This window comes from Delphinapterus leucas, chromosome 19 (assembly GCF_059928025.1).
Source record: "Delphinapterus leucas isolate spDelLeu-1000000601 "Yukka" chromosome 19, BTC_Dleu_Yukka2, whole genome shotgun sequence".
Taxonomy (NCBI): Eukaryota; Metazoa; Chordata; class Mammalia; order Artiodactyla; family Monodontidae; genus Delphinapterus; species Delphinapterus leucas.
Genome location: NC_143147.1, coordinates 29899464 through 29971060, shown reverse-complemented (window position 1 = coordinate 29971060; position 71597 = coordinate 29899464). Strand labels below are relative to the sequence as shown.

The 71597-nt window shown below is 44.7% G+C and overlaps 1 protein-coding gene, 1 long non-coding RNA gene and 1 other non-coding gene across 3 annotated transcripts in view; 1 reads left to right on the top strand and 2 right to left on the bottom strand.

The window, feature by feature from the left end:
- The window catches only part of LOC149746253 (uncharacterized), an 8225-nt gene extending 2065 nt beyond the window's left edge, over positions 1-6160 (bottom strand). The window contains exons 1-2 of the long non-coding RNA XR_016388949.1: positions 3936-6160; positions 926-958 (exon numbers count right to left, since the gene is read on the bottom strand). This is a non-coding gene — a long non-coding RNA (uncharacterized LOC149746253). The remainder of the gene's footprint in view (positions 1-925; positions 959-3935) is intronic.
- A 12707-nt stretch (positions 6161-18867) lies between these two features.
- Positions 18868-55728, top strand: LOC149746251 (UMP-CMP kinase 2, mitochondrial-like). The gene is made up of 9 exons (XM_089901794.1): positions 18868-18907; positions 20338-21533; positions 22937-23051; positions 23987-24188; positions 30666-30899; positions 33991-34510; positions 46674-46773; positions 54775-54965; positions 55294-55728. The coding sequence occupies exons 1-6, from the start codon at positions 18868-18870 to the stop codon at positions 34106-34108; spliced, it is 1905 nt and encodes a 634-aa protein (XP_089757920.1). The 3' UTR covers positions 34109-34510; positions 46674-46773; positions 54775-54965; positions 55294-55728.
- On the bottom strand, positions 38822-38928 carry LOC149746252 (U6 spliceosomal RNA). Its single transcript, XR_016389478.1, has one exon. It is a non-coding gene; the product is annotated as a U6 spliceosomal RNA (small nuclear RNA).
- Positions 55729-71597: the final 15869 nt, after the last annotated feature.

The window sequence follows — 71597 nt, the reverse complement described above, 5'->3', positions numbered from 1 at the left end:
TACTCCAAAAATAAATTCTGTTTGACTTTTCCTCTCTACCTTGAACCCATAAACTGAACATTTGTGTTACCACCTCTTCCCCTCTGTTCCTTAAAGAAAACACATATTGACAACAAATGAATGACTGTGAATCATCACTATTTAACTTGAAAATAATAAAATATCAAAAGTCACAGCAAGCATTTCTCGAAACACCAAATTCAGTTTAAATATGGAAAAGCCATGGTTCTTGTTGGAGCTCATTTCTTAAAAACAGATCTTTGAATGGAATTATTTGTCCAGTGCTAGAAATATTGGCAAAAGTTTATGAATTGGGACAGAAAAAGAAAAGAAAAAGACACAAGGAAAGGGAGAAGTGATTTGTTTTTCAGTTTGGAGAATGATGGCATATCTCTTCCTTTGGAAGGCAGTGGGGTAGGAAGGTACCAGTGGCTTTTGGAGAGGAACTGTAACCTCTTCTCTGCAAAGCCAAGAGCTATCTGTCAGAGGACAAGCTGGCAGCATCTGAGGTATTAAAGGCAATAATGTCAAGTGTGACATGTCCTTCCTGCAAAGAGCCCTGGGTGCCCCTTGGCCAGAGAACCCAGCCGAAGATGGCATAACAAAGGACACTGCTTTGTGTGATGTCAGCTCTGTGCGACATCCCTGGATCCATAGCCATAGGGAAAAGACCATCGAGTGCGGGTGTGTGCAAACACTGGGATCAGATGCAAGCCAATGCCTGCCCAAGCCCTTAGCTCAGAGATGGACACAGCGAAGTAAGGGCTCTATAATATTAATGTTAGTCAGTGACAATAAAAATATGAAATGCTGGCCAGAAAGAATGAATATGGACTAAATGGTTATGCTGATTATAACTCAACCCTGACCTTGCTGCTTAATGAATTTTTAAGGGATCATTTTATAATGCATTAGACATACTCACATATTCATCCAGAATAAGGTAGGAATCTCTCATCTGCAAGGCAGAAATCACATACCAACTTAGTTTCAAGCATATTTTTCAGTATGTACGCTCAACTGTCTATCTTACCGCGTTTGTGCGTTTGTGCTTTATTATTTCTGGAGGCCACGTTTCTTAAATCTCTTGAGTGTCTTTAGATGCGTCCCTTACAAGGTGAGCCATCTGCCAGTGCCCCATACCCACCTAACACTCATCTCCGAGCCATCTGTTTGTGTCCATTCGGATTCTAGCAGATTCTAGCAGGCTGGCTTCTGCCCCATGCTGGAAGGGTCACATGCCACTCTGAAAGCTCCTCTGACAGTGAAAGCCCCAGGCTAATTTCCCCATTTCCTCCAGCTCTGGGGAGCCCTGTCCTTCATTGTTCAATATTCCCTGTGTCCGCCATGCCTCTGATGGACCCCCTTTTCAGTGAATAAAGCAGAATCCCTTTACTGCTATTACCTGGGAGCTTATCTGAGGATTTTAATATTACTTACATTACTTGTAACTAGTTATGCCTTCTATAGGTATATAGAGAGTGTGCCTACACTCTCATAGGAAGGTATACCCTCTATACATACCCCATATAGGTAGGAGTCTGCAAACATTTTTCTGTAAAGGGCCAGAGAGTAAATATTTTCAGCCTCATAGACCATGTGGTCTCTGTGGCAACTAAAAGCCACTGTGGACAATGCTTAGAGAGGAAGCATGGCTGTGTTCCACTGAAACCTTCTTTATCGACCTTGAAATTGCATTTCGTATACTTTTCATGAGTCACAGATGTCATTCTTGTTTTGATTTTTTTTCCAACCGTTCTTGCCTTGCATTCTGGGTTTGTCTCACGGGCTGTAGTTTGCCAACTCCTCCTGTGCATGGCCAGTTCGGGACCTTGTTCCTGAATGTCTGGATGTGGGCCAGGCATCAGCATCACCTGGGAGCTGGTTAAAATGCTGAATCATGGGTCCACCTAAGACCTGCTTGCTGGTTTGCAAACTTGGGAGTTCCCTGGGTGAAACCTTACCCACGGCAGAGGTAAAGTGAGCTGACCCCACCTATGTCAGAGGCAGAGTTCACCGACCTCATCTACATAAGAGGCATGGTTAGCTGACCTCACCTACATTGGAGATAAAGTTAGCTGAGCTCACCTATGTCAGAGATATAGTTAACTGACTTCACCTCCATCAGGTATAGTTAGCTGACCTCACTTACATGAGAGGCAGGGTTCGCTGACTTCACCTATGTCAGAGGTGAAGTGAGCTGACCTCACCAATGCAAGGGAACCGACACACAAAGCTTGTCTTGGGTGACCTGCAAGACAAGAAGACCTCAGCACCCTCTGCTAGTCTTAAAAGTTTATAGAGAAGCCTGAGCTGGGTTCAGTCACATGGGCCATCCAGATGGTCTCACCGTGGGAGGGTACGTCCTGAAGACAGAGGAGGGGTTAGGAGCCTCCACTTGCCCCAGTCCAGCTCTGGGTCAAATAGTGGTCACCTCCTCTCAATAACTTCCCCAACCCTGCTGACTCTAAATCTGCATTTTAGCAAGACCCTGCCTGGGGGGGGGGGTAGTGTCTGTACAATGAAGTTTGAAATGAACTGACTAGTAAGCTTCTCAGGCTTTGGAGTTATCCAAACCCCAGTTTGTCCCTTGCTGGGCTCTAAGGGAGGTGAGTTAACTCTGCCTCTGACATGGGTTAGGTCAGCTAACTCTACCTCTGTCACAGGCGAGGTCAGCTAACTTCACCTCTGACACAGATGATGTCAGTTAATATACCTCTGACATAGATGAGGTCAGTTAACTGTACCTCTGACACAGATGAGGTCAGCTAACCATGCCTCTCATGTAGGTGAGATCAGCTCACTTTACCTCTGACATGAGTGAGGTCAGCTAACCCTTTCTGTCATGTAGGTGAGGGCAGTTAACCCTATGACTCAGCCTCAGAGTTTCTAAAACGGGGGTAATATTTCTGGCTCATGAAGCCTCTGTGAAGTGCTCAAAAAGCAGTAATTTATGACGTATTTTCTTTGATCTCACATTACCTATGTAACTAAGGCAAATTTTAAAAAGTCAAATAAAATAGTGTATAGATATGAGTATTCTCCTCTGTTCTCTGGCTTCTTTTCAAAAGCTGCTCTGACCCCATTCAGGAATTTTTTTATTCGTACTCTGGTCAACATTACTCAGAAGTCTGAAGTATACGGAATGAATCCTTGTTCTCAAATTTCTAATATGATGTAAGCATATGAGGGAGAGATTTTGCTGCGTGTATCTTTTTTGGCGGAAGATGGGGAAAGTTTTGATTTTTAAATACTTTAAAAATAATAAAACTACCTATTTAGAAAAATTTAAAGTCCAAACAGTTATCAGGGTAAACAAGAATGACTGATAATCCCATTATCCCAAGATGACCATGGGATGTGTACATACACACATTTTTTGCACATTAGGATTAAAGGTCAAATGAATTTTGCCTATAGTTCCTCATTTGTACCTAATATCATATCATGCAAATTTATCCTTGTTCCCTAATATGCTTTGAAATAGGTTATATAGTCAGTATAACATTCCATACAGGGAACATGAGCTTACCTGTTCTCTGTATGTTGAATATCAGGCTACCTTCAATTTTTTACTCCTGTTCCTAACACTGCAGTAATGTAGCTTTGAATAAGTTCTTTTTTCTTTACCTTCTGAGAACACACTGAGTATTTACTCTGTCTCTGATAACACCTGGAAGCTCTACACTGTAGACGTGCTTTGGCTGACCCTGTTTAAACTACATGATGCATACATTTGGACTAACAGGATGGATCCAATTTTTCACATTGGAAACCTAAAGATCTAGTGAAACTTCCGCCTCAGCCCTGAGACTACTCGCATCTGTCCACGCAAACCCTCCAAAGCCACAGTGTGTGCAGCCCTTGGTGGAGACACTTTCCTGTTTGGAGCTAAATGTGTGATGGGGAACAAAACAACATTTGCTTCATACAACCTTCTGGTTAGACTCGGGCACCAGGCAGGGCACGTCTTTGTGGCGGTCCAAGAACGCTTCAAACTCTTCATCACTTATCACAAACGGTTCTGCTTCTCTCAGAGCATCTTCTCCAGAATTCTCACCTTCAATTATGAGGCATTGGAAGACCTGAAACACAAGTGTGGTGTTGGCTTTGTGAAGAGCTTTCCATCTCTTTTTGCCCCAAATCTCATTTCTCCCTGAACCTCTCCTGAGCAAAGAAGACTCCTCCAACTAGGGAACATTCTAGAAAGACACTGCTCTGGGGAAATGAGAACATGCCCTGAAATTTAGGGATATGGTACTAGAAGCCCAAACATTCCCAAAATATACATTTTTAAAAACTGATCTAGATTACATTTGATCTAGTCTTAGAACCTAATATTTTCAGACTACAAAATAATGGTTGCCTGCAAGCCCAGGGCCTCCCGCGGAGGAGGCTGCCTGGGGGACCAGGTTCTCAACCACGTGAGCAATTGCATAACAGTTGACACCTGATCCAGGTTTACATCAACTTGCATCCTGCAGACCTCAGTGATCTGATGCAAAAACTGTTTTCTAAATGGACAGCAGCTAATCCTCTCCCTCCAAAAAATGTCAGAATTTTGAAAAGGCAATTCTGGAGTGAATCAGGCAAGTGGAAGCCAGAGTAGGGGTCGAAAGATTGGAGAAAAGAGATAGAGAACAAGTGACAAGGAGCCATGAGCAAACCAAAGCTATGAGAAAAAATATATATAATATGTATTTATAATATATAAGTATAGTACATGAGTGATGACTGGCAGGGGGCTCTAGAAGGGAAATCTAAGAGCTTAGAGCTTAGCCCTCTGGCTCTCCTCTGACACCTCCACACAGTGGGTCATAGCCTGGGGTCTTCCCATCACACCTGTTTCTGTAGCTGTTTTCAGTTCCTCCTGGACCTGGGAGAGTGGCTGATATTCCAGCTTACTTACATATATAACCAAACATCAAGTTCAACATACAAATTAAAACTTTTTAAAGTAAGAAACATTTCTTGTTTCCCATAACCCATTTCCACATGTTACAGGATAACCTCAGGAAAATAATACATTAATCCCGTTCCCATCTCCACAACCCTTCTCTGAATGCTAACGTGGGATTAACAGCACATCCCAGGCAGCTTAGATAGGAAAGGTTTTCTTGGTGTCTAGACAGGAATTCCTTCCCTAGGTCTTCCCTACCTGTGGAAATTCTGTCCCTCTGTCCAAGCAGGAGCCAAATACCTCCTCCTACACGAAGTCTTCCTGGCTCTTTGGCAGAAATAAACCTTGCCTGTTTCACCTTGCCACATTATCCCAGCACACATAGCTTTATATTACAAGAGTTTTCTTTAACTCTTTTACTTGCTAGAATTGAATTCTACATCTTATCTTTAGTTGCATTAGTCTGGGGTTCAGGCACAGACTTTGGATACCTGCATAGCAATCATCGGGGCAGCTTGTTAAGAATACATATTCACACAAACCCTCCGGCTAATCTGTTTCAGGATAGTGGGTATAGGATGAGGCCCAAGAAGCTGATTTGAAACAGTTCCCTGAGTTCATTCTGAAGAACATCCAGGGGCAGAAACCTTCAGCTTATAATTCTTTGTAAGCATCTGTGCATGGTGGGTGCTGTAAGTCACTGTGAACTGGCTTACGAGTATTTGAACCTTAGACTTTTTAGTAGCTGATAGTGGGGCTAAGCCCTAAAGCACACATCTGGGTGAAGGAATCTTGGGAATGAATTTTGCTACCACTTGGGGATGGCCTTTCTCCTAATAGCTTCTAATAATTCTACGAAAAATGAAGTAACAGAATTTATGAAGAACACATACCCATTTATAAATAGGCCAAGAGCTTTTAAGACAAATCAGTCTTATTATTTTAATAAACACATACGAGTTAGACTTCCTATGAACATATTCTTCAGAATATCTCCAAGCACTTCTCATATTCTTTTATATGTACTTTCACAATTTCCCAGAAGGAAATCAGTTATAAGGGGGAAATTGAGGCAAAGAGAATGTAAGTAGTTAACGTTTAGCAGAGCTGAAAGAAGGACCAAGGGCCTGCTTTCCCAACTGGCTTTCTGAGTCCATAGTTCTCTGTATCCTTATCATTTCGGGTTTTGCCGAAGTAAGTCTCTCCTGACCCTTCTCTTAATTACAACCAGCAAAAGCATCTCGGTACGTACCTTTCAGCGGATGGGGTTCAGGGCTTTAATCTCTTCCGTCATGTCCTCATCCACATTGAATCAATTGATGACAGAATTTATCTTGAAGGCCACTCTGTAATCTTTGCACCACGTCCTCAATTTGTGGAGATTTTCCACGTGGTTCTTGTTTCCTTGACCACGGCCAATAAGGACATTGACCTGCTCGTCAAAGCTGTCGCAGGAGATGGCGAGAATGTCCAAATATTCCCCTGAGGGAATTAGGCTTTTCCATCCAAGGATGCAGACACAGGCCTTTAAGCCAGAGGTGGAGAATTGGAGCCTTATGGACCACATAGGTAGACATAAACGTTTTGTTTGTTCCTCCAGACATCTAAAAATATTTCAAACTGTTTGCAACTATTTATGGGGGGATAGATTTAATATAGAATGTAGAATCATGGTGTATCTTTAATAATTTGAGCATATGGCAGCACTAACCTTGAACTCCCATATAGGACCACGATCAACGGAAGTTCATAAATGGCTGTCCACGTGTCCACTATTAATAGTCCTTACACTTTCTTTTTGTCTCCCTACCGCTAATGATCCTTTTTCTTATGCACTTCCAAATTCACTAATTTGCACCACCTCTCCCGTACAACATTTGAGCTTTTGACCCAAAGGTGCAGCAACCCTCCTGGTCCCTACTCTTTACACCATATTGACAGCATGTAGAGCCCATCCTGGAGAGAGCACGCTGCCCTGGGGACACAGACAGCAAACCCAACCAGTTCTTCTCTGATCACACAGCTCCCTAACCCTGTCTTACTGCTCGGAATCTGGTTCCCAAAGCTTACTTTTGAACTTCTGAACCCCCTCTTTCACTGAGTGACTCCCTTCACGGTCATTTTGATGTTGACTCATTGCCCTGTGGTCTTCCTGTTAACCTTCCTCAGGTGGGCTGTTCTACCCACATCCACACCCAGATCCACATCCATTTCTTCATCATCTTGGAAGGAGGATTTCATCAGAGATCTCCTGTGAGTGTCCTCAACAGATCACAAGTGCAACTACCCTTTGGATGATTTCAAGGCTCAAACAACTTACACAAAGCAAAGCACACTCTAAGAGTTCAGTTAGAACTGTTTCCCAAAATGATAGTAGTAATAATAGCTAACATTTTTCAAGTGCCTCCTAAATTCCAGGTACTGCTCTCTGAATATTAACATCTATGTAAAACTTAGCTTCCCAGTCTTAGGACCAGGGGTTTGTAACCCTGGGTCGTATAATGGAATCCCTCGGAGCACCCCAACTTGGCGTGTCCACATACCACGAGGCTCTGATATAATCAGTCTGGAGTCCAGTCCCAGTACAGATATTTTATAAAGTTCCTCAGTAGCCAAATATGCAGCCAAAGGTGAGAACGACTGTTCTAGTCTAATCACTTAATTTGTACACGAGACTACTAAAATAGAGTTATTTCCGAAAAGACTTTAAAAATTAAACATGAATAGCAAACGATAAGGTCAGGGCTTGCAAAACTGTACACTGCGTTAATTCTCCCCACTAGCGGCTCAGCTAAAACTAGCTACGCTGATAATGGACAGAAGAGTTCTGGGACTAGTCTGTTCTGTTATCTGCCTTGCCATACTTGTTGACTTAGAGCCCTACCAGCTTGAAAAGAGATTAGAGTAAGCCCACTTGTTTCCTCCTCCCTTTGGATCCCCAGCAGGCCTGGCCAAAAGCCCGGGATGGAGGGAAATAGAGCAACAGACAGTGACAGAGGCGGCCGTCCCGTGCCACGCGAGGCTCTCACCGTAGTTCTGGAGCCACCTCTCCCGGATCAGGTTCCCGTTGCTCACTATGCTCACGCTGGGCAGTTGCAGCTCCTGTTTGCAGAACTTCACCAGCTGGCCAAGGTATTTGCCCCGTCGTGGAGGAATGGCTCTCCACCGGAGAAGTTGATCTTTTCCATACCTGGGACAGACAGAGCGCGGCTTTTCCTTCTAGTTTTCCACTTCATCAACATCCATTATTATTTTAATGGCAAAAGTAGTATTTTCTCAATGTAATAGAATGAGATGAGAGAAAAGTGGTACTAGGACGTACGCCCAAGCTCCAAAGCCTTTGATCTTTCTAAGTGTGCAGGGTCGCCCTCCATCCTAGCTTTCCCAGGACAGTCCCGGTTTATGGAGGACCAAATCTCATCAGTTAGTTTTTCTAGCACCCTCTTTTACTCTCAGATGTTTCTACAATGGGGCGGTGGTAAATTATAACACCTCACTATTTATAAGCTAACATGCTAGGAGGTGGCATGTATGATAAGCATTATTATCCAATAAAAATACGATTCCCTAAAAGTGTGGTTAAATAGGGGCACATAACTAGAGAAAGTGAAACAGTGTATTGGCCAGTGGTGTAGCCCGTGAGGAGTTTGAGGATTAGGTTAGAGGTGATGAAAGAATGAGAAAACTGAACAAACAGGATGTAGAGATGTTGCTAAGAGCTTAGACAAGGAGCAATTAATTCACAGTGGTGCCAACATACAAGCCATCCTATCACAGCACGGATCAATAGCTGATGCTCATAATGCTTGAGTTCTATTCAGTCTGTTCTGTTCAAAAGCCAAAGAGGTGGGCTTCCCTGGTGACGCAGTGGTTAAGAATCTACCTGGCAGTTCAGGGGACAAGGGTTCGACCCCTGGTCTGGGAAGATCCCAGATACCGCGGAGCAACTGAGCCTGTGCACCACAACTACTGAGCCCGCACACCTAGAGCCTGTGCTCCACAACAAGAGAAGCCACCGCAATGAGAAGCCTGTGCACTGCAATGAAGAGTAGCCCCCCTCGCTGCAACTAGACAAAGCCCGCGCGCAGCAACAAAGACCCAACTCAGCCAAAAAAAAAAAAAAAAAAAAAAAAACCCAAAGAAGTAAATAATATATTTTAGAAGCATCTTCAGCCAGAGCAGTAATTTTAAATGTAATGTACTTTTATTGTTTAAATTTAAAAATAAATTTAAAATTTTAATAGCTACCAAAATAGATTTTCCTCTATTTGCCAGAAATCTTACTTACAGGACACATCACCCATGGTATACCTTAACCATTTTAACTAACTTTGGTTTTATTTACTTAAAACTGAGAGGTCATGGTATAAAAGTATTAATTATAACTGTAATAGTTTATACTCTATTAAAAAACATATGAGCATTTATTTATTTGGGCCTTGTAACAACTTTTTAAGGTTGATATATGAGTTATCACTATTGTCTGTATTTTAAAGAATATTAAACTGATATTCAGAAAGTTAAATGTCTTGACACATTGTTTAAGTGCTAGAGCAGGAACTCAAATCCTGGCCGTGTGAATCAAGAGGCTAAGTTTGTTCCATAACCCCACACCTCTCTTCATTTGTTCATTCATGCACTAATTCATCCATTCAAAAACATTCATTAGATTCCTATTACCTTCTAGATACTTTGCTAGGCAGTAAGATAAGCAGAATGCTAGGTTTCAATCTTGGAACTCAAACTCTTTGGGGACCCAGATATTAAAAACAAGACACAAGAGCACAATTTTAAATATGCTGCAGTAGGCACTTAGGTTGCTTCCATACCTTGGCAATGTAAATAATGCTGCTATGAACATTGGGGTGCATGTATCTCTTCAAATTAGTGTTTTTACTTCTTTCTGATATATATCCAGAAGTGAAATTGTTGGGTCATATGGTAATTCTATTTTTAGTTTTTTAAGGAACCTCCATACTGTTCTCCACAGTGTCTGTACCAATTTACATTCCCACCAACAGTGTACGAGGGTTCCCTTGTCTCCACACCTTCTCCAGCATTTGTTATTTGTGGACTTTTTGATGATGGCTATTCTGACTGGTGTGAGGTGATACCTCATTGTGGTTTTGATTTGCATTTCCTGGATGATTAGTGGTGTTGAGCATCTTTGCAAGTGTGCCTGTTGGCCATCTGCATTTCTTCTTTGGAAAATTTCTATTCAGTTCTGCCCATTTTTTAACTGGGTTGTTTGTTTTTTGATGTTCAGTTGTCTCAGCTATTTATGTATGTTGGCTACTAACCCTCTATCGGTCATATCATTTGCAAATATCTTCTCCCACTCAATAGGTTGTCTTTTCATTTTGTCAATGGTTTTCTTTGCTGCACAAAAGCTTTTATATTTTTTTAAAAGTGTCCATCAATAGACGAACGGATAAAGGAGATGTGGTGTATATACACAAAGGAATGCTAATCAGCCATAAAAAATAATGACATTTTGCCATTTGCAGCAACATGGATGGACTTGGAGGGCACTAGGTTAAGTGAAATAAGTCAGACAAATATTGTATAATATCATTTATGTGTGGAATCTAAAATAACGCAACAAACTAGTGAATAAAACAAAAAAGAATCAAACTCACAGATATAGAGAACAAACTAGTGATTACCAGTTGGGAGAGGGAAGCGGGGAGGGGCAAGATAGGGCTAGGGAGAAAAAGGGTTATAATTAGGATTATATGAAATCATGTGTGTGAAACTTTTGAAAACTGTAAAGCATTATAGGATTTAAAGAATCATTCAAGTAAAAAAATAAAATAAATAAAACATGCTATAATACATGCATTTGTAACAAATGCCATGGGATCACAAAGGAAGGTGAGAGGGCATTCATTCTGCATGACGAGGACCAGGGATAATTCTAAGGAGCTTTGAAAGTTCACCAACAGAGACTGAGGTGACAAGCGTTCCAGGAAGAGAGAACAGTGCGATCACAGGCTCCACGATGCAGGTGTTGTGGGAGAACTGTGTCACATGATGTGTCCACAGCTTGGGGCCCTTCAGGAATTGGGGTGAAGGATGGCAACACTGAGCTTGAAGCCTGTGCTGACAAGTTTGGGCTTGGAAGCCATGCAAGAGAGCTACGTGGGGGAGTTAGCCATCAAAATATGTATTTTAGTAAGATAACGTGCTTTCAGAGGGGACCCAGAGACAATGAGATGAATTGCAGCAGTCCTGGTGAGAAATAATGAGACCCTGAACCAGACCCCAATGGGAACGGCACGGTGGGTCAGGCATTGGATGAGCTGTGGATGACTGGGCAGGCGTATGGGAAGCAAAATGAGTCCGATCCAGTAAAGTGCAAGCCTATGATCTCACCGTATCAAGCACAAAACCCGACAAAACTAGTGTGTGTGTTAGAGTAAGAGCTAGTGGTTATCCTGGGCAGGAAGGGCAGGGGCTGAAGGGAACGTGCACTTTGGATGCCCTGCTGTTTTCTGTCTAGAGTTGTGTGCTGTTTACCTGGGTGTGTGCAGGTCTGTGCAAATGTATGTTACATGTCTGTAAAAAAGGCAAGCAAGTTGGGGCTTCCCTGGTGGCACAGCGGTTAAGAATCTGCCTGCTAATGCAGGGGACACGGGTTCGAGCCCTGGTCTGGGAGGATCCCACGTGCCACGGAGCAACTAGGCCTGTGAGCCACAACTACTGAGGCTGCGCGTCTGGAGCCTGTGCTCCACAACAAGAGAGGCCGCGATAGTGAGAGGCCCACGCACCGCGATGAAGAGTGGCCCCCGCTTGCCGCAACTAGAGAAAGCCCTCGCACAGAAACGAAGACTTAACACAGCAAAAATAAATAAATAAATTACTAAAAAAAAAGGCAAGCAAGTTGAGAAAAAAGTTGGCCATGTGGCTGAACTTGCTCTAGGGAAGACAGGAGGGCAGATCTGGAGCGGAAGATGTCACCGTAGAACTGGACAGGCTGGGGTCTGTCTGATATGCCTTCGAGTTACTGACGTGGTGACACTGAGTGAGAGTCTCCAGAGCAAAGTCATTGCCTTATTTGAGTCGTAAATAGTTTCTCTAAAGTTTCATAGTAAGAACAGGCAAATAATCCAAAATCAAAGATTCAGCTATTGCGTTTCTTAAGTCAAAGTGTTTGTATTTGTTTGCAACCTTCCTCATTAACTGTTTCTGGGAAACCCCAAGTGCTTCGGGCCGACTCAGAGTGCAGCACGACCTTCCCGACCTGCCTCGTTCCGCGGGCTGGGCGGACCGGGACCCGGCAGGTGCAGGCGCGGCTCGCTTAGCTTAGCAGCGTCAGGAGGATGGGTTTGCTCCACTTACCTATAGGTCAGCCGACTCTGCAGGCTGGGAAGGCCTAGACACCCATCCCCAAATTCACCTCCACATCCTCTGGAGGGAGGGCATCCTCCCTGTGCAGTGGGAACCGCTAGGATTCTGGGGGAACCGTCCAGCCCATGCGCGCTCCCAGCCCCCTCCTGTCAGCCAGCCACGTACCATCTGAGCCCCTGATCTCGTACTGGGTCCGGACTCACCCGCTTCCTTCAGCAGCAGCAAGCCTCTCTTGGCCTCTGCCAGCGGCAGCACGAAGGACGTTTTGGCCGTGTGGAAGCAGAAGCCACACTTGAAATTGCACTGGCGGGTGAAGTGATAGCTTACGCTGGTGGGGGTGATGGGCAGATCGCGGTCCTCTTCGTCTTCCCTGCTGGGCTTCCTTGGTTTTCTCCTGCCCCGCTGCTGCTGGCTCTTCTTGCCCCCTGCCAGCCAGCCTGCTGCGCTGAGCCGGGGGAACAGGGTCCCCAGGCTGCTCCACATGGAGCACGAAGGCGCTCAGCAGCTTGAGAGTGAATGACACGGGTACCAGCATCCACATGGTGGCCAGGTTCCCTGAGGCCGCCCTGCAGCTGCAGGCTCACTTTATATGTGCCCGGCAACCTGTCACACGGGGAGCAGGGACACCCCTTCCTTGACTAACTCTCAGCTGAGCACAAGTCTGGATTTCTCTTTTCATGAAAATGAAAGTTGGAACAGGGCCAAGACTGAAGGCTCAAGACTAAGACTGACATCTGCTTTCCCTGCCCCGCTGCTTCCCCCGCCTATAAATAATAGGGGTATAAATAACAGCCTCCTAACTGGATACAGATGGAGAAGGTATTGATAGCTAATCTCTATCTCGATCTAGCAGATAGCAGTAGAACTAGACAGAGACTTAGCCACGTCTGTAGCTGTTGTATTGCTTGTGCATGACACAACATGTAGAAGCTTCCACTCCAGCACCCTTCATCTGGGGGCACTCAGGTGTTTGTTAGGAGAGCCAAATAGTGAAAAGAATGAATGACCCTTGGAGGATGAGACCCTACTCCATGAGCCTCAGCATCCCCTTTCAGATCACAGTCAAAACGCATAGGCAGAGCTTCCCTGGTGGCGCAGTGGTTGAGAGTCCGCCTGCCGATGCAGGGGACATGGGTTCGTGCCCCAGTCCGGGAAGATCCCACATGCCGCGGAGCGGCTGGGCCCGTGAGCCATGGCCGCTGAGCCTGCGCGTCTGGAGCCTGTGCTCCGCAACGGGAGAGGCCACAACAGTGAGAGGCCCACATACTACAAACAAACAAACAAACAAAAACAAAAAAACGCATAGGCACATAATGACACTGATGCCTGAATCTTTCTTTAGTAATTTATCTTAATGTACGCATTTTTACATGTTCAAATTTAGACATTGTATTTCCCTGCATGTCTATGCATTTCTATACCTTTTTTAATAGACAATAGGAAAATCAGATGCTTTTCTAAGATGCTTCCTTTTTTTAAAAATTGAAGTCTAGTTGATTTACAACGTTGTGTTAGTTTTAGATGTCTGCAAAGTGATTCACCTATACCTATCTATCTGCTCTTTTTCCGATTCTTTTCCATTATAGGTTATTACAAGATATTGAATATAGTTCCCTGTTCTATACAGTAGATCCTTGTTGATTGTCTATTTTATATATAGTAGTGTGTATTTGTTAATCCCAAACTCCAATTTATCCCTCCCTGCCTTTCCCCCTTTGAAAACCGTATGTTTTTTCTTCTGTCTGTGAGTCTATTTCTGTTTTGTAAATAAGTTCACTTGTATCATATTTTAGATTATACATATAAGTGATATCATATGATATTTATCTTTCTCTGTCTGACTTATTTCACTTAGTATGATAATATATAAGTCCATCCATGTTGCTGCAAATGGCATTATTTCATTCCTTTTTAGGGCTGAGTAGTATTCCATTGTATGTATATACCACATCTTTTTTGTGTGTGTCTTAGACAGTCATTTATTTATTTTATTTTTTATTTATTTTTAAAAATTTTTATTGGAGTATAGTTGCTTTACAATGTTGTGTTAGTTTCTACTGTACAGCAAAGTGAATCAGCTAGATGTATACATATATCCCCTCTTTTTTGGATTTCCTTCCCATTTAGGTCATCACAGAGCACTGAGTAGATTTCCCTGTGCTATACAGTAGGGTCTCATTAGTTATCTATTTTATACATAGTATCAGTAATATATATATATGTCAGTCCCAATCTCCCAATTCATCCCACTCACCTCCTTTTTCCATTCATCTGTCGATGGACATTTAGGTTGCTTCCATGTCTTGGCTCTTGTAAATAGTGCTGCTATGAACATTGGGGTGCATGTGTCTTTTTGAATTAGGGTTTTCTCCGGATATATGCCCAGGAGTGGAATTGCTAGATCGTATGGTCATATCCTAGATCATATCTAGTTTTTTTAGTTTTTTGAGAAACCTCCATGCTGTTTTCCATAGTGACTACACCATCCAATGTTTCTTTATGCAGATACAAGTAAGTACGAATATATATAAAGTTTACACAACATTCAGTATATAATATCCACATTCTATACTCTGGTTTTTTAAAGGAACCTCCATACTGTTCTCCATAGTGGCTGTATCAATTTACATTCCCACCAACAGTACAGGAGGGTTCCCTTGTCTCCACACCCTCTCCAGCATTTATTATTTGTAGACATTTTGATGACAGCCATTCTGACTGGTGTGAGGTGATTCCTCACTGTAGTTTTGATCTGCATTTCTCTAATAACCAAGATTCTTCTTAGTTGGCAAGAATTATTGTGTTTTTTTATTATCTATTTTCACAGTTTTCCTAGTAAGTGTTGAGATTTGTACTGAAATTTTCTATCCTTTAGCCCTCTTTAATGGGAATTGGGTTTGATCTTGAGTGTGTGGTTTTATGTTTTCATGAGACTTGTAGCAAGTTGGGATAGCCCTAGTGGTTAAGTTTATGAAACCACAAGCCTAGCTTGTCACTTACTAGATAGGTGACTAAGTGACTTTATTTCTCTGGATCTTCAATTCCCATCTGTAAGACCAGGTATCTCAAGGGATATTTGTGAAGAGTGAGAATTCTAATTTATGTGAGTCACTTAAAACAGTGCCGGGAAAATCATTCAATTAGGGTCAGCTTTTGTTCTTCTACTCGTGTTATGTTTTGAATAGAAGCAAAGATGACTTTTATTTCACTGAGAAGGAAACTGAAAGCAAATTCAACACAATAACCAGCGTATGCTTGATGATTACCAAGCCTGCAATGAGAAATATGACTTAGTCAAAAGTATTTTATAACCTTACCATGGCCTGGCTCAATCAAGAAATACATTTTTTTTTTCTAGATCACATGTGTATGAAGAAACGAAAATCAAATCAGTTTCCATTACAAATCAAATATGATTATGACAAATATGTCATAAAGGGTAACCACACAGACTTTTGAAGCCAAACATTTTAAGGTTTGAATCTTAGGTCAGCCAGTATTGTTTAATTCGGGGTAACTTTCTTTACCTGCCTGATTTTGCTAACACACCTGGGAAATATGGGTATTAATGTCTATTTCACCCAGGGCATTCTAAGGATTAAGTGACATGAAGTTTATCAAGCACGGAAAGTAGAGTTCGACATTACCAGTTAGAAACATCTAGCATGTGTATAACATTATGTACCAGGCACTGGGCTATATTTTGCAGGCACTAACTTATTTTACAGTTGGGGAAACTTATGTCACACAGGGAGTGAGGATTTGAATCGGGACTTAAACACTTGCAATACTGCTTAATAATTGATAATTACTATCACATTATTTTATTATTACTTCTTTTTTTTTTTTTTTTTTTTCTTGCGGTACGCGGGCCTCTCACTGCTGTGGCCTCTCCCGTTGCGGAGCACAGGCTCCAGACGCGCAGGCTCAGCGGCCATGGCTCACGGGCCCAGCCGCTCCGCGGCATGTGGGATCTTCCCGGACTGGGGCACGAACCCGTGTCCCCTGCATCGGCAGGCGGACTCTCAACCACTGCGCCACCAGGGAAGCCCTATTATTACTTCTTAAGTCTGTTCTATCCAGGCCAGTTTCTTTTATATTCATTCATTTGTTTATTCATTCACTTATTCACTCATTCATTCAAGGATTCTTTCTTTCCTTCCTTTCTTCTTTTCCATGGTTTATTGAGAAGCTCCTATGTATCAGATAAAATATTAATAAATATGAATAAAATAAACAAGTCCAAGTCCCTTCTGGCAAAGAGCTCACAAAAGTCAACGTCACTTTGATATCCTCTGAACATATGCTTATTCACTCAAAACCTGTCTTCCTCCATGCATCCAAGAGTAAGGCTCAAGAGAAGTAGACTTTCTTATTCAAAGTCATGGCTGACAAAGGCCAGGGAGGGATTTCTTCTCCCAACTGCTCAAGATGGGTGTGGGCTGGAGGGAGGTCAAGGCAGCCCCTTCTTGGTCTCTACCTCTCGGGAGTCAGCCATCTCTAAAGACATCTAAATGCAAACAGGTAACAGCCAAATGTCACTACCAGTTTTCATTAGCCAGGGACTTTTTTCTTCAAAGACTTGCACATCCCCAGGGTACTCCCTGCTCCCTGATGTGGACCATCCTGCAGTAACATCAAACAGCGGCTGGCACACTTTAGCAGATTGCAGAATCGGTTCAGCTACTTGCAATCTTCATATTATTACTTTGGTAAGTCTTTTTCTGAAGCATCTTGTGCATAAAGAAAAGTGCACAATTCATACACATACAGCAGGACAAATTTTGGACCGAACGAGCACTCATGTGTAACAACCATCTTGATCAAGAAACAGAACTTTGCTCAGACCTTCGCGTGTCCAGTACCTTCCCCCAGGCCCTAAGCCCTACCTCTGCCCCAAAGATAACCATGTCCTGTTTTCTAAAACCATCCTCTAGGTTTGCCTGCTTTTGAAGATCCTGTGGACATAATAACACCTTATGTACTGCTTTCTGTATAGCTTCTTTCACTCAATGTTATATTTGTAGATTTACCCATTTTGTTGTGTCTACCAGTACTTTGTTCATTTTCATAACCATCTAGGATTTTATTGTTGGAATATACCACAATCCATTGAATTGCTCAATTATAATGAGCATTTGGACTATTTTGCTATTAGGCCATGAATTTTCTTGTACATGTCGTTTGGTCAACATAAGTATGTATCTGTGTTGGGTATACACCCAGGAACGGGATCACTGGTTCCTAAAAAATATACATATAGGGCTTCCCTGGTGGCGCAGCGGTTGAGAGTCTGCCTGCCGATGCAGGGGACAGGGGTTCGGCCCCGGTCCGGGAATATCCTACATGCCGCGGAGCGGCTGGGCCTGTGAGCCATGGCCGCTGAGCCTGCGCGTCCGGAGCCTGTGCTCCGCTACGGGAGAGGCCACAACAGTGAGAGGCCCGCATATCGAAAAAAAGAAAAAAATATATATATACATATATACTCCCCTTTAGTACATAGTTCCATAGAGTTTTCCAGAGTGCTGGCCCGATGTACACTCCGACCAGAGTAATGTAAGTATTGCTCCACATCTTTCTTCTCACTTGGTGCTGTCACTGTGAGATGTTTGCTTTATCTGGTTTAACTTTAGCCATCTCAGTGGCTGTGGAGTGGTGTCTTGTGGCTTTACTTTCCAGTTTCCTGATGACTAAAGATGTTAAGCATCTTTTTAATATATTTATTAGCTATTTGGATATTCTCGTTTGTGATGTGCCTATTCACATCCCTTGCCCCTTTTTGTATTGGATTTTCTGCATTTTTATGATTGATTTATAAGAATTCATTGTATAGATGTACTTTCTTAGTTATATGTTTTGCAAATGTCTTCTTTAACTCTTTGTCTTTCCTGTTCACTCATTTACTGGTTGTAATTTAATTCATCCAATGAGTGCCATTTCACTAATTTACAGAGTTGTAATTATGTGTGTGAGTGTGTGTATTTAAATAAATACAATGGAATATCAAAGCACTTCAAAGTAAGAGTTCCTTGAACTTCTAATTTAATTTCCGTGTGTGTGTGTGTGTGTGTGTGTGTGTGTGTGTGTGTGTATTGGGTTGTGTTTTAGGAGCCTTAAGACCACCCACGTGTTTGCTAATCGGCTATAAGGACTCCTGGGACAGGAACAGGTCACACTCACAGGTGGGCTTTATTCCAGGGAAGAGATGCAGAGCAAGAATAACAGGAAAAAGATGAACATCAGAGGAGTCTGGAGAGACGGGCACAGCTTCTGAGTCCTTCACCACCTAGGCTGCATAGATAGATGTGCTTTCTTTCTAGAAGCACTCCCACCCTGGGTACAGGAGTGAGATGGCTGGTCAGGAAAGCCCGCTTGGGTCTCAGGTTTGCCATTACGTGGTGGGCTGGACACGTAGGCACATCCTGCTGTGACCAGTCTTGGTCACCTAATCTCAGGACCCCATCTGTGAATGAGGTGCCCATCACCAATCTTGATGTCTGTGCGAAGCAACCCTGACAAGTTGCTGTGGCGTGTCCATTGTTCCTGGTGCAAACACAGAACCATCAATGACTGATATAAAGAAGCTTTTGAGGGCATATTTCTAGGATTTGGCCACGATGAATCATGGCTCCAGGCTCCCCAGTAGAGATGCCAGGAGTAAGTATCTGCACCTGCTGTGTTAGCTCTCTTCTCACAGGGAGCTGTATAAACTATATTTCTTAGTGAGAAAAGATAGTGTACCCTTCAAATCAGAAGCCCACAAGCCAGGGGTCTGGCCCCCAGAGCGGTTTTATGCGGTGCCAGCTGGTCTCTGGAGGCCAGAGCCTGGCCTGGAAGGGATCCCAAAAAACCAATCTCTTTTTCAAAATAAATGTTATTTTCTCATTTTATTGTTTATTAATTACAACATTTATATTAGTTAATTCTCCCTTTCTGCTTTTTTTTCCCTAGGAGCAGAATGACTAGAATCTTTCATGTTTTCCTGGTTGACGTTGTTAGTGTTGAAGACTCTGGCTTTTTAAATGAATAAAGTCGTGCTGTTCATTCATTCAAGGACCTCTTTCAAGTGTCTTTCCAGGCCCAGCTTCTTTCTTCCACACCCACTGGATAGGTTACTACAGGCAAGTTTATTCAATCTAAACATGCACCCAAGCTGGGTCCATCAGATTCTCTGTCCTGGGAATTTGAAGTTGGAGCTCAAAAATATAACAGAGATTTTTTTCACTTCATGAATGAAGACATTGTATCTTCAATCTTCGACTCCCAGTTAACATTGAGCGAGACCAGATCCTGCAGTGTCACTAATTTCACAGTCTTCTGGTAGGGAGGAGGGTGAGTGAAAATGGAGAGGAAAACTTAAATTAAGAGCAGATATGATTGGGGGGGGGGTCATGGAAAAAAAGTCAAGAAAGGCTCACGGGAGGATGCAATCCTGTCCTAAGGAACAAAAAGGACTTTGTTCTTTTCCTATTTTCTTATGTTCCACACAGGTGACAAAATCTCTGCTCCCTAAATGTCCAAAAGTCAAATTGCTCACAGAGTATAAAAATGATCCTGTTCTCAAAGAGCTGAAGACATCTTAATCTCAGAATTATTCCTTGCCTATTAACCATACTTCAACCACATATCTGTAATAGTTCATGTCTATCATAAAGGGTTTTCCTTTCAGAATTAAGCTTAATCCCACGCTAAATGCACATTTGATGAAATCATAACTATATGCTTTCAGTTTATCTAATGTTTTCCATCTTTGTTTCAATTCTAACTTTTGGGTCTGCTGGACAATCATTTTCAAAGATATCAGTCAATGAGTAAAAACAAAACACCCAAATAATCTTGTCAATGCTGCTTTACTATACAAAGGCAGCAATACATCTGACGCCGGCTGCTGGCTGATAAGGCGCTTCCAGGCCATCAAGCTGCTGTCTCATTGGACCTGCGTGCACGACTTTAATTTGGCGTAAGTCAACTTAGAGGTGCCAGTCTGGGGACACTTCTCAGTTTGAGAGTCAGCAAAAGGAGGGGTGAATTCCAAAAGAGGGGAAAGCGTGTACAAAGCGGGGTGAAAACGCTCCAGCGGCTCCCAGGCCTGGAGTCCAGGCGCGGGCGGGGAGAGCGCTCGGGGCGCAGGGCTGGGGTCGCGAGCGGCCGCGTCTGCGAGGCCCGCAAGGCGAGCCCAGGTGAGGCGTCGGCGGTACCAGAGAGCGAGCAAGAGCCGGTGAGCGTGGTGGCGCAGGTGAGACAGACACACACACACACACACACACACACACACTCCCAGGAATTATTCAAACGGGGCCTGGCACCCCCTGCCCGCTCCCCATCGATCGCAGCGCGGGTCCCCATCGGCGGCAGGCTGCGGCCCGGCCCCTGCTGGAATCTCCTCCCGGCGGCTGCCTGCTCCCGGCGCGACCTCGCGGCTAGGCGGAGGCGGAAGCGGAGGCCGGGGAGGGCGCCCCATCCAGGGCCCCGCCCGCTTCCCGCCGCCGCCCCAGCCGCCGCCGCCAACGCTGCCGCTTCGCTGTCGCTTTTCCCCGCGGCGCCGCCCGCCGAGTCCCGGGTTTCGTTTTCCACGCGCGTGGCGGGACCGGGAGGCGCCCATGGTCTTTGGCCGCCGCCCGCGCGCCCCACTGCTGCTCGCGCGTCTCTCGGGGCTGCGGCGCGGGGCCTGCGGTCGGGCCATGGCGCCGCCGCGCTGCTTCGCGCTGGAGCTGCCCGGCTGCACCCTGGCTCACTTCGCAGTGGGAGACGAGGCCCCGGGCGCGCGCCCCGACCCCGGCGTGGCCGCGCTCCTGGGCCCCCCGGGCCGCAGCTATTCTCTGAGCGTGCCGGTGGCCGGGAGCGCGGGCTGCGCGGCCCGGGTGCGCGCGGCCCGGCTGCACCAGCGCTTGCTGCACCAGCGCTTGCTGCACCAGCTGCGGCGCGGCCCCTTCCGGCGGTGCCAGCTGCGCCGCCTGCTGTGATACCGCCCGGGCAGCGGGGCCTGCAGCACGGCTTCCTTCTCTGCGACCCCCGCGACAGCGCCGACACCCGGAGCGCTCTGCTGGCACTGCTGGATGCTTGCCCGGAGGCTCCGCGCCCGCGCCTGGCCGAGTTCTCCGGCGACCCGCTCTGCCGGCTGTGGCAGCTCCCGTGGGAACGGCAGGACGGCCTGGGGTGGCGGCAGCTGGCCCGCGAGCGCGTCGTGCCCGTGCCGGAGCCCGTGCTGCACCCGGTGGTGCGGGACCTGCCTAGCTCCGGGGTCTTCCCCCGCCGGGAGGCCGCCCGCGCCGTTCTGGAGGCGGTAAGAGTTGGATCTCTTCCCAGCGCTCAGGGTGGATCCCCCAGGCCAGGGAAGTGGACACCGTGCGCTCTCCGCGGGGCTGGCCTGTCCAGACCTCCCTTTGCCAGGGAGTTGCTTTACTCCCGAGCGCAAATCTGGTGGTGAAGGTCGCCGGTGGGCCAGCCTCTGTTTAGACACCGTGGCTCTTTCCAGATTCTTGCTCGCCAGGGACCCCCAACCCCATGGGGGAAACTGACATCCCAACAGGAGCGGTGCGGCTCCCGCGCTGGCGGTGCCCGAGGTGGGGGTGGGGGTGTGCCGCTGGGTACAGGGAAAGCAATGCCATCTTGGAAGTGAGGACCCTGTTCCGGGAGGTCGGGGTGTAGAGAAAGGGCATGAGCTTGGGGTTTTAAGAAACTTAGATTAAGCGGTGCCTGCTTGCTTACTGGCTGCCACCCAGACACTCGGCTACTCCGTGTTGCTTTGTGCCTTTTCATCTGTAAAATACCTGCCTTGCAGTGTTAGGACAGGGAAGCATCTGACCCACAAGAGGTGCTCGGTGCGGGACAGCTAAGATTCTGCCTGAGCACAGCCTGGGCAGGTCCCTAGGCTGCACTATGGGTCTTAGATACCTTGTATGGGCCTTGGGATAGTAGTCCCGAGTGGTTAAGATTGCAAGACCTGGGTCTGAATCCAAACTCTGGCATGTATTACCTGTGTTACTTTCAGTAAGTTTATTAAACATGCTTCTTTGCCTTGGTTTCCCTGATCCGGAGATGGGGTTAATAACGGTAGCACACTCAAAGGGTTCTCTTCAACAGTGGCCAGGTTAATACTGTGAAAGCACTTAGACTGTTGCCTGGCTCAGAGTAAGCACGTAAGAAGAAAATACATGTCTGGGCCTCTCTGTAGAGGTGCTGTGAGTACACGTGAGGTCATGCACAGTTCAAAACCTGGAATCTCCCGGAGACGCCGCCCTACCCGCTTGTTGATTGCAGTGCTTGGCACTCTTCTGAGCCCCCAAGAGCTTAGCAAAGGACGGGATGCTGACTGCTTTCTTTGGAGCCTACAGTGTGGCTGATTTCCCACATTTGTGACACACAGGGCCCATGGTTCCACTGTCGCTACGTGACACTGCTTTGCAATTATACATCTTTTCTGCCCTTCCTCCTCTGAGGGAAGCTGGTCAATGAGAGTTGCAGGCTGGGTGGTCCCGACAGTTACGGCCTTTTTGAGCCTCAGCTACGCGGGACAAAATAAAGCAAGGCAGCCCTTGCTCAGGTTCAAAATACTTCACATTTTGTCATGGTGCCAAACATAGTTTATGCCTTATTAGCATTGTGCGGTCTTCTTCTCAGCAATTAGATGTAGCTTCTGCCAGGGCCCCGTCGCTTTGCTGCTGATGCACGGACATTCTTTTACAGTGTACATCCTTCATTCCTGAAGCCCGGGCTGTGCTGGACCTGGTAGACCAGTGCCCAGAGCAGGTCCAGAAGGGAAAGTTCCCCGTTATTGTCATTGAAGGCCTGGATGCCACAGGTAAGAGAATATTACCTTCTAGTTACAGGCAGTGAGTTGTAGGAATAGACAATTCTTGACACACAAAACTTTATACAGGGTTCAATTCATAAGCCTCCTGTGAGCCTCTGTCGTGTGCCAGGCATGGAGCAAGGCTGGCCTGGGACACAAAGATGGATAACTTCCGTTATCCATCCCCGTAAGGTGGGAGGAGCCTCAGGTGCTCCGGTGAACATGGGAGGGCACTGGGTACAGCCTCGGTGTGGGAGATGAGGGGCGGTCAAGGTCCAGGAGACCTTGGAGGGATGGATCCTGGACTGGGCTTTCAGTAGGACAGGAGTTGGTCGGGTGAGGAAGGCGGGAGAGAGCCTCCAGACAGAAGAAACAGCAGGGTGAAGCTGGGGACCCGAACCGGCCTGGTGTGTCCAGGAACTGCTGGCAGTTCAGAGGCCCCTGTGGAAACAAAGTGTGGAAGAGCTAGGGAGTGGAGGGCAGAAGCCTTTGGAGCTGCCAAATAGGCGTCAGGATACAGTGGACGTGCCCACACTTAGTCCAACACACGACAGCAGGAAAAGGGTGGCTCCAAGGGCCACAGGGAATACCCAAGGACAGGGTGGATCTGGGAGAACCACAGGGTCACGGGATTCCCTGTGAGTCTCCTTCCTGAGTCAGGTGAGGCGTGATGGGAGGAGTGAGTTCCTGGAAGCTGATAGCAGAGTTTATTATTAGTTTGTAAACGAGATGACCATTTGTTTTTTACTTTCAAGCATTCTCACACCAAACAGGAATCCTGAATTCCCAAGGGTTGGCAACTTTTTGTAAAGAATTGTATTATTTAATGAACTCCTTGTGGTAACAGGTGGAAAGAATGTCTTTGCTCTGACATCAATGTTAACTTTTGGGAGTGATACCGTGGCTGTGGTTAAGATGTGCTGCATTTTGTATCCGACCTGCAGGTAAAACCACTGTGACCCAGTCAGTTTCAGATTCACTCAAGGCTGTTCTGTTGAAGTCAGCACCCTCTTGCATCAGCCAGTGGAGGAAAATCTTTGATGATGAACCAACTATCATTAGAAGAGCTTTTTACTCTTTGGGCAACTATATCGTGGCTTCTGAAATAGCTAAAGAATCTACCAAATCGCCTGTGATTGTAGACAGGTGGGTATAAAGATGCGTTGAATTCGGCATTTTCTTCCTAACATATAAGTAGTGTGTATGTGTGTGTGTGTGTACATATACATGCAAGTACACAATAGTGTTTAAGACAAAGTGTATTATGATAATAACAGGAATAATGTCTGTGATTTATTAATCACTTACACCATTGGCTGGCATTTTGCTAAAGACATTATACATACTATACTAACATCTGGAACAACTACTACATAGATACTAAAATTACTGATGAGAAACACAGGTCTTAGAAAAGTTAAGTAACTTGCCAAAGTGACAGAGCTAGAAATAGCATATGGGGGATATTAACAAAAGCCTCTGCTTCACAAATCAAGCTTTCAGTGGTTCATTTGTTTATTGGCTTATTCAACAAACATATATTGGAAATCTACCATTTGCCAAAGACAGTTCTCAATTTCGAGGATTCGGTGGTAAATGAGCTAGGCAGTGCCCTGCTTTCATGGAGCAAACATTCTGTTGAAGGAGAAGGTAATAATCAAGCATATAGATACATAAGGTAATATCAGAGAGTGATACATACTATAAAGAGGAGAGATCAAGGTCGTGTGGTGGAGGATGGCTAACCCCCCACTAGATGTGACTTAGGAAGGCCTGCGTGAGGGGGTACCAGTGGTCTGAGCTCTGAATGACCAAAGAGAGACACACCTGAAAATCCTGGAGTAAAAGCTTTGTGGGAGAGGGGTCAGCAAAAGCAAAGTGTAGAGACGGGAAAATGCGAACACATTCCAGGGCTAGAAACAGGCCATCGTGAGGAAAACATGTGGACGAGGGGCTGCTTTCTGGATGGATAAAAAGGCAGAGACAGGTCAGCAGGGTCTGTGGCTGTGATAAAAGAGTGTGGAATTTGTTCTGAGTGCAGAGGGGGGCCTTTGGGAGGTTTCAGATAATAGAGTGACAGAAACTGAGTTATATTTTGAAATTTCATATGTAAGAAGTAGCTTAAAAGTGCTACAAAAATGGACAAAGGGAACGGCAGGCAAGTCCTACTAGGAATGGAAATTCAAACGACGATGAGAGCCCGTTTTACTCTCATCAGGTTGGTGAGAACTCATTAGAAAAGTCTGATAGCCCAGAGTTGGAGATGATGTGGGTTGATGGAAACTCACATGGTGCTGGTGGTAGTGGGCACCTGTAGGGTGACTTGGGGAGCAATTTGAGAAGATTGCTTCCACTTCCTGAAGAAATACAGTTTGTTTCAGCTTTGTTCATAATATTGAAAAACCAAAGGCATCAGCAGAAGAAAGGGTAAATTAATACTGGCATATACTTATAAAATGGAGCACCGAACAGCCATATGCGCTCGTAGGATGCATCAATGTGCCTAAGTTACAAAACTATAATTTCAAATGAAAGAAATCAACTTGCAGAAAGATATTCAGTAGAACACATGCAAAATAATATAAAACATAATACCAAAAAAGGGATGGAAGGATGTTGAACACCAAATTTAGGAGAGTGCTGTCCCTTGGGAAAAAGAGAGAAATGCAGTTGGTGGGGAGTACCAAAGGGCTTCAGTTGCAGGTGAATTCGTCCTTAACATGACTCCAGTGTACATCTTGTTCTTGCTGCAATTTGACTTATTTTTGGAAAGATGAGCAGTTGCACTGAAGCCTGACAAGTGTTCAGGGAAGAGCACTAATTATAAATGGAAATCTCAAGGAATTTAAAAAAGTGAACATGTTCAAGTACATCCTGCACCCAGGTCGTGACTTAGAACCTTACTCCACCCTGTAAGTTCCTTCCCTCCCAGTCACGACCCACCCTCCCGCCCGTGGGAACCATGACCCTGACTCCGTCACCGTAGGTTAGTTCTGCGTGTTCTTGAACTCTCTACAAGCAGATAGACATTGACTGCTGTTTGCATCTGCCTTCCTTCACGCCACCTGTGAGAATCGTCCCTGTTGCCATGACCATTCTTTTACACAACTTTGGTGCCCACGTGTGTTACCAAACCAGGTTCGATGTTCCCCAAGCCAAACACTGAGACTCTTGTTGGCAGCAGAGAAAGGGTTCATTCATAAGGCCGCAAGCAAGGAGACGGCAGAGCACATCTCAAATCTGCCTTCCCCAAAGCAAGGGGCTTGATATTTATGGGACGAAGAAGCAGAGTGGTCTGAGGCGTGGGAAGCCTGGGGAAAGGTGACTGGACCTAAGAAAAAGTGTGTGGTGGTGAGTGGTGGTGGGGAAGATGAAAACCGTACAAAGTAGTTAGAAGGCCTTTGCTGTCATCTAAGCTATAATGCCAGTGGGTACTCTTAACTTTGGGGATGGCAAGATAGTGATTTCAAAGTTGGCAAGTTACAAGGAATCCTAGACAAGGGTAAGACATTGCTTTCCTTTGTGGGACTTCTTCACCTGTGGGATCCACCCTATTGTTAAAGTCCTTGGATTTACCATATTGATATAGATATATATATATTTATTTATTTATTTGTTAGTCTCTCTTTATTTCAAGGAGATAGACTAGGCTTTTCCTAATAAAGTGTGACTTCATAAGGCACATTACTTCCTAGGATTTCCAAAAATCCTGGAGCAGCACGGGTTTCTGCATGTAGGTAGACACTTATTCTCTGCATCCTGTTTCCTAATCTCTTCAAAGATGATATTCTTTATCCCTTCCCTGCTGACCAGAATTTGAAAAAAGAACAGATACATGTATATGTATAACTGAATCACCATGCTGTACACCTGAAACTAACACAACGTTATTCATCAACTATACTCCAATACAGAATAAAAATTAAAAGACTTGTGGTGAATATCCAATGAGTTGATGAAGGTGGACGTGCTTTGAAAATAGCACATTGCTATAAAAATATAAAGCATTATTTTATAAGTGATGTATAATGTGTCAACAAATTGCATTTGATTTGAGCTAATGTGGTTTCCCTATGGCAGGAATGGAGAATACTAAATAATGAGTCTGAAATTGATGGCCAGAGGGTATGATTATTTAAAATGAGCAGCAGTGTTGTCAGTGAGAGAACTCTGGCTTGCAGAACAGGGCTCCCACTCTTCCCTGATTTTTCTTCTTTATGTCTGTGAATTGTCTGCAATTTTTTTTCTTTAAAGAGATAATGCTAGATCACCTTGTCAGATGAGAAGAAAAAAGCAGTTATTTGTTGTCTGGATGGGTTTTGTTCATGTTTAAAGATTTTAAGGAAATCCATTTTAGACAACACCATCATCTAGCTGAAAAAAGAAGGGAGATGGAGTAATTTTTGATGGTGACTGCGGTTAAGGTTGGCAACTTAATCACCCTCATTACCTTTAAAAAATCTATTCTTGCTGATGGTTTTTCTACAATAAAGAAGGCTTTTTACATTTAGATGATATCAGCCTCTGTATTCATAGCTAAGTATTTAATTCAGTGAACACGGAGCATGTGCAAAATGCAGTGTAAATTGTAGTTTTGTTGCCAAGAAGAAGAAAACCTGGACCTGCTTGGGTTTATTCAGCTTGGGAGACAAGATGTATCTGGTTGAGAAGGTGAAAGTACAAGTTTGTGAGTGATTAAAAGTCTGGTAAGTGATACATAGGAATGGCCCCAGGCAGAATTCAAGGCGCTAGCAGCTACACTGGCCACGCTTTTGGAGGTGGAAAAGGGCTTTGAAGAATGAATGATATTAGAATTGATCAGCCCCCAAATTAATTTTTTACCTTTGTTCTTTTCAGTATTCTCTGTATTGTATTATCATAATTTGAAATCTTGCAGCTTTAGTGTCCAATAAGAATTAAATATTGCCTTATAATGACAGTGTGATACATTTCTTTTTTGAATTTTATTTTATTTATTTTTTTATACAGCAGGTTCTTATTAGTTATCCATTTTATACATATTAGTGTATGTATGTCAATCCTAATCTCCCAATTCAAGTGTGATACATTTTTAAAAAGCACTTGACTATTTTTGTAAAAACTATGGGAGGAAAACAAAGCTTTCATGATTTTCATTTTCCAGAAGAGGAATTTGAGACTTAACCAATGTACACAAAGCAAGTAGGTGGCAGAGAGTAAAACAATACACAGCTTGGATAACACTCTGCATTTATTTTGTAGATAAAGGACCGGTATGTCCTTTTCACTGTGAAAAGCAGCTCAAATCTAAAGTGATTAAGAATTTAGGATTTTAAAACAGTACAGGCAGTAAATTGAAAATACAGACAAGGATGGGGCCATGGGTGCCTCTCGACATTGGGATGTTTATAATTGTTTCATAAATGTTTTTGTAGGTGTTAGTGCTTTGATACTGGATTTGGAGTTTTGCATTTCGTCACTTAAAATTGGAATATGACATGAACAGGGCAAGAGTGTAATAAACTATGCCAATCAATAAAATAATTCTAATTCATTTATTCCTACATCCAAAAAACATTATTAGTTGCACACCTATTGTGTGCCAGATGCTGGTTTCAGATTTTGGAATACGGAGATGACTGAAAAATGAATTATCTAATGGAGGAGATGAAAGAGAGAAACTTGTACACAACTGGCTCTAATTTAGAATAAGTCCTTCAGTAGAGCTGAGTATGAAGGGCATTGAGAGCCCAGAGGAGGAAACAGTGAATCCTGCTGGGGTCTCCCTCTGCATGGCCTGCCGAAGGAAGAGGAGGCACTTTGCTGCCTGAGACCTTCATTCCAGCCGGAGGAAAAGTGTGAAGACAGACCCCCATGGAAGAGCGTGCCTGGGTCCACACTGGGAAGAGGCTTGTGTCTTAGATGGAGGCTGAATGTTTTCTGGCAGGTGGTAGAAAGCCATTGGGCTTTTTTTTTTTTTTTTTTTGCCGTGTGCGGACCTCTCACTGTTGTGGCCCTTCCCGTTGCGGAGCACAGGCTCAGTGGCCATGGCTCACGGGCCCAGCCGCTCCGCAGCATGTGGGATCTTCCCGGACCAGGGCACGAACCCGTGTCCTCTGCATTAGCAGGCGGACTCTCAACCACTGCGCCACCAGCGAAGCCCCATTGGGCTTTTTGAAAGAGTGGGCTGATTTGATTTTCTTTGATGGTTGCGATTTTCTTTTCCTCTCTTCAAAGCATTTTTTAAGATCAGCCGGTCAAGAGTGACCGCTGTCACTCAGGGAGGACATTCACAGAGTTTCAGAGATTTTATCTGGGTTTATTTCTCTTTCTGATCCATACAGTTGCAGCTGGATGACTGGAGAGCTGGGAAAGACAAAGGCCTCCTATCCAGGGTTCCTAGAATGCAGATTTCATCAGCAAGTCCAATTTCTTTTATTTTTCATTTATTTATTTTTAAAATTGAAGTCAATTTACAAGGTTGTGTTAATTTTTGCCATACAGCAAAGTGACGCAGTTATACATATATATATATTTACATTCTTTTTTTAATATTCTTTTCCATGATGGTTTATCACAGGATATTGAATATAATTCCCTTGCTCTACAGTAGTATCTTGTTGTTTATCCACCCTATATATAATAGTTTGCATCTGCTAATCCCCAACTCCCACTCCATCCCTCCCCAACTCCACCCCCTTGGCAACCACTAGTCAGTTCTCTGTGTCTGTGAGTCTGTTTCTGTTTCATAGACAGGTTCATTTGTGTCATATTTTAGATTCCACGTATAAGTGATATCATATGGTATTTTTCTTTCTCTTTCTGACTTACTTCACTTAGTATGATAATCTCTAGTTGCATCCATGTAGCTGCAAATGGCATTATTTCATTCTTTTTTATGGCTGAGTAGCATTCCATTGTATATATGTACCACATCTTCTTTATCCATTCCTCTGTTGTTGGACGTTTAGGTTGTTTCCATGTCTTGTCAGCAAGTTCAGTTTTTTATTTTGTGTGTGTGTGTGTTACGCAGGCCTCTCACTGTTGTGGCCTCTCCCGTTGCGGAGCACAGGCTCCGGACGTGCAGGCTCAGCGGCCATGGCTCACGGGCCCAGCCGCTCCGTGGCATGTGGGATCTTCCCGGACCGGGGCACGAACCAGTGTCCCCTGCATCAGCAGGCGGACTCTCAACCACTGCGCCACCAGGGAAGCCCAGCAAGTTCAGTTTTAAAACATTGTAGGAACTGAATGGGCCTGCAGATTTTTGTTTGGCCAAGATACAGCATTAAATACCAGTGGACTGCCGAACAAATCTACCATCCCATGCCAACCTGCCATCACAAAAGAAAGCATCCTGCAAGGCCAAGGCAACAGAGTAGTCTCACAATACATGCAGTTTTAACTGAGTAAATGGAGCTCTGGGTGGTGTGCACTGGATTCTTATTGTGGTTGTTGATTTTAACTTATTTTTACATTTTATAAATGCTTTAAAAAATAAGATTTAGTTTTACCTCTTTAATGTGTACAGTACTAGGACAAGTTCAGCAGAGCTATCTCTGGTTTCAGCGTCCTCAGCAGCTGGTTTTCAGGTGCTCCCTTGACTTCCTCTGTGGACGGGGAACTCACTACCGCTTTCCTTCTCAGGTACTGGCACAGCACGGCCACCTACGCCATAGCCACTGAGGTAAGTGGGGGTCTCCAGCACCTGCCTCCTGCCCATCACCCTATATACCAGTGGCCCAGGGACCTGCTCAAACCCGACCTGGTCCTGTTGCTCACCATGAGTCCCGAGGAGAGGATGCAGAGGATCGAGGGCCGGGGCATGGAAAGGACCAAGGAGGAGGCTGAACTGGAGGCCAACAGCATATTTCGTCAAAAGTAGGTGTCCCGATGCCATGTGAGGGGCAGGGGTCCCTGGCTGTGGCGACGATCCAGAAACAGCACTGACTCTGGTAAAGTGGAGGACATGACACGGTTCCCATTTTCCAAACCTGAGAGGCAGTATCCTCCAAGTTAGATTCACTCCTTTCAATGGGATTGTTCCATGGGGCCACTGCGTGGTGGTTTTATAGCCACAGGATATCTGACTGGGGATCAGACCTCCTTCCTAGTCTTTCTAGTCCTGGCTGTGCCAGCACCAGCGTGAACCTGAGTGAGACAATACACTTTTCTGGGTCGTCGTAACAGAATGGTCACAAGCACTGTCTGACGGCCTCACAGTGACTTTTACCTGTTAGGGGCTCACTGTGTGTCAGGCATTTTACTTCTGATGCTCTGTAACCCTTGCAAGGACAATGTTAGCTGTACTTCACAGTTTGTAAAACTGAGGCTCAAAGATTAAGTGATTTGTCTACAACTTGCATATCTACTGAGTAGTAGAACTGGGTTTAAATTCAAGACCTTTCTGATTTTAAGGCAGTGCTTTCATTTTCATTAGAAAGCTATGAACACAATAGCAGGAGTGTCCGGACCATCTTACTGCTTCACGGCTGACTAAATTACTTCTGTAGGACTGGTTTGAAAAGCCAAAACAGAATTGTTTATATAAATAAACACTGATAGCACTGTTATCCTAACTTAATGCTGTTATAACATAAATAATTAACCACTCAGCTGTGTGCAGAGAAACCATGTCAAAGGATTGACTGGTTGGTATTAATTCAGTTAAACTTCACGGCAAACTTGCAAGGAAGGCATTATTTCCTAATCGCTTCACAGATGAGGAAACTGAGGCACAGGTGGGAAAGAAATGTGGCATGTTCTCCTAGCTGGTAGGTGGTGAGGCAGAGCTATGGCCCCAGACCATTGTCGACTAAAAAATATTCACAGCCTAAAAGTTGAGAGTTATGTTTTATTTGGCGGGAATTTTTAGGACTTCAAGCCCGGGAGGCAGCATCTCAAGTAACCCTGAGAGAACTGCTCTGAGGAGGTGACAGGAGAGCTAGGACACATAAGAGTTTTGCAACAAAGGACAGGTAGTCTGAATGTCAGAAGATTATTGTTAAAGAAAACCAGATAAGTCAAGTTAAGGAATTTAGCGTTTTTCTGTGTATGGGAAGATGCAAGAGTCTGGGGTCACTGAAATCATTCCTTTGAAAGCACCTCAGCTATCTGGGGCCAGTATCCTGTGCTTTCCCATCCTGAGTTCCCTCAGGGCTCACCTTAGGGAGTGGCTGCAGTCTGATGGCTGCTAGATGGCAGGTATTCTTTTCCTTCCTGAGTTCCCTCAGGGCTCACCAGCTCGCCAGCCTTGGTGGCTGCAATCGCTGATGACTGGAACATCCTTTGTTTACTGATAATGGCGGGAAATATTCCATTTCTCACCATCTACTCTGAGGACTTTTTTTTTAATAATTTTTATTGGAGTATAGTTGATTTACAATGTTGTGTTAGTTTCTGCTGTACAGCAAACTGAATCAGTTATACATATACATATATCCACTCTTCTTTAGATTCTGTTCCCATATAGGTCATTATAGAGCATTGAGTAGAGTTCCCTGTGCTATACAGTAGGCTCTTATTAATTATCTGTTTTATATATAGTAGTGTGTATATGTCACTCCCAATCTCCCAGTTTATCCCTCCCACCCCTTACCCACTGGTAACTATAAGTTTCTTTTCTACATCTGTGAGTCTATTTCTGTTTTGTAAGTAGGTTCATTTGTACCATTTTCTTTTTTAGATTCCACATAGAAGCGATATCATATGGTATTTGTCTTTCTCTGTCTGACTTCCCTCAGTGTAACAATCTCTAGGTCCATCCATGTCGCTGCAAATGGCATTATTTCATTCTTTTATATGGCTGAGTCCGGGTGCTTGTTTTAACCGCAAAGCTCTAGAGCTTTGGTCATATAATCTGAAACCATGCACCTCAGATTGGGATTTGAACCCAAGAGGCTGGGACTCGAACCCGGCCAAAACCCACAGTCTCCAACTGAGATCACACACCTGGTTTCAGGACTTAATGAGGCTCAGGTTCTTGATGTCTCATCACAGAAAGAATTCAGTGACAGACAGAGTGATAGGTAAGAAGTGGATTTATTTAGTGAGAAACACACTCCACAGTCAAACTGTGGGCCATCTCAGAAGGTGAGAAAGGCACCAGGATATGGGGTTGTCAGTTTTTATAGGGGTGGGTAATTTCATAGGCTAATGAGCGGGAGGAGTATTCCGGCTATTTCAGGAGGGGGCGGGGATTTCCAGGAGCTGGGCCACCACCCGCTTTTTGATCCTTATGGTAGACTTTGGAACTGTCATGGTGCCTGTGGGTGTGTCATTTAGCCTGCTGATTTGTCACAGTGAGCGTATACTGAGGTCCAGTGGAACTTGACTTGTCTGCCATCTTGGGCCCATTTGGTTCTAATCAGTTTATGTCATGTCCTCGGGCTATGTCGTTCTTTCAAAGGCTGTGCCCTGCCCACTTCCCTCCTGTTTCAAATCAGCCCCGGCTATTCTGTACACACCAAGGCTAGCTAAGACTGGAAGGAGAGGTAGAATTCTAGTGCGATTGTAGAAGACTCCTAAGTGAAAACAATGTATATGCCAAGGACCTCTGGCTTCTGTGAAATCCTTCAGGGGGCAGACTCTGGAGGAATTTGCCATTGGGCAGCTTAGTTAATCTCTTTGAGCCTTTGCTCCTTTCTCTGCAAAATGGGGGTGGATGACATTGATTCTCCTCCTGAAGTTACTCTGAATATGAAACGAGAAGACCATGCAGGATGCTAATGCTTGGCAGATAAAAGGTTTTGAGTAAATGCAAGCTATTAAACATTATTATTAATTTCTCATTTATGAAACTAAATGTATCGGATGTCTGCTGTATGCAAAGCGAGTTGCCTGGGTGGCGGAAGTGCGATAAACCAGATGGGGACCTGGCTTCAAGCTGTCTATATTATGGTAGGAAAATAACATTTGCGTAAAGAGCCGTGTTAACAAATGGGCCAACTCTTTTCATTCTGCCTGTCTCCAGGGTAGAAGTGTCCTACCAGCAGATGGAGAACCCTGGCTGCCACGTGGTTGATGCCAGCCCTTCAAGAGAAAGGGTCCTCCAGATGGTGTTAAGCGAGATCCAAAATAATTGCAATTAATTGTAGTTCCTCTGGGCCAGGAGACACATTTTACTAGATTTGATGTTGTTTGATACATCTAAGCCCACGACTGGTTATGCAGTTTTCCCAGATTTCAGTTGCATGAGCTTGTCGTGTGGCAGAAGATGGGACATTTCGATTTTACCTGAACCACCGTTCTCACTTCTGCCCGATGGACCCATCGGGACTGAGACTGGGCACATTCCAGTGAGAGACGGTGATCGCTTTCTGCCAAGTATAACAAACGTTTTCTTGGAACAGATTTTCAACTACACCCCTACCAAAGCCTTCCAAGGGTTGTCTCCCCTAGAAAGCGTGAGGTGGACAGAAGCAACCGAGAAGACCTTCCAGATCAGCAGAAGCTCCTCCAGCCTCTCCTGCACCTGCACTGCTGGCTCCCGGGTGAGATCTTGGGGATGTGCTCGGAGCTGGTTTCCTCCCAGTCCAGCCACACTCCGTCTTTGTGAGCTCAGCCCCGATTCTTAGAGCCAACCACTCCTGAAGAACGTGTCTGTGTGTCCTGGCTGTCGGAAGACCCTCCCACAGACCCATCTTGTGGGTGGGGGACACTGACCAAGAAGGCATCTGACTTGTGTCTGAGGCTTACAGCCCCTGAGAGGCCAATGCTCTGAATACAAATACACCAGCAGTCCTTGGATTCTATTCTGCTTAGTTACTTTCCTCTTCTTTCCTCTGAAAACATGGCTTTGGATAGAATGAGTGTTTTGCACCGAAGTAGATGCATTAAACTTAGCGAATCCAGCAACGTACTTATACTGCTGTTTATGTCTTGTTTGTCCTCAGTGTAGGGGCTGTGCTTTACTAATCAGAATTGAAGACAAGAAGCTGAATGCAATGCTTGTTGTGTATTTTCATCAGACAGGTTTAATTTATCTTACTGAGTAAGCACAGTGGATCCTGGAATGGGATTTCTCAGTGAATTTATCTTGCACTTGAATGTCTTATGGTTACACGTGAAATCAGTGTTGAGATCTGTTTGGCTAGGAAAAAAAAAGAGCTGAGAAAAGAGGAAACTTAATAGTTACGGGGCCTTGGATGGGTCATTTAGCATCATGTAATTTGATCTAAAAAGTGATAGCGATTCTTCATTTGTCTTAAGGAGTTGACTGAACCAGGTGATTACTTAAAATTCCTTCCAGTTCTAAGATAGATTGAATCTGTGAATTATTTTAGGGAAATGTCTAAAGAAGACATTTCCCCAAAATAATTAAATTTATGGCATTAACAGGTTTATCACATGGACTCTTAAATTATAATAAAGTTTCTATTAACTCTATCATATTATTTTTCAAAACAACTATAGGTGGTTTATACATAATATATGTACCTATGTAAAGATGTACTTTCAGTTGAAAATATTTTTTAAAGCTGATAAATTGTGTTTGGGTCCTTTAAGATGTGATATCTAATTATGCTCTTGGTGTTATTCACTTTAAACACTTTGAAAAGTTTATGCTGGCAGCCTAGAAACACAAACATTTAATGCTTTCTTTATGTCTCTTGCCAATGAATAAACTTGCTGTGATTTTCTAACCTATGCTGTTGTCACAGTGTGTGTTGGTTTTTCTGAAGGGGCTCCCCCAATGAGGCTTTTGTACAGGAGGGGATTTGGGGTTAAAGAAGTGAAAAGGTGTGAATTTGTGGTCCAAGTGCTTTCAGAGGAAGAGGAGGGCATTTTTGTTTTGTTTTAAACGGCATTTCAAGAAAGTGCAATTCCTTCCTCATTGCAGGTATTAAAGGGATTTTCTCCCCTAATCCAATAAGAAAGAATTCTTCATACACTTGCGCTCTCTATACACTGTAATACGTATAAGATTACTGAGTATGGGAACAGACAGCGCCTCCTACCCAGAAACCAATGACAAGGCATCATTTGCTTGGCTTTGTTTCATTACCAGGTTTGTTTCTGTTCCTGTAATAGACCTTTAGTGTCCCAAATATTTATTCTTCATCTTTTCCACAGCAGTAGAACTTTGAGCCCGACACGTGGCTGCCAAGAATTATGAGTACATTTCCAAGGCTCCCTTACAGCTGGAGTGGCCAAGGCACCACTTACAGGTTCTTCCTGTGAGCAGAAGGGACATCAGGAATGTCAGGGGGAGGGTGTCCCTCTCTCCTTTTAACCTGCTTGGTATTCAGCGATGGTGGTGAGGCATTTGGGGACCGAGTGATGAGGGTGACACTATGCAGATGGAGAATGGGGACGGCCTTCACTTAGGAAAAGTCAATAAGGAATGGGTATGGAAGTGTCTGGAGTTCCATCCTAGAGGGCGTGTCCACCTGGGGACACAGCTTCTGTGCACAAAGCTCAATATCCACCTTCTCCATTTGCTTCCCCTTTTCAGTGGCAGGTGTCTGTTTCTTTTGCTCATTTTGTTTGTTCCATTTTCTACAGTAGAATCCCCCTTTTTGCTGACTCTTCTCTCTGTGAAATGTCTCTCTTTTCTAGAAGCCGTTGTGAAGCATCTTAAAAATGTTTAGACCCTGGTATCTTTTTGGAATATGTACCGAGGAAATGATCAGTGATGCACATAGAAATGTTTTATCATATCTGCATAATGTCCTTCGTAATGTGCAGACAGATCCACCTTGTTTTGTTGTCCTTTGCCTTCCTGAGCTTCACAGTACACTTATTTACAAATTGAACGTTGGAGGCAACCCTGCGTTGAGCAAATCCATTGGCACCATTTTTCCCACAGAATTTGCTCACTTTGTGTCTCTGTGTCACGTTTTGGTAATTCTCACAGTCCATCAAACTGTTTCATTATTATTATATTTGTTTTGGTGATCTGTAATCAGTGATCTTTGAGGTTATTATTGTCATTGTTTTGGGATGCCACAAACCACACCCACATAAGACAGTGAACTTAATCAGTAAATGTTGTGTCTGATGTGATTACTCCACTCACTGGCCTTTCCCTCATTTCTCTCCCTTTCCTTGGGCCTCCCTATTGCCTGAGACACAAAATTATTGAAATCAGGCCAATTAATAACCTTGCAATGGCCTCTAAGTGTTCAAGTGAAAGGAAGAGTTGCATGTCTCTCACTTTAAATCAAAATTTAGAAAGGATGAAGCTTAGTGAGGAAGCCATGTCAAAAGGCCAAGATAGGTCAAAAACTAGGCCTCTTGTACCAAACAGCCAAGTTATGAATGCAAAAAAAGAGAAGTTCTTGAGGGAAATTAAAAGTGCTACTGCAGTGGATACATGAAGGAGAAGAAAGCAAAACAGCTGTCTTGCTGCTACGGAGACAGTGTGAGCGGTCTGGATGGAAGATCAAACCAGCCACAACATTCCCTTGAACCAAAGCCTAATCCAGAGCAAGGCCCTAACTCTCTTCAATTCTATGAAGGCTGAGAGAGACGAGGAAGCTGCAGAAGAACATTTTGAAGCTAGCAGAGGTTGGTTCATGAGGTTTAAGGAAAGAAGCCATGTCTGTGTAACAACAAAGTGCAAAGTGAAGCAGCAAGTGCTGATGTAGAAGCTGCAGCAAGTTATCCAGAAGGTTTAACTAAGATAATTAATGACAGTGGCTGTATGAAACAACAGATCTTCAATGTAGATGAAACAGCCTTCTATTGAAAGAAGATGCCATCTGGGACTTTCATAGCTGGAGAGGAGAAGTCAATGCCTGGCTTCAAAACTCCAAAGGACAGGCTGACTCTTTTTAGGGGCTCATGCAGGTGGTGACTTGAAGTTGAAGCCAATATTTATTTACCATTCTGAAAATCCCAGGGCCCTTAAGAGTTATGCTAAATCTACTCTGCCTGTGTTCTGTAAATGGAACAACAAAGCCTGGATGACAGATCATCTGTTTACTGAATATTTTTAAGCCTACTGTTGAGATCTACTACTCAGGAAAAAAAAAAAAATCTTTCAAAATATTACTGCTGGGAATTCCCTGGCAGTCCAGTGGTTAAGACTTGGTGCTTTCACTGCTGTGGGCCCAGGTTCAGTCCCTGGTCGGGGAACTATGATCCCATAAGCCACGTGGCTTGTCCAAAAAAAATAAAATAAAATTTCTGCTCATTGACAGTAAATCTGGTTATCCAAAGAGCTCTGATGGAGCTGTACAATGAGACGAATGTTGTTGTCATGCCTGCTAACACAACATCCATTCTGCAGCCCATGGATCAAGGAGACTTTCAAGTCTTATTATTTATTTATTTATTAACATCTTTATTGGAGTATAATTGCTTTACAATGGTGTGTTAGTTTCTGCTTTACAACAAAGTGAATCAGCTATACATATACATCTGTCCCCATATCTCTTCCCTCTTGTGTCTCCCTCCCTCCCAACCTCCCTATCCCACCCCTCTAGGTGGTCACAAAGCACTGAGCTGATCTCCCTGTGCTATGCGGCTGCTTCCCACTAGCTATCTATTTTACGTTTGGTAGTGTATATATGTCCATGCCACTCTCTCACTTTGTCCCAGCTTACCCTTCCCCCTCCCCATATCCTCAAGTCCATTCTCTAGTAGGTTTGCCTCTTTATTCCAGTCTTGCCCCTAGGTTCTTCATGACCATTTTTTTTTTTTGGATTCCATATATATGTGTTAGCATATTTGTTTTTCTTTTTCTGACTTACTTCACTCTGTATGACAGACTCTAGGTCCATCGACCTGACTACAAACAACTCAATTTCGTTTCTTTTATGGCTGAGTAATATTCCATTGTGTATATGTGCCACATCAAAAATATGGAACGCTTCACAAATTTGCGAGTCATCCTTGCGCAGGGGCCATGCTAATCTTCTCTGTATCGTTCCAATTTTAGTATATGTGCCGCCAAAGCGAGCACAAGTCTTATTATTTAAGGAATACATTTCATAAGGCTATAGCTGCCATAGACAGTGATTTCTCTGATGGATCTGGGCAAAGTAAACTGAAAACCTCCTGGAAAGAACTCACCATTCTAGATGCCATTAAGAACATTCATGAGTAATGGGAAGAGGCCAAAACACCCACATTCACAGGGGTTTGGAAGAAGTTGGTTCCAATCTGCATGGATGTCTTTGAGGGGTTTAGAACTTCAGGGGGGAAGCATCTTAGGATGTGGTGGACACAGCAAGAGAACTAGAATTAGAAGTGGGGCCTGAGGATGGGACTGAATTACTGCAATCTCATGGTAAAACTTGAGTGGATGAAGAGCTACTTCTATTGGTGGGCAAAGAAAGTGTTTTTTTGAGATGGACTCTACTCCTGGTGAAGATGCTGTGAAGACTGTTGAAACTACAACAAAGGGTTTAGAATATTACATGGACTTAGCTGATAAAGCAGTGACAGCGTTGGAGAGCACTGACTCCAATCTTGAAAGAAGTTCTCTTGTGGGTATAATGCTATTGAACAGAATTGCATGCTACAGAGAAATGGTTCATGAAAGGAAGAGTCAATCCATGCAACAAACTTCATTCTTGTCTCATTTTAAGAAATTTCTGCAGCCACCCCAGCCTTCAGCAAACACCACCCTGATCAGTCAGCACCACCAGCGTGGAGGTAGGACCCTCCACCAGCAAAAAATTAGACTCACTGAAGGCTCAGATGAGGGTTAGCATTTTTAGCAATAAAGCTCTTTAAAATTAAGGTCTGTATATTGCTTTTTCAGACAGAATTCTATTGCACACTTAACAAACTACAGTATAGTGTAAACATACTTTTATATGTACTGGGAAACCGAACAATTTATGTGACTGGCTTTATTGTGATACTCATTTGCGTCTGCAATATCTCCGAGGTGTGCATGTACGCATAATGTGTGCTTAGGTATAATATGTACTGATTAAATACATTTGGGTAAATCCTTTTAATGAAATGCTAAGTGGAATGCACCTGAGAAGGTGTAAATTGTCAAAAATACTTTTCTCTCAGTGATAGCCAGTGATTTAAATTTCAGCAACAAGTGAAGATATAGCTAAAACCCTTTTAACCAACACAAGTTTGGCTGATTCAGAATGGAAACTCCACGTAGAGCAGAAGTATGGCTTCAGGTATGCTGGGAGACAGGGTCTTTTATGTCTTTGGTTTGTTTCACATTCAAGCTGTTCTTTTTCTTTGAATTTTGAACGCAGAGGTCAGGCACTAAACTATAACTATGCCTCACATGGGCACGTATATCCACTAGCAGACTCGTTTAATCTTCAGGCTTCTGTAAATGCAGCTTTGTTCATATACTTGTTTTCTTAGTATGAACAGGGAGAGGAGAAATCGATGTTGGCCTTTTTTTTTTTTCCCCCAGGAAGGTTTTTTTTTTTCCCTTTCTCTCACTTTAAAAGCATAGGAATTTCATGAAACTCATTTAGCCTACAGCTGCAACCTACAACTAGGAAGAAACACTGTCCCTTTATATTGCCTATAAATAATCTGGTCTTTCTCATGAGCAGCCTAACTGTTCCGTAGACACAAAAATATTTAGTCCTATCAGGTTTAAGCCTTAATATCATTTGATCTTTTAACAGGCCCTTTAGGTGATGCATGCTCTTTTTTAGAGAGATCAGGATCTCAGATTTCTCAGTCTTCAAAGGCCATGCTGGCCTCTCCCCAGAATGGCATCTGCCTGGGGTCAAAAGTGTCAATTTAGGCAACATTGGGGCTGAGCGGAGGGTGGGTCTATGGTCACATTATCCTCTCTCTAACTGGATGTGGATTGCCCCGCCCACGTAGGCAATTGAAATTTGTTTCTTGTGGCTGTTTTGTCGAACTTGGTCTCGGCTTGGGTCTCCTTGGTGCTGGGATCTCTTGAGTGTCATCCTTCCATGCAGGCCCACCCACAGTCCCCGTCCAGCTCTAGTTTCATGGGCACTGGACCCACCCCCGGGGGCCACATACTCTGAGGGCGTATTCAAATGTCCCGGAACAGAGAACAGTCAAGAAAGTAGATGTTAAGACCTCCTCTGCTTAATCATTCTGCCCAGTCTGGTTTAACCTGACCTTGTTCCAGGTTAGTTCAGAGGAGATGGATGCTCCCCATGTCCCCCGCACTGAGCTGTGGCTCTGTGTTAAAGCCGGGAGACAGGAAACTGGGGGACACGCACTTCACCATCTCACACTTCAGTTTTTTCCCCTTAGAAAGCAAATAGAATCTTCCATCTGCCCACCGGGTTCTGAATTTCACAACAGTGTAATTTGATGTGGGTCTGTTTTCATCCATTTTCGCTGGGCCCTTGATGGGTCTGGTAACTCAAGTCGTTAAATTCTTGGAAATTTTCTTGGCTTGTTTCTTTGATGAATTCCACTCCTCACTTTTTTTCTTTTCTCTCTTTCTGTATTGTCTGCTATTCAGATGTTGGACATATTGGACTGGTTTTCCAATTTTCTTGTCTTTTCTCTCACATATTTCCTTTTTATACCTTTACTACATTTTATAATATTTTTTCAACTTTGTGTTTTCAACTTGTTTTTCAACTCTTTTTTACGAAGACTTTCATTTCTGCTCTCAAGTTTCTAAGTTCTAAAAGCTTCCACTCTCTCCCATGTTTTCTTTCTTCCTTTCTTTCTCTTGTTATGTAAATATTCTTTTTTTTTTTTTTTTCCAGTACGCGGGCCTCTGACTGTTGTGGTCTCTCCCGTTGCGGAGCACAGGCTCCGGAAGCGCAGGCTCAGTGGCCATGGCTCACGAGCCCAGCTGCTCTGCGGCATGTGGGATCCTCCCAGACCAGGGCACGAACCCGTGTCCCCTGCATCGGCAGGCAGACCCCCAACCACTGCGCCACCAGGGAAGCCCTAAATATTCTTTTTAAAATAATATTTTTTCTTTCTTATTGGATGCAGTGTCTTTACTTACTATTCTGAGACTTTAGTGATGGCTTTGTTTAAAGTTCCTCATGCAAAATCTCCATTTCCCCTAGGGTGAATTTTTATTTATTTGTTTTTTTGGAATTTTTAAAACTAAAGTTTAGTTGATTTACAGTGTTTCAGGTGTACAGCAAAGTGATGCCGTCATATATATGTATATGTGTGTGTGTATATATATATTCTTTTTTCAGTTTCTTTTCCACTATAGGTTATTACAGATATTGAGTATAGTTCCCTGTGCTATACAGTAGGTCCTTGTTGGTTATCTATTTTATATATAGTAGTGTGTATCTGTTAATCCCAAACTCCTGATTTATCCCTCCCCCCTTCCCCTTCAGTAACCATAAATTTGTCTTCAGTGTCTTTGAGTCTATTTCTGTTCTGTAAATGAGTTCATTGTATCATGTTTTAAAGATTCCGCGTATAAGTGATATCATATGGTATTCGTCTTTCTCTGACTTACTTTCCTTAGTAATGGTCATCCCTAGGAGCATCTGTGTTGCTGCAAATGGCTTTCTTATGGCTGAGTAATATTCCATTATCTATATAGACCACATCTTCTTTATCCATTCCTCTGTCGATGGACATTTAGGTTGCTTTGTTTGTTTTATTTGCACCTTCCAGGTAGGATGCTCCGCTCAGATTCTGGTGATGCTTGGCAGTGGCTCATGATTGGTGTGGAAGATTAGCGACACGTGATTGGTGTGATCGCATTGAGTGAAGCGCTCATCTTCTGAATTACTGCTGTAGACATCCAGCCGACCTCCTTAGTGATCGCCCTTTGCCTTGTTCACTCTTTAGGGTGTGTAGATCTTATTACAACCCTTACCTGGGAAAGAGGACACACCAGGGCTCTGGTCGGATTGGCTAGCAGGCTGAATGGAGCCAGCCCAGTGTTATTTGATTTTATCTTAAAGAAAAAATAACTTTTCAGCACAGTGATTTTGAGTCAATTGAATGTGAGTGCCTTTGAAGTCACAGTCTCTCCAGCTGTGTCACTCGATTCTTCTCCAACCGGAAGAGAAACACAAGGAGGGTGAGAAGCTCCCTGTAAGGGGCTCCGTGTCCAGATGGGGAGGTGGACATGCACACACACCATTGTCGACTTGCTTTCTGTGGCTGGAGGAGGTGTTTACGACAAGTCAGGGTGCAATTTACTTTGCCTGGGGAGTCAAGAAAGGTTTCACAGAGATGGAATCAGAAGACACATAAAATAAGTACCTACACGTAAACTGGATTGAAATGGACATTTCTTGCCCCAAAGCCCTGTCTTTAGCTTTCCTGTCTTAGGGTTTGCTTCACTTGTCCTGTTTAGTGACTGCTTTGACTCAGTAATTTTCATAAGTGAACTGATTTTAACATTCTTGGGGGCATAAATTAAATACAAAATATCGAATTTGGACCCGTGTATTTCATTTGCAGACCCTGGGTGGGTCTAAATCTACTTTGCAGGCTTTCATTGTTAATCTTGAATTGTTTTAAACAAGTAAAATATTTAAGACATTTGTGTGGGACAACACTGTAGCAAATTGTGTTTGTTTGATCCCGTATTAGGACTCAGTCATGCTAGCAGTTTTTCTCTGTTTTGTTTGATGAAAACAAATCAATTTCGTTTAGAGTAAGTACATGGCATTTCCACTAGAGGGAGGAGAAGTGCTAATTTTAAACATTGAGGGAGGAGCTGTTGTTTTTGCCGAGATAATCACTCCCTTCATTACACACAAACTGTGCTTGGAAAAACAACGGTGGTTCCTTTCTTTTTTTTTTTTTTTTCCTTTCATTTTTATTTAAATGTCTGCTCTAATGGGAGAACAAAGGACAAACCGTGGAACATTTCTAGGTCAAAGTAGCAAGTATTGAAAAGTGGCTAATTTCTTGCTTCAAGAATTCTTAACACAGCCCTGGGGTCAGAAACATTTTCAAAAGAAGACCTTAGTGATCAGAGAACTCCATCTCTTTCTTTAATAGTTCTGGAAAATGAGGCCCAGAGAGAGACCTGCCCCGCGCAGGTTGGAGAATTTGCTAGTAGCAGATGCAAAAATAGAAATGTTGCCCAGTTCTTTTTCTAGTGCTCTTTATAATGCAATAGATTTGGTCAACATATCTGATGCCATAAATATTATAGACACATACCTACATACATGTTTTTGTACATGTATATGTATGCATATATTTTCCTCCCTCTGATGTTTATGATTTGAGATCTGGCATTAAGAAATATTCTGGGGCTTTTATGTGTCCTTGTTTACTTGCTCTTAAAACCTCCCCATCCCAACTCCCCTCCTTGTATTACTCTAGATGCAAAAAGCATTGCTTATGTAGGGTATGGCTAATGGATTCAGCATGGTCCAAGAGCTGGTAATTACTGACCAATCACCAAAATACCATGGTTTAAAAACACACTATAAACCTTCCTGTGAAGTTTCCAAAATTTTTATTAACATGCATGACATTAGTGGCTGTACTTATTTTGCCATAATTGAGGGTGTGTCCTGTTTCTCTAGAATAATAAGGCATTTGATGGAGTTCTCATATTTCACTTCTGGCTGAACCCGGTCTGTAAGCTCTTACAAACATAATGCATTTTGTGCTCATCTTTGAGGTAGGAAAGATTATTTTCTGAGTTTTAACTGAAAAAACAACCATACGCACACACCCAAATTTTCTATTCTCAAGTTTTTTTTTAAAAAAACAACAAAGCGAGGCCATTAACCAATGAGTGCTTTTTGAAGCCATAAAAGATTTTTCAACATTTTCTCTAGTCAGAACTTTCAATAAGGAGTTTTCCCCTTACCCCTGAATAGTCTGACTAGCAGTTCTGGTCTATTTCTACCCGAGGAGAGCTTCATTAAAAGTGAGTGTTAGGCTTAGTGTTGGGGAATGTGGAGATGCATGTATAAAAACTGTGGTCATTCTTTTTTTTCCCTTCCATTTTTATTGAGATATAATTGACACACAGCGCTGTATATGTTTAAAGTATACAGCATAATGATTTGACTTAATACATCATGAAATGATTATCACAAGTTTAGTGAACATCCATTATCTCTCTCTTTCTTTTAAATTAATTTATTTATTATTTATGTTTTGGCTGCGTTGGGTCTTCATTGCTGTGCATGGGCTTTTCTCTAGTTGCGGCGAGCGGGGGCTACTCTTCTTTGTGGTGCGCGGGCTTCTCATTGCGGTGGCTTCTCGCAGGCTTCAGTAGTTGTGGCACGCGGGCTCTAGAGTGCAGGCTCAGTAGTTGTGATGCACGGGTTTAGTTGCTCTGCAGCAAGTGGGATCTTCCCGGACCAGGGCTCGAACCCGTGTCCCCTGCATCGGCAGGCGGATTCTTAACCACTGCGTCACCAGGGAAGTCCCATCCATCATCTCCTATAGATATAAAATTAAATAAATAGAAAAATGTTTTTCCTTGTGATGAGAACTCCTAGGATTTGCTCTCTGGACAACTTTCATTTATAACATACGGAAGTGTTAATTATATTTATCGTGTTGTACGTCACATCCCTAGTACTTACGTATCTTACAGATGGGGGTTTGTACCTTTTTACCACTTTTATCCTATTCCCCTCCCCCCTCCTCTGCCTCTGGTAACCACAGATCTGATGGTGGCCACTCTTTTAATGAAAAGATGTATCATCTTCCACTTTTTTGTGCATAAATATAAGTGAAGTAATGAGTGAAAGCACTTCTGGCTGTAAGCGGACGTAGGTGTCATTCCCAACTGGGTGGATCTGTGACCGTGCGTAAGTTACTCTCTCTGTTTGCAAGCCAAAACCATCAGGCTGGAAGAGGACCAAGGGCCCTCCACTTCCATTGGCCATAGTTTCATAATTGCATAATGAATGGAATTCACCTATGACCCTAAATGCCTTATAATTTTTAACAAGATTGTAACACAGGGTTTGTTGTTTTTATACCATTTTGTTACTGTTTTAATAACTTGGGAAAGCCTGGTGTTGGTATGTAATGTGTTACATTGTCTGTTGGTTCCCACAAAACGTCTAGGTAAATTAGTCTTCTGTAAAAAATTACCTTTAAATTCCTTAGGGGAGTCTAGTGTGACTTACAGTGTGACTAAGGAGGCAGCTGTCACTCCCGCTCAGTGGAACCTCTGTTTTCCTCCTAAGAACTGCGGTGGTAACCTCGACCCTGGTGTTTCTGCTGACACTCTGCTGTCCCCTATAGCCTGCTCTTTGTGCAGCACCCAGTGTGATCCTTAAAAGTCACCTTGTTCATCACACTCAGGGGTCTTCCTTTAAGTCTCTTTTTGGTATTTCTCCTAAAAGGCCTTCCACATTACTTGATCTGAAATACCTTTCATCATCCTCTTCCACTTAGTGCTAACTCATGACTACCTGTCTCTGTCCATGTCTGTGTCCGTGCCTGTGTGTTTGTCTACAACTATCACATTTATATCCATACCCAGAACTATATATCTGTACTCATAACCATATCTCTATCTATGTCCACACCCATACTTATAGCTATATCTCTGTGTATAGTATGTGCGTGTTTATCTGTACTTTTGCACTAGAATATGCCCTCTCTGAAGGCAGAGGCTTTCTTTTTCTCATTGCTTTAATCCCAGTGCCTAGGACAGTGCCTGGCATATAACAGATGCAAAATAAGTATTTGTCAAACCGAGGAACAAATATCCCGCTTGTCAGGATTTGGGTTTTGGCTTTTATTAGCTCTGTGGACAAGTTACTTAACTTCAGTGTGACTTTATTTTCTCATTTCTCCATCAAGGACGTCATCATTTCCCTCAGAGATCTGATGTGAGAATGAAATGAGATGATACAAGGAAGAGGAGCTGCTGCTCCTGGCCCAGAAAAGGCACCAAGTTAAGGTTAATTCCCTACTTCCTCCTTCTGTCTTGCTGAGCACATTCTGACTTTCACAAATCTGTGGGCTCAAAGGGAAACACACCTATTAGTATTCACTGCTGAGTCATTTCCAGAGCTGGCAAACTTGAGCCTTTCCAGCTCTGGAAGATTATAAGCATAAACACTCTTTTCCACAGGAGAGACTGCCAAAACACAGAGCTGATTTGCCCACGAATTTAAGCATGGCAGTGGTAAATATATATATGTATATAAAGTCAATAACAATGGCAGCTTATTATTTAATTTTATTAATAGACAAAAATTGAGAGTTAAGAGCTATACTTTTGCTATCTAGGTGACATGAGCTTAAGCATTTACCCCATCACCCAGCACAAGAGATCATGTTTCAAAAATGAAAAACTTTCAGGAAGGCCTCTTTCCATTTGTATTTATAAACCAAATGTTTCCAACAGAGAATTATCTCCCTTAGAAAGAGAAACCACTTTAGTCAATAAAAGTATTACCCCTAAACATCTGCTAAGAGTCTCACATGCATTATTGCACGTATTGTTCACATGAAATCTATGAATCATAATACTGCTATACACTTATATCTATTTTGAAGTGATTTAACCAGCCCGAGGTCACAGGGCTAGTTAATGGTGGAGCCCCAGGAATCATGCTATGTTTGACTGACCCTGGAACCAGCGAGGGCCCCTAAGCACTGTACTTGAAGGCCTCAGGTGACAGCAAAGCCAGTCCCAGTGACCGTTCAATCTAAATATATAATTAAATCAAAACCAAAGATGAAAACTGAAAAACAAATATACCCAGATTTGTATAGCTTTGTATTTGTATAGCTCTTTGTTAGTTACAAATGGTCCCTTTATAAGTTGTCTCAGTCCATCCTATGTAGGATTGGGTGAGACTTTATATCACTTTATAGATGAAGGAGGAGAGGTTATACGACTTCACTGAATGCCCCCAGGTAATAACGACTAGAGCCTGGACTCCACCTTCTGACTGTAGATCCTTGTTCTGTCCCCTGCTCTCCTTGACTTTCTAGGAGAAAACCTCCTCTTCTATACTTAGAGACTTGTTACCCATTGACAGAGTATCTTCTAAGTGTCAGTTACTCTGGTAGCTGTTGTGAGCACACAGGTCTTAGATAAACACAGACACTATCCCTCCTCTCTGGAGGTCAGAGACACAGATAAAAAACAAATAAATACATACGATGTTAGTGCCCTGGTGGTGTTCGTGCCACAGACAAAATTAAAATATGTGAAGTAGACAGGGAGAACCAGGTTGGGGAGAGGGTTGAAGTTTTAACTTGGGTGGTGTGAGGAGATTGCTCTGCTAAAGAGATATTTGAATACCTGGAAGAAGTGAGAAGTTCCAGCCGTGCGCTTATCAGGAGTGATGTGGCTCCAGACAGACACGACTGCACATGCCAAGGCCCTGAGGCGATAGGAGGATTCTTGGTGTGTATGAGGAATCAGAAGGAGGCCATGGGAGCTGCATCAACCAGGCAGCAGATGAGTCTACAGCTCCGAGGGTTGTGTCTTCCACCGTGGAGGGCAAGCACCGGGAAGTTCAGCAAATCCGAGGCTTTGGTGCTGACAGACAGGCACGTGGAGGGAACCGCCCTCAGCAGGTAGAGAAGGGGCCCTGAAGTAGCGGGAACTCAAAAGCGATTCAGGCACAGATTATGTTCAGCCTCTCCTTAGAGGAGTGAATTGTGTATCGTAAATGTGATGAGCATTCACTGAGGACGGTGAAGCCCGACTGGATGAGCACCAGTTACGAGCATTTGAGGAAAAGCCCTCAGCAGGAAATGGCCGTCTCTCTCCACAGACTGAAACCTTCCTGGCAGAGACCACGCATTTTTATCATATTTCCCAGAAGAGCTCGGCTGCTCTGGGTCCGCATATATGAATTATCTAGAGTGAAGTCAAATGGGGCAAAGTCATGCGAGTCTTTTTAATTAATAGGATTCATAAGTTCTCACTGGAAGGCAGCCCTGTGGATCCCATTTTTTCCCTATTTGACATTTATGTAGCCCTCTTTACCATGTAAAATATCTTATCCCTTTTTATTGTCACAGCAAAACTGTGAAGTAGGGGAGTACGAGCGATATCGTCTTTCTCTCTTTCTCTCCCTCCCTTGAGGAAATGGAAAGTGAAATGGTATTTGATATGATGGGAAGTGCTGGAACTCCAGAGACCTCAGTGGCTTCCTCTGTGTGGCCTGGTCAGACCCCGCCAGAAGGGGACACGGTGGCAGGTCAGGCTGTGACAGTGTGGGGCGGGACAACGGGGACCCTTCCAGAATCTGCAGGCCCTCTGTGCGGCCCTGTGGGCTCCCAGGCCACGTGGATGGTGGACGGAGCATCTGGAGACCAGGGTCCAGGACCCGAAGAACACAGAGCATCTGAACAAACTTGGGGAAATCACGCTCCCGCTTCAGCCTGCCCTTCTCTCATCTGTAAAGGGGGGAGTTAAGGTTACATTTATTTAAGTAACATTTCTATAGCTCTTATTTCCGGCCAGTTGTGGTTATAAGCACTCTACAGACATTAACTTGTTTAATTCTGCAGGCGGCCCCCTGAGGTAGGTCATACTATTATCCGCATTTTACTGGTGGGGAAAGGAAGGCACGGGAGGGTGAAGCAGCTTGCTCAGGGCCGCAAGCTAGTGCCTGGTAGGGCCGGAATTCAAATCCGAGCAGGCTGGCGCCATCATCTGGCTTTAAGCTCTCACTCTGCCGCCTCCCAGTGCAAGATCTGTACGTTCCCTCTTAGCCCTCCCATCTGGCGAGGGTAATTTTATGAGCTGAGATTTCAGCCCATACGGGGAACTCTTGCTCTAATCCATTACATCAAACTGCACGCTCTGATCTGATCACCCGGCCTTCCCTTGAGGCAGTGTTGGCGTCGGAAACGTCCACTGTGTGAGTTGGCCGGGATGCTGACTTACACAGAGGTGAGAACCAGGGCCTCTGTGTACACTGATATCACCAGTGATTTCTATCTTTAAGCTAGGAGACTGTAGGTGCTGATGTAGGTGAGGTGCCTGGCCCTGGGACCCCCCCTCCTTTCTCATGAGCTCCCCTGCTCCCCTGTTGGTTCCACTCACCTCTGCTGGGATGACCCCAGGCTGTGTCACTGTGTCATTAGCGCTCACTCCCCTCAAGGTTAAGTTATGTTAAGGAGGAACCACAAGCACACCTCCTCTCCTGCTGCCCGCTGGCCCTCTCTCCTCCCCCGGAAGCTGGAACACGCTCACAGCGCCCCACAAAGAAGTAGAGCCCCCTGCACATAAGTCTGCAACCCACACTGAGGCCGGACCTGCCGGGGGTTCTTTTCCAGCCCCTACTTCATTTCACCTCTCGAGGGGCCCACGGGAAGCTCCACCCCTCCTCTGGGGACCTCTGGAGACAGTTCTTGGGGTTCTAAGGTTCCATTTTTTCTTTTTGCAGACAAAAGTACATCTTATTCCTGAACCGTAGCTGCAGATTTGAATTTCCTTTGTACTGCCGGCCTCTTTCACCCGCAGCTCTGACACAGCTGAACCTCAGCCTCACCTCCTGTCAGGTCGACTCAGGTCCATGTGGTCAACGGCCCCTCCGTCCTTGGAGTCCGGGATGCTTTGCCCGTGCGGTCCTGGATGTCTGTGATCATGGTCCCTGACCTTCCTCCTCTGAAGTGACCCTGTGTTTCTCTCTCACTCTCTGTCCCCTTGTCCTCTTTCCATGGAAAAACGAAGCCACTGTAGCCTCTTCCCAGTTACAGGAATAATCTCTCTGAAAACAGCTTCACTAGTTAAGAGCTCTCATCAAAGCCCTTTTCTTTTTCCATGCATAAAATAGCTACACAGGGGTTTGTATTCTGTTTTATGTTCGTTTTGCTAAAACACATGGCAGCTTACGATGCCTATTTTTTTACACCTTGTTTTTCACAAGGTGAAAAATACATCGTGTAATTTTTTCACATGAGAACACAGATATCTACCTGGTTCGTTTTCACATCTGTATAGTGTTTTATTGTATACATAAATCATAATTTATTTAATGGATTCTTGATGGATGGACAGTTGCTTCCAGTCATTAGCTATATTAATTGATGCTGCAAATGAACTTGAGTGTGTGTGTGTATGCGTGTGTATGTGTATGGGTGAATATATGTGTATACCTTCCTATAATTGTGCAACTCTGTGAGTATATCTGTGGAATAAATGCATAACAAAGTAACCACTGAGTCAAAGAATACATTCATTTAATTCACTTTTAATTTGCTCAACATCGATTCATTTGGCATCCAAAAAAGTTGCATCAGTTTAGTCAGCCAACAATGTTTAATATTCCCTCATTTTGTTTTTCAAGTTGCATAGGTAAACAATCTTATCACATTGTTTTAATTTGTACTTTTTAAAATATATGTGAGTCTGAGGGTCAATTTATATTTCTAAGTCTTTTGTCTTGTTTTTTCTGTCCACATACACTGCTGAGTACTCTGTTGGGTCTTTGTCTTTTTAGAATATTGATTTGTAAGATTTCTTTATATATTTAGGTGCTAGTCCTAGGTTATATGTATTGTCTTATGCTATTTTTTTTCTGAAAATGTGTTAAAATTTTAGTGTATTGAAATCTGTTCCTTAATAGCTTCTGTCTTTGTGTTTTTTCTTAAACACATTATATTTTCAGAGAAGTTTTTGGTTCACAGCGATATTGAGAGGTGGGCACAGGGGCTGCTCACATAATCCTCCTGCCTCCACACAGGCACAGCCTCCACCATCATCAGCATCCCCCGCCAGAGTGGTCCATTTGTGACAACCGAGGGGCCTCTGTCGACCATCACGATCACATCGACCCACAGTTTACAACAGGCTCCGTTCTTGGAGTTATACATTCCATGGCTTTGGACAAATGTATGATGACACATATACACCGTCACAGTATTAATCGGAATAGTTTCGCTGCCATAAAACTCCTCTGTGTTCTACCTCTTCCTCTCCCCACCCGCCTTCTACCCCGACTTGTGACAACGCCTGATCTTTCTTTCTGTCTCCACAGTTTTGCCTTTTCTAGAATGTCATAGAGTTGGAAACATACAGTAGGTAGTCTTTTCGTATTGGCTTCTTTCACTTGGTGATATGCGTTTAAGTTTCCTTCATGTATTTTCATGGCTTGATAGATTGTATCTCTTTAGTGTTGAAGAATATTTCATTGTGTGAATGCACCACAGTTTATTTCTCCACTCACTTACTGCAGGACATCTTGGCTGCTTCCAAGTTTTTGCAATTATGAGTAAAGCTGCTGTAAACATCTGTGTGCTTCTGCCTTTCTTGTTTTGCTTTGAAAGTTTTTCTCATTTCCAAGATAAATTAAAATTTAATGTCCTAATTTTCTTCTATTTGTGATTTTACTATTTGCTTCTATTTTATAATCCATTTGAAATTATTTTAGTGTTAGAATATATATTAATGTTTCTCTTCAGCTGTCTTTTGAGTTATTTTGATGGCAAGAGTTACATTTTGCACTTCTTTGAAATTTACCTAAGATGTACCAAAATGCTTGGCATGTACATAGCACTAAATACTTATTAGCTGTAATGATACATATTTGCTTTAATGAGTATTAAGCAGTACCACTAACATGTAAAGGCTGCTAATATAGTAGTAATAGCTACCATTTATCGAGCAGTTGTTATGTGCTAGGTAGATTCTATAAACTTTACCCATTTTAAATCCAACAACCTGGCAAAGTATGTATTATTGTCTCTATTTTATACATAAGAGAACTGATGATCTTGAGATCACACATCTTAAAAGTAGCAAAGCTGGGGCTTGAACACAAGTTGATGTATCTTCAAAACACCAAGATTTTCCAACACCTATTGCTGTCGATAAGTGGAGAGAGGAGGTCAGTGATGTATGGAAATACAGAGTAACCTCTTTCTGGTCTGCTAACTGGAATTTATAGTCCTAAGGATTCAGTCTTAACATCAAATATTTTATTGAATTGGATTTAAACCTCTTTACCGCCTACTGAGCCCAATGAGGTAATACTTAGTAAATGCTACATGTTGGCTTTTGGCCCAGTGCAGGGGATACGAGCACTTCGCAGTGATAATTTTCTCCTAATTGGTTGTAACTAATGCACTGCCATTCTGGAATTTGTCACTTACCTAAATGTACCTTAGCAAATGGACCATGGTCTCCACATAAATGCACATTTACACACACTAGAAACAGCTTGGTGAGAGGCAAGTGGGATGAAGAAGGATGTGCCTGAGTGGGCAGTAGGTGACCTGGTGGACCGCCACCTTCTACGAAATCTCTTTTGGATGAGGGAGGATGGCTGGAAGAACAGGAATTGGGACTCGAGAGGCCAATGGAGAGGCAAGGCTGAGCCAAAGTCACTGTGTCTCCTGGGCTAGTCTTCCTTCTTCAGAGGCTTATTTTCTCATAAGTAAAATGGAGAAGCTTGGTTAGACCTGCCACTTCAAGCTGTGCTCTGTGGAGGTTACTTGGGGTCATCGTAAGTAAGAAATGAGAGCCAGAGGGATCTGAGTGCTCTGCTCCCACTCAGGCCCATAGCTCTCTGCTTTGCCCATCTTACGGTTTCTGTGGCGAACAACATGTAAACCACTGAAAGTGAGCCTGCCCCAGAATGGCTCCAGGGAGGACATTTGAGAGCTTACCACTTCTCTCCCATCTCCAAGAGCCCCCAGTGCATGTGCTCTGATGAAGGTTGGCATGACGAGCACAGAGGATGCTGCCTGTGTGGCTTCCCAGGAACTCCCACCGGCCAGCGCACAACAGAAGGTAGGGAGGGTGGCAAAAAAGAGAAGCTGGTGGAAGTAACCTGGGTTAGTCTCGGCCCCCATGGGAGGAGGTAGACAAATGCTCACCAATAGCCATCCAGTCGCCTGTGAAATGAGCTAATATAGTAGAGGGTGGGCAGGGCATCTGTGTCACCATGAGGAGCTCCCAGGGCTGGCAGGGGCTGAGGACATGTGGAGTGCCCACCCACCTGCCCAGCTGACCTGCTTCAAGCAGTGCCAACTGCAGCCAGGGGCAGCTGTCCTGGGCCAGGGGGACATCTGATTCCTGGAAGGGCATACCAGAAGCCTCAAAGGGAAGGCATACGAGACAGATCCAGGAATCGAGGTGACATGAAACTTTCAGAGGGAGAGGCACCTTTAGCTTTCTTTTTGTTAAAATATCAATGAATTCATCTCTCTGCGTATCTAAGTCTCCCCCTTCTTTCTCTGTCTCTGTCTCTCTTTCTCTCTGTCTCTCATTTATATTCTGTTGAGCTGTGATTTTCAGTACTCCAGGGATCTTAAAGTTTCCACACCAGCTTTAGTAAAATTGCATAAGACGTCTTGATGGTAGTGTGAATTCTCAGTGCCTTGGGGCCAGGCTGAAACCCACAAGCTTGAAAGATCTGGACTTTGTAGGAGAAGCAGAATTGGAGAGAGAGAGAGAGAGAGAGAGAGAGAGAGAAAACGAATTCAGGAAGATCCACAAGGAACCTCATTTCTGTCTTTCTCGAGCTGGTGGGAAATTAGCAAATGACTTAACCTGTCTGAGTGTCATGTTCCACATCTGTTAAAAGAGAATTTAGATTAACTTTAGATTGCTAAAGCTAATAGTAATATCTACCTTCCAAATTTATTTTGAGAATTATTAGGAAAGAGTTTGAGTAGTCTAATATTTCCAAAATGAGCTCCGTAGATGGCAGCTGTAATTGTACACAGGTTAACACCAGCTCTGATGGCTGTCTTTGTCTGTGTGGCCCTGTGATCATGATTGTATTGTGTTCTGTTCCTTTTAGGCAGACGGAACCCACCATGCACATGTGGTATTGTGTCAGCATGTCGCTTTCTTGGGCTTGTTGAAAAGGTCAAAGAATACAAATTTGGAGAAAAAGTTAAAAGATTTAGTTAAGTCTGAAAAAGCAGTTGTCTACCTTCCAATTCTTATCTTTCCTCATTGCCTTTTCCACCAAAATTCCAGCCTTTCCAGGAAACCTTTCCAAATCAATCAGAAGTCAGAAGTGTGCGCTGGCATCCCCAAAATGTGAGCTCCAGAACCATCATTCATTTCTTGCCTGGTTTTGGGCACCACTTCTGGTCTGGACCGGCCACTTTCCTCTTCTGGAAATCCAGCCTATTGGACTTCATGGTTCTGAAGTCCATTCAACCCGGGTAAGTTCTGCGATTCTCTCCCTCTTCATCCTGAGACCACGGTTTCTACACTCAAATTCAGAGACCTGGTCTGATAACTCCAAAACTTATGATGGAGAAATTAAAAGAATATTTTAATTTTAAAATATTGAATATTTTAATTTTAAAATATTGAATATTTTAATTTTAAAATATTGAATATTTTAATTTTAAAATATTGAATATTTTAATATTTGAAATTGAAATGGTTTGTGGTTGGCCCCTTCTCAGAATCTTTCTGATGAAATTTGATTATGTAGATCCAGCATTTTATCAAAATTGAGGAATATTTTCTATTTTATTTTTTTAGTTGGAAGCCCTTTGGCTCTAAGCGTCAGAGAAAATGAAGAAGGGACGTGAAGCTGTTACCAGGATGGACTGCATGAAATCTCATTAACTGAGAACACAAGGGACCAGACAAAACAGATTTTGAATTAATTAGTTTGCAGTATGTGAAAGCATTGCTGAGAAATATAGGACATTTTATTGGCTAAGAAATTCCCATTATATTACTCGATGCAATGTTAAGTCAAATGATAAATGGGAATGATGTTTCTTTATTTTTGGGCAAATGATAGGTGGTTTGGGAAATACCTTATTCGGTTTTCAGCTATCTGGATGAAATTTATCAGATTCTTGCTTATTGTCATAATTTTAGGTTGTATCCTGACAGCTCTCAAGTTCTGTTCTTTAATAAATTTTTTCCTTTCCATGTGAATCCCGAGTGATCTAATGGATAACCAGACATCCCATGTTTTGTTTTATTTATTTTTTAAAATATTTATTTATTTAGGCTGCGCCAGGTCTTAGTTGCGGCACGCGGGGTCTAGTTCCCTGACCAAGGATCGAACCCGGACCCCCTGCATTGGGGAGTGCAGAGTCTTACCCACTGGACCACTTCCCCCATGTTTTGTTTTAAATGTATTGATTCCTAAAGATTCAATACTAGTTTTTCACTTTAAGATCTTTCTTTTTTCTTCAAATGTGGCTCGTGGTCATCAGAGAGAAGCTTGGCTTCTTCACCTTGTGTTTGGAGGCCCTTGCGCTTTTCCATTTCCAGCTCCGAGGTTCCCGGACACTGGGCTGCCTCTGGCTGTGCTCTGGCCGCCTCAGCAGCGCGGCTCACAGTGCGTTTTGGTTGCTGTCTCCTGACTCACAGCGTGTGTGGCGAGGTCTATGAGGAATTTTCACGTCTGTGCTTGTTAACCTTTCCTCCTTGTGTTAGAGTCGGCTTAACCCAGGGCCTTGAGAAGATTAAGCTGTAATGAAATACTCCACGTAACAGGGAGGAAACAGTAGCCCGGCTGAGCATGGAGCAATGGGGCTGAGCGAACGGGAAGAGTGTGATGGGGATGCTTGGGCTGAGCTGATGCGTGTCCCCCGCAACTTCTGTAAAGTCCTCTCCCACCCTCTTGGTCGGAGCTTCCTCTCTTCCCTGCTCACCCTCCTTCTCCTGGCTAAGCCTCCACGTGGTCTGGGACTGAGCTGAGGCCTGGCTCAGGCTGCCCCCCTGCTCTGCCCAGCACGGGGCTTGGCTTGCCGGCCGGATGTTTGTCTGTCTCCCCACGTGAATCCCTGCTTCCCAGTTCCACAGCCCCTGGCCCCAGCTGCAGGCTTGGTGGAGCCGAGGCGCTTGAAAACACCTGCCAGGAGCTTCCCTGGTGGCGCAGTGGTTGAGAGTCCACCTGCCGATGCAGGGGACACGGCTTCGTGCCCCAGTCCGGGAAGATCCCACATGCCGCGGAGCGGCTGGGCCCGTGAGCCATGGCTGCTGAGCCTGCGCGTCCAGAGCCTGTGCTCCGCAACGGGAGAGGCCACATCAGTGAGAGGCTCGCATACCGCAAAAAAAAAAAAAAAAAAAAAAGCACCTCCCGAATCTCACCTATGATCAGATGGGTAGAGAGGGACATGGTGCTATCTCAGCAAGGAGGTGTGTAGACACAGACTCCCTTCTCTCCTTGACGGGGCCTGACTGTGTTCGCCCTTCTCTTCACATCTGTTTCTACCTGTCACGTGCCCCACACCTGGCTGTCTCTCCAAATGTGGATGAAGCCCCGAGAGGAGCAGCTGGGCCTCAGTCACCAGGACAAGCTGTCTGCAGAGCACGTGAAGCTGGCTCTGGGGACCCGCCTGCCCCCGCGGCCTGGCCTCCGGGCCCGGCCGGCTCTCTGGGCTGCCCCTGATCTTCCCTCCTCTGCCCATCTTTCTAGAATGAGAAGGAAGGAGGGAGAATGGAAGGTGGTTGAGCTCCTTTTTTGGTTTTTTTAGATGTTGGGGGTAGGAGTTGATTAATTAATTTATTTATTTTTGCTGTGTTGGGTCTTCGTTTCTGCATGAGGGCTTCCTCCAGTTGTGGCGAGTGGGGGCCACTCTTCATCGCAGTGCACGGGCCTCTCACTGTTGTGGCCCCTCCCGTCGCGGAGCACAGGCTCCGCTCGTGCAGGCTCAGCAGCCATGGTTCACGGGCCCAGTTGCTCTGTGGCATGTGGGATCTTCCCGGACCGGGGCGCGAACCCGTGTTCCCTGCATCGGCAGGCGGATTCTCAACCACTGCGCCACCAGGGAAGCCCTGAGCTCCTTTTTTTTAAAAAAAAATAACCCATGGATTGGAGAAATCTGAATAAGTTCGTAGGGTCAGGGCAAAGGAACCAAGGGAAGGAACAAGATGGGAGGCGTAGGGAAGAGCAGAGCTGAAGCAGAGTCCTGAAAGTGGTGGAGACAGGGTGGGATTGTTATAATGAATGGGGGAGGGACTTGGCTGGACAAGTAAAACAGCTACTGTGTTCCGTTGTGTCAGGAGAGACGGGACAAAAAAAATCATTCAGAGAAAATTTGTGTCAGGGCTTATGTTTCTTTATCTTATTTTAAAATCCAGGCCAGTTTATCATTTTATCAATTTCTCACTCACTCTCTTTTGAACACTTAAAGTTATTTAAATTTTTGATTATTTCCTTGCTTTGGGTTAGTGGCTCTCAACAACAGGTCACATGACCTGCCCTAGGACACCCTCTCACTGCTTTACCCTGGGCTGGAGAGGGAGGGGTTTTTCCCTCTAAATCTTCAGTGGGTGCTGCGTGACCCAGCGGATTCAGAAATGGGAAAACTGATTGGCATCTTAGCCTGAATGAGCAGGATGTTTGATGTTGTTGCTGAAGAATACTGTACATTTAAATGCAAATTACCTATGATTTTTCACAGCCTAGAAATAATGTCTTCTGAAAGCAGAGAAAGAAAATCTATTAAGCTTTCTGAAAGATATTGATTAAATGGGCACATGCTTCAGCCCTCCCGGGGGGCAGGGGCAGGGAGGGCACTGATACCTTCTGGAACCTGCAGAGCAGGGGTTTAGTTTGGACGATGTCATCACTATATGTTGTGCCTCACTTTCCCTCCTTTGTCAAGGGAGAGATGTACGTTCCGGGTGAGCTTGAATGGACAATGCTGTTTGCACGTCATTAACTGGATCATCTTAAGCCTCCTTACTGGCTCGAATTTAGACTGTGTGGGACAAATAAATAATCCTGAAATTTTCCAGAGCCCGTTGCCGCTGGATGGACAGGGACCCTCCCTCTGTGACACTGAGACATCCTGTGCTCTTCGTCACCAGTCCTCCGTCTCCTCCGTGTCACTCTCGTCCCTGGCATCTTCAGCTCCATCAGCCTGTGACTGCAGCCACGACGCCCTGGAGTGGCCCCAATTGCTGAGCAAACCACTCCAGCTACTAGAAAACCATGTCCCTCTCGCCTGCTCGCCTCACGCTGTCAATACCTGTTGCCATGGAGCTGTCTGAAGGAGCCTTATTGCTGTCTTAGTATCAAGTCCTCGTGGAAAGAAGTCCAACGTTTGTGCAGGTGTGCCAGTAGCCAGATGTGCACAAGCCACCAGCAGGAGTGTGTGCCAGGGAGGTGCTGGAACTGGCCCAAAGCAAAAGAATGACCACCGTCCCAATCCAGCACCAATCTTGGTTAACTGAGACTCTAATTAGTTTTTGCTGTGTCTAGACTCACAAAGTTTCTAGCAAAGACCTCTGTCTTTCCCTGGCTCTACCTCTGGCCACACTGGGGATCAGATATGCTCTGCCATATCCCTCAGCTACATCGTCTTCACTCCCAGCTCTCAGTTCAACCAAGACTCCTCTCTCTCTTTCCCATTACTACACAAATTTTCCCCTCTGCATCAGTGCCTGCCAGCAGTCCCCAGTGGTGTTGCACTGTCTATACTAGCAGCATCCTGGAGGCTCTGAAGGCCTCTGCTGTACAAAGTCCTCTGGGCTCCTTGAATATGAACAAGTTGTTTTCTGAGCAAACAATCAGGAAACCGGGGCAAACAAGTTTACTGGTGGGACAAAGGGACAGACCATTTGTAATTAGGAGTCTCCAGAGGAATCCTGAAATCTGGGCTGATGCAGCTGAAAACTCTGCCCTCGGGAGGGAAATGGGTTAAAGCACGTTCGGAAAACAGGCTAAGCTTGGTCACAGGAAGCCCTCCGACTATGCCAATGACGTGGACAAAACGCAAGCATCCCACTATGCGCCAGATGCTGTAGGAGGGGCTCGCGTATGTTACCTGATGTTCATAAAACCACAACCCAGGCAGGATCATCTTCACGTGGAGATGATAACATTGCATCTCCCCGACGTGACTTTGCCCAAACACACACAGCCGGCAAAGCGTGCCGACATAGCTCTAACCCAGTTGAGACAGGTTACGAAGCCAGATCTTGTCACACTGCCATGTGCCAGGGACACATCCAGTCATCCTGATCCCTTTTCTGGTCCAGGTCACCCCTTCCAAGGACCACATGGTCTGTATCCCATAAGAATCAGATTCTGATATATCAGCCCTCTTCATAGCAAGACTGCTGATGCTCTTGCCTTTGTAACTTGGGATCTCATCTTGAGTCTCATTTCCAGATTTCCCTGACTTTGGGCTTGTGCTTTACCCTCTTCCTCAACCCTCTTACTCTTATACGAGAGGACGCGTTTGTTTTCTTTGATCTGATGTTCCCTGATCCACCTCCATGAAGGTCTGAGCTCACCCTGGAGGCCTCTGGCTCCGACTGACCCAGCTCAGTCCTGGGACCTAACCTGTCATGGGACATCTTGACCCCCTGCCCCATCTGCATTCTCTGCCATCCTGCAACGTCAGGTGGCAGTCAAGTGTGAGGTAGGAGTCCTCCAAGAGGCACTTAGAAGAGGGAGAAAGTGGGCCCAGAGCAGCAGGAGCTCTGCTCGGAGACCCCGAGGTGATGCACTTGGCCACGGAGTGAGAGGAGAGGCGGTCTGTCACACAGTGCATCCCCGGCAGCCGTCAAAGGGGAGCTCTACCCTTACTGGGACAGAGCCTGAGGCATCTGGGCTGCAGATATGCCTTTATTGACTGCTTGACCCACTGTTCCACATGGCCACCCACTGTCTTAGTCAGAGGCTTGTGGTATCTTGACCGGCCCTCGTGGGCTGACTTTCCTGGCATAGCCTGTGACGTTATGAATGGCTCACGTCGAATCTGACCTCTTAAATGCTTCCAGTTTTGTGATTTGCCTAATGGAAGCAGAGAAGACAAGCTATTTCAGAATATGCCAATAAAATTGCTCATGGATTGAAAGAAACACTGGACCTTTTGATTTATACCAACACACAATGCTGTTTGTCAAATATGCTTGGAGGTTCTCCTCTTGAAATTTCAGGCTGTAAATAAGACAAGCATATTTGCCTGGGGAGTACCTGCCTCCATACCCCCATTTTGATAATTAGTATAATAAAATCAATATGGTGGAAACTGATAGCCTGACAAGAAAGAGGAATGTTGTGGCTGGTTCTTTGAATTAAACCTGGCATATGCTGGATCGGGAGCTCTTAGATGGTGCTGCGGAGGTATTTTGATAGCTATTTGTAAAGAGTTGATAGATTATTATTTTAAGAAAAATTCAGGGAATACCCATGCTCTTTGTGGCTGCAAAGGGAAGAACTAAATCTTATTTTTGGGCAGTGGAGGGTACAAATTTCAGCTCACTATAAGCTTCATTCAACAATGGAGAGCTCTATTTTGAAATGAATTAACCATCACTGGACTGTCGTGTCCTAAGTATATCGTGGGTTGTTGTGTTTGGCTAAGATGACCTCAAATGTCACTTTGAACTCTGAGATCCTGTGATTGTTTTCTAGACACGTTCAATGGAAGAGAAAAAGACAAAAGGCAAGGTGTGAGGAGGTATATTTCATTTTGTTTTCCCACAATTTTTATCAAGGAAAGTAGAACCACTCTGAGTAAGGAGAAAACAAAAATTTTAACATGTATATAGTTAATAATTCATCCCATAAATAAGGATTTCAACATCTCCCGTAATCTCACCATCCACACCTAACAACTATTTTCACTGCTTTGTATTCACAGAAAACATACAATTTTCACGGTTTGGGATTATCGTGCAGTTGTAATCATGGCACAAAGAAGATTGGGTAAAAATCAAGTTTTTTGAGTTTCCCTTCAGATAATTAGGAATAGAATAATTCCTTAGTCTCATTTTATGTGGGAACTAACAATATTATAAATCATAATGTTTATTAATAAATGTATATCAATAATGGAATTGTGTACACAGTTATGAATAAATAACATTCCTCTTTAGGTATGTCTATTTCCTGCTAGCAATTGTTTTCGGTCTTATGTTATCTACAGCATATATATATATATATTTTTTTTTGGTACGCGGGCCCCTCACTGTTGTGGCCCCTCCCGTTGCGGAGCACAAGCTCCGGGCGCGCAGGCTCAGCGGCCATGGCTCACAGGCCCAGCCGCTTCGCGGCATGTGGGATCTTCCCGGACTGGGGCACGAAGCCGTGTCCCCTGCATCGGCAGGCGGACTCTCAACCACTGCGCAACCAGCGAAGCCCGATGGCACCCATCTTGATGGAATCCGTTTGTTTGGGGACTGTGGTGTTTTGCTCTGGCATCCACAGGACATCCCCGTTTCTTAATCTGGCAGAAACAGTTGACACGTCTTCTGCATGTACTCTTCTTTTTCTTTTTTTTTAAATTAAATTACTTTTTTTTATATACAGCAGGCTCTTATTAGTTATCTATTTTATACATATTATGCAGGTACTCTGGATCTGGACTTGACAAGTATTCTCTGGGGATTGGATTTTTGGAAAAGAAAAAATAAGTTTGACAATAGGGAACTGGGCTTGCAGATGGCTGGTGTACGAAGTACAGCCTCAGAGAAACAGATGAGGTCAAGTTTGCAAGATGAACCTACATGTAAAACAAGGGCACTGTGATGAATGAGCGTGTGTGTGTGTGTGTGCACATGTGCACTTGTGCACACTGGTGGTAGAGTTGTGTGGAAGGGGATGAAAACTCAGCAAGATTGGGAGAATGCAATGGCTGTGTTTCAACTTTGGGTTTACCAGGACAGCAGCAATTTGCCTGACACATATTCCTGTGTATAAAGTTTGCTGAATTGATTTCATAGGTATAAACAAAATTCATAGAAGAGAAATTAAAATCTAAAAATCTAATTGAAGAATTAAGGGAGATCACAGGTAAAGCACTTCCTGGAGTGTTGACCACATGTCAGAGCTCACGTCCCCAAGCTCCCCACTCTTTTTGGTGGTGCTGACAGTTCAAAAAGGCCCTATCCTAGGTAGGGTGTTTGTGGCTCTTTCTTGGTGTCTAGTGCCTTTAAAAGGGCATTTCCTGTCCACAAAACCCCATTTAAGGAGCACATGGAACCCAGTGGGGAGCTCACTGATGTGGCACAATTCTGGGTTGTTGTTTTTTTTTGCGGTACGCGGGCCTCTCACTGCTGTGGCCTCTCCCGTTGCGGAGCACAGGCTCCAGACGCGCAGGCTCAGCGGCCATGGTTCACGGGCCCAGCCGCTCCGCAGCATGTGGGATCTTCCCGGACCGGGGCGCGAACCTGTGTCCCCTGCATCGGCAGGCGGACTCTCAACCACTGGGCCACCAGGGAAGGCCACAATTCTGGGTTTTGAAGTGAAAAGACCTGGGTGTCAATTCCAGCTCTACCCTCTGCAAGGGATACCTCAGTGCCTTCTCCCCGTCTGTGCACAGGGATAATAGTCACTGCTTCCTGAGGCCATCCTGAGGATTGTATGAAATGCTGTGATCTGCATGCTAAAGTGGAAGTGAGGTAGTTTTCTTGCTCAAATGTCCCAGGAACTTCCTTATGGTGAGAGTTTGGACAAATGCATCATTCCCAGCCAGAGTTTGCTCATCTGTAAAATGGGGATGATTCCCCCTTGTCTCCCAAGATGGTGACGATTAAACGGAATAACTCATGTAAAGTGCATTAGGCAGAGGAGGCACTTAATAAGCAGCTGCTATTAGACTTGCTGAGAGACAGGGATCAGTTTAGTCACATGACCTGGTATAGGGTCATGATTCCAGTACCGGAAAAGCACCAAGAAACGGGAGCTGACTTCTCTACTGCCTGTGTCCCTAGCGCCTTCCCAGTGCACTTACTAAATCAACCAAACTATACGTAGAACCAAAGAGGCAGAGGGAGAACGAGCGCCAGACATACAGCCATCTTGAACCTTTGGTGGACCAGGCCCAGGCTCCTTCCGGGGCACAGAGACATGAACCAGACATGGGTGGTGATTGCCTGCAACGGCTCAAGGACAGCTCTCTGTTTATGCCTGACAGAAATACACCCAAGATGCATGTGGCTGGCAGAAGGGCCTTTCGGGTGAGTCATGTGTTCTCTTTTCATCAGACACAGAATACAGAGATGTTCCTTCTCCACTGTGAGGTTTCATGGTGTTCAGTGAGCATGGTTGGTCTACTAGCTCATACTTTGTAGCATCAAAAATATTCAGGAGATCAGCCAAAGGAGAACATGAACAAAGTGGTGTGTACCTCCTGTGTGATCTCATGAGGGTCACCTGGTAGGGCTCTTGGGGAAAGGTGGATGGCTGTGTGGTGCTGGGGAACGTGCCCTTGGGGGTGCTGTGCCTCCACTGGATGTTAGATGATGACAGGCATCTGACCCCCGTGTGCTCCGATTTTCCCCATCCATTGATACCTGTGGGTCTGCTTTTGCTCTTCCCACTTCCCTCTTGGATGGAGGAGGAAAGCCGAGTGGCACTAGTATTGGGCGCTCATGGAGACTCTGGCCGGTCTGTCCACCTGCCACGACTGCTCCTTCGAGGCTGGTGTCATTCTCAGCGCTTTAGCAACGAGAAAACTAAGACTCGGAAACCTTGATTTGTCCAGAGCCACAGATCAGGAGGCAGGAGAGACAACATTTAGATGCTGGGCTTTATTCATCGCAAATCAAAGCCCTTTCACCATCTATGAAACTCTCCTGCTTGGCTCACAAGCAATTGAGTCTTAATAATAGATAATGTTTATTGAGTCTTCACCCTGTACACTCATTATGTATGCTGTCGTCCTTCAATAATCTCACAAGGGAAGATTTATAAACCACTAATGTGATGTCTGTTTTACAGGTAATGGAATGGTGCCCCGTAGCTGAGTTAAGTAACTTGCTTAAGGAGACAGCTCATCAGTGATGGAGTTAGCATTTGAACTAAGGGATGGGGCCATCTTTTTAACTATGAAGGTATGTAATCTCCCATTTTTCTTTGATCTTTGCCTCAAATCTTCTTGGTCTGTTCACAAGTTGCATCTCTATTGAAAAACTGAAGCAATTACCGAGAGTTTCTGACCTGCATCCTTACTAATTCATGCACAGCCTCAGTCTGTTACAGAGGATAACACATTTGCCATGTTGAAAGTGAAGTAGGAGCCCATTCATTAAGAATATGAGCTCCTGAGAGCCAACCCCCAGAAGTCTCTGCAGGACTTGACACCAGAGGGGACCCTGTTTATAAATTTTGCTCATAGCTGTGTACCGCTCACACCTGTGGGATCCCTGGTTGAATGCAGTTCCCAGATGGACTTGACTTCTTTCTCTTCACCGATCCTCAAGGCAGACAGTGACAGCAACAATTGGAAAGATCCTCATTTCATGTAATTTAGAAACAGAGACAGTCTGAAGGCCTTGCTGATTTAATTACGCCGTGTAAAGTGGGCGATGCATGGCACACGACTGACAGCTGATGGGAACCTCGAGTGGATATCCTTGTTTTCATCTCCTGAAATCATGCTGACAAACCTCAGGGGGGATTCTGATAGGACAATCGTAAACAGACACTCTTCTTTAACTGCCAGGGTAAATTACCAGGTAATTTTGGTGGAATCTTTTGTCAATATAACATGATCTCTCTTCCTGTCTTTCTTTCCTTCTTTTTTCCCCTTCTATCCTTCCAAGGTTGTCTGTCTGCCAGTAGGACGGTGAGAGGAACAGATGAGTTCTCTTTGATCAGGTATTTGTTGAGGATGCAGTTTCTCATTTATAGCTAGCCCGAAGCATTCTGAGCAGGGTGGTGATGAGTGCATGCCCCTCAAACCTGAAGACTTGCCCTGTGTGGGGAGCGATTGTCAAGCCTGAAAGGGAAATGTGTCCCGGGCTTACAGAGATGTCGCCAGTCGTGTTTTTAGTTTGGTGGCTGGTCATCCAGAAGCTCTGAGTCATGTTGGAAACCTATGGTAACTGTATTCTCTGCCTTTTATTTTGGCCTTTCAGATCATTGCAAAGCAAAAGCACAAGACTTCATTCCACCCCATAGCAACCCCTCCTCCCATGCACACGTCTCCCAGCTCCCCTGACCTCACGCAGCATACCTGGACCACACATTCTGGCCCCACCAGGGGCTGCCAGCCGGTCCCTCCCCACCACACTGGGCTTGCTCTTGACCTTGGTTGGAGGGTTCCCTCAGCAGCTACGTGACTTAGTTCTTCAGCTGGAGCTTTTGATCTAGCCAGGAGGACACAGGTCTATGGATAACCCATAGGTCAATAGTTTCATGGGCAAGGGTAGTCCTTGATGAAAGTGTCACTCATGTCACCAGAGGAGAAGCACTGGAGTGACGGCAGAAGAGGAACTGTGACATCATTGGGATAGCTGTCCTCATCTCCTTGTGCATTTTCTTTACAGAACCTCAAGTACAGCTGACTGACTCCCTTTGCTTCCTTCAGCTGCCTTCTTCTGATCAGCTTAAACCTGAGCATGTAGCCCTTCTTCTCTCCTCCCACACACGGGTCCACCGAGGCTGCCTCCCCCGGGTCGGTGGAGCCAAGTCCTGTGTAATCCGGCCACATCTCGTTGCTCCTGTCAAGCTGCTCTGATGACATCACTGGTCATCTCACCCCATTGACCAGCTGGGCCCTGCACTCCCTTCTGCCCTCAGGTGATGGTATCACAGCGGATGCATCCAAGCGTCCTTCATGACAGTTTGCTCCCCTGGAGGATGAACCCCATTACCTTTCTCATTCTTCAAGATGAGGTTGGAATCTTCCATCCTCCAGAAGCTCGCCTTGACCTCTCAACCCACAGTGCTATCAACAGCAATGGCCAACATTACCATTTTCTGTCCTCAGAGTAATGCTGTGACTTAGGTATTATTATTATTCCTACTTTTTGGACAAGATGATTGAGGCTCAAAATGGTTATGAGTTGCCTACATTTCAACTCAGTAATAATAAAAATAACAAGCATTCATCAGGTGTCTACTATGCACTCTACACTGACCTAATTCCTATGCATTTTACCTCATTTAAGTCTTGAGAAAACCCATGCAATAGGCACTGCTATAGCCCCATTTTACAGATGAGAAAGTGAGGCCAAGAGAGACCAGATGCCCCCGTGGTGGAGCCAGGATTTGAACATTCATGAGGATAGTCCAGCTGCTCACCTAGCTCCATAGTCTATTTTCCTAGACTGTATACTAAAATATTTCAGTAACTGGCAGCTGTTGTCTTTTAGTAAAAATTTGTTACGGGTATTGGGAAAAATGCCACTTTTTTCCCAATCTGGCCCCAAGGCTTGTATCTTTCTTGTAAGGAAATCTACATAGACATGCATCAGAGGAGGCAGAGTCACATTTACAGCATTTCTCTGTGATGGGGCCATCGTAATGCATAACTTACACAGGTACATTCAGATCCAGAATTGATTAGACAATCGTTAAAATGGAAATAAATAAAATAATTTGTCTCACTTTATGTTTGCTTAATTGCCCCAGTCCACGTGCGAATGTGTAGCTAAAAATATGGCTTCTATCAACTTGTGTTTTGCATCTTGCTCCCTGGTTCAGCTTTTTCTGCCCCTAAGTAACTTTTACATACTTCAGTGCTTTAGAAATAGCTTTATCTGAGCTAATGACATGAAAATTGAAGTAATGTATACTCAATTGTACATAATAGGGTTGTAATTCCATGGAGAGATGCCTGAGTGCTTTTGCTAATGTCATGAGAAATTCAACACGGAATTCCAGGCTCCAGTTAACAGTCGTGATGGTTTGATGGGTTTGTCTGTGAGGCGATGTGAGCTGACTTCCCTTCAGGATGCTGCTTTCAGTGAGGTCCCTCTAAAGAGCAAAGCGAGTGGAGAAAGAGAGGCAATGGTGGGGTCTACCAGCTCCTCGCATGGCTTTAGGACACTCTGTTCCTGACATTGCCGTGTCTCCTGCTGGACTCCCATCCTGCCCGTGAAGAATACCACTCCAGAGTCCTTCCTGGGGTAAAGTGTGTTCAATGGAGATAGACATTCTCCAATCATCATAACATGGTGTTATTTTCAATATGGGTCATTTGCCAAGACTTTTATTAGTGATAAGAAACCATGGGCTAGGCATCACACCTCAGCAGCACATCCCTATCTAACTATTAAGAGCCCTCTTTTTCTGCCACAATTGTACTCTACAAATACTAAATGACTGCAAGACTGCACACTCAGTGGGCATCTTGGTGTCCCCTCAGGCTAAGGGGTCCTCAAAGGAGCCCACTGTGAGGGCTGGTAGAGGGCTGGTAGATCTGAGAGGTTTCTTGATTGGAGGTGGCAAGGTCAGTGTTGCTGGATAACAGGACCAAAATCATTGTCAGGAGGACTCAAGGTACTAGCCAGAAGCTTACGTAGGGTCTGGTGGGGAGTCTGGAGTGGAGCTGAAAGAACAAGAGTGATGATGGGGGAGGAGAGGGCTGGAAGCAGGATGAGCTGTGATGTCTTGACTGGAAAGTCAAGGGAGAGTGGTTCAAGGCCAAAGGTGAGGGTGGTCAGATTCTTGAAGTAGTATAAATGCCCATCCCCCCAAAAAAAGTCCCAAATGATACTTGATCTGGAGGAAGAGACTGACAGGTGATTAGCTAAGCTGCCCTCACCCCAGGAGGCAGCAGGAGACACAGGGGTTGCAGCACAGTGGAGGCAGAATGGGGAGAGAGGGCTGCAGGCAGCCTGCACCAGGAGATGGGAAAAGGGGCCGCTGGGCTTTCTCACAGGGAAGAGTGGGGACCAACAACTCTGGGGGCTTGCCACGTGCCAAGCACGGGTCTCATTCACTCCTCAACACCCGAGGGGCACGGTGCATCTGTCCCCTCATCTTACAGAGGAAGAGCTGGCCTCACGGAGCTCAGGGAGCAGACGAGAGCTCCCAGGCCGTGTTGGAATCAAAGCCTGCATCCTCCGGTTCTCAGGGGAAAGGCTGTAACTTTGAGGCATTGGCAATGTTTGAATGGGGCTTCACAGCTTCCTTAGGATTGGGGCGAGTAGGGAGGTAGAGTGGAGAGAGGGTCAGGGCAACACGGTGGAGGAGCTGCTGAGAGAGGTCACGGAAGAGCCCAGAGGCGGGAGGGAAGACCGCAGAGACCTAGGGGTCATTTGGTGGGATCGGGGCAGAGAGAGGTGGCAGTGGGCGGGGCTGCCCCCTCTTTCCCTTCTGTTTTCTGCTTTGCTTCACCCTCAGCATCTCCTGAAAACGCAGCTCTTCCTATTAGGTCTTCAGGCTTTTGGTCGTGAAGGAGGTGAGGGGTGTGTGTGGGGTGGGGACGGAGGAAGTGAGGGGACATCCCGGTGACAGGACCCCTCCATGTGTGGCCCCTTGTGTTCCCAGGGCTGGTCCCGCTGTGGAAGAAAGACCCTTCTGGGGTGGGACTGTCCAGGCAGTGCTGGCTGAGGGACCCCGTGCAGAGCCCAAGGAAGAGCAGACACCCTCGCTCTGCACCCGAAGCCTTGGGCCTCCCTGGCCAGACCCAGCCACTCTTTTCATCTGCACTGTGCTCCCCTCACCTGCCCCGGATTACACTTCTTGATGCTCAGGGCTCAGCCAGCTTGAACCTTCGTAAGCACCAGGAGTCTGTCCGCATTTGTCAAGTTCAAGGATTATGGCTCAAGTCTTCTAATTACCTTCATCATTTTTTACCTCGATGCCTCAAAGTGTGGCTTCCCAAGCTTTTCTGTTAAAGGAGGTTTCTTCAGAGGAAACATTCTTAACCTCATTGGCTTAATTTTCTTCTCAAAAGGTGTACTGTCCTTCTGAGGTTTAGGCCACCATTTCAGCGAGTCCCTGCTGAGATTTTAGAGTTCCTTCTGTGAGCTTTCGTGGGGAGGAGATTCCTGTCCCCTCTGTTGAACTCCCCCTGGGCCTACTGTGCCGCAGCCTGGGAGGAAAGACCCTCCTCCTACGGCCCTCCGCATTTGTCAGTGTGTCAGGAGTGTCCCTGCACAGAGGATGGCGAGTGGAGGAGAGCCCAGCATGGGGGGACTTTGCGAAGTGGTGGGAAGAGCCTTGTGATGGGGGCTCTGTTCTCTTCTCTGCCTGTGCGACTTCCATGCATGAGTTGCTTTCACCTTCCTCCTGTGTAAAATTAAAATAAGACAATCTTACTGCCCTGAGCTGTAGCCAGGATTGAAAGAGATGCTGTTACATCAAACCCCAAGCCAAGAGCTGAAGGCACGTCCGGCACATTCAGGCATCACCACGTCAGTGAGCCTTCCTGTCCTTCTGTCTTTTCAGTTGAGCTCAGCAGCACTTTCACTTTCTCACTCTCTTTTCTCTCTGCAGCTTGTCTTCGTTTGTTTCTGCATATCTGAGAAACAATGATAGCGTGGTCTACCGTTTCATCCAAATATAAAGACAGAAAATCAGTTTTAACAGATATACTGATTTCTTCTGTTTGTTAAACATCGTACAATTTGGAAATGACCTTCTTGTTGGTTATTATTACTTCACCATTCATTCAACAGGTATTTCGTGTCTGGATCTCCCGTTCTGATTTTATCCAGCAATATCTTCTGAAGTGTCAACATGAGGACTTTTCCTTCACAGGGTTGGATGCTGGGACCCAGGGTCTTACTCAAGGTCACAGCCGGGCTCTCTAGTTCTCTGTCCAGTGCTTCTTGGTGCCCAGCACACTGAATGAAGCTGGTTAGTGACAGAGATGCCTTGGTCAGGAAATGAGGGGAAGCTAAGTGTGCTGTAGAAAGCCTGGTGCCTCCTAAGGAGGGGTCTTCTCATTAGGATGATTTACAATGTGATTTTCATTCTAAAGAGCTGCCAGCTCCTGAATGATATTTGTGAAATACTTAACCCTGGGGGGCTCCTTCGGATATGCAGAAAAATGTACCATAAATCATTTTGTCTTATTTTTCAAATGCAAAGACATGAATTATGTCCTCATGAGGTGTGCCAAATTACGTGCACAGGAAGCTGCACTTTTATTAAAAATTTTAACTAAAGAATGCATTGGACTAATGAGGTTACTGATCCTGTCTGCCCAGTTTCCTGGAGAGGGGCTGGGGAAGACCAGGCTGGGCCATTGGCCAAGGAGACCAATTTCAGGTGGTTTCTGAGCGGGGTGTACAAGTGCCCATTGGCTGCTGGGGTGTGTGCCCAGGGGTGTAGATGCTCCGGGATGCACCAGCACGCACTTGTCCTCAGATCAGTGCATCCACATGTGCTATCCCCCAAGGAACAAGCAGAGAGAAGAAAGCATATGGAAAGTTAAGAGCCTGGTGCCTGCAACAGCTGTGCAAGAGGCAGGAACAAGGAAGAAGCAAAGCTGACCAGCCTTGGGCTCCTTCCCCGTGGAATGGCCTTCACTGCACACGGTTTGTCCAGTGGTCATGGTGGAACGTGATGGTGTCTCATGAGCTTAGGATCTGGGACAATTGGAACTTTGGTGAGATGGGGCTTGGGCTGTTCCACAACCTGTCACCCTTCCTTCCCCACCCCCATCCTGTGGGACGTTGAGCTCAGGGCAGCTGCTTCCACCAATGCACCTGGTCAGGTCAGCCCCCTGCCAGGCAACTTGGGTCCATAGGGCTGCCCATCAGGCCATCTGGCCAGTCCCTCTGTGGGCTTTAAGGACACCAAAGCTTCCATAGGCTCTCTCCTGATGCCACCTGGCTGGGAGATAGTGGAGGGAGAATCCATTTCATCATACCCCATTGCCTAAAATAATGGGTTGGTTTGGGCAAGTGACTTAACTTCTCTGGGTCTCTGTTTTCTTCTTTTTAATATCCCTTCTCTAATAGCCTATGATTCTCAGTTCCAAAAATGGGCTCTTCCTGTATGAGCTGCATCATAGCAGAGTAATTCAGCTGGAGTCTTCTTATGTCTGTGCTATAGAGGGGAGAAAGCACAGGCACACATGCTTGCACACACACCACACACATACCACATACACACACCATACACATATACACCACACACACTGTACACACACACCATACACACACCATACACATAGCAT

What these genes read in the sequence shown, in the direction of transcription:
- LOC149746251 (XM_089901794.1), top strand. Translation starts at nt 18,868, where the DNA reads ATGAATCATGGCTCCAGGCTCCCCAGTAGAGATGCCAGGA. An exon ending in CCCCAGTAGAGATGCCAGGA is followed by an intron (nt 18,908 to 20,337) that starts GTAAGTATCTGC and finishes AGCGGCTCCCAG; the next exon opens with GCCTGGAGTCCAGGCGCGGG. An exon ending in AACAGCATATTTCGTCAAAA is followed by an intron (nt 30,900 to 33,990) that starts GTAGGTGTCCCG and finishes GCCTGTCTCCAG; the next exon opens with GGTAGAAGTGTCCTACCAGC.